The sequence below is a fragment of the Lissotriton vulgaris genome, chromosome 7 (genome assembly GCF_964263255.1).
Source record: "Lissotriton vulgaris chromosome 7, aLisVul1.2, whole genome shotgun sequence".
In the NCBI taxonomy this organism is placed as follows: domain Eukaryota; kingdom Metazoa; phylum Chordata; class Amphibia; order Caudata; family Salamandridae; genus Lissotriton; species Lissotriton vulgaris.
This window is the reverse complement of record NC_141695.1, coordinates 1292295977-1292368065: the sequence shown is the minus strand read 5'-3', so window position 1 is coordinate 1292368065 and position 72089 is coordinate 1292295977.

Below are 72089 nucleotides of genomic sequence, written 5' to 3'. Positions count from 1 at the left end.
CTCCTTCCCTTCGCAGCCAAAGTCACCGAGAGATTCATCAATGCCCAGCTGACCACCTTCAGCAAAGAGAACACCATCCTCGACTCCTCCCAGTCTGGATTTTGCAGCAACTACAGCACTGAGACCGCCCTCCTCGCCGCCACCAATGACATCCGTATGCTACTCAACCAGGGCCACACTGCGGCCCTCACCATACTAGGCCTCTCCTAGAAGACTAAGGTCCTCGTCCTTGGACCCTCCCCCACTGCATGAGGCAGCTCCTGGTGGCCCCCTGCGCTCGGAAACTCACCCACCCCGGCGGACCATCCCCGGAACCTATGCATCATTCTAGACTCCTCCATCACCATGACTCGCCAGACCAACACTGTTGCCTCCACCTGCTTCAACTCCCAATGCCTCCTCCGCAAGACCTTCAAGTGGATTCCCCCAAATGCAGAAAGACCGTCACCCACACACTCATAACCAGCAGACTGGACTACAGTAATGCCCTCTATGCAGGAATCAACAAAACCCTGCTACAGAAGCTCCAAACCATCCAGAACACCAGCCAGACTCGTCCTCGAAACCCCTCGACACGAGCACATGACCCAGCACCTATGAGGGTAAACAGTCAAAATATTGAGTTTTTTATTTCGACCTACACTTATATCGAGTTGCTAATATCGATGGGACAGAATATCGATGTCCAGAATATCGATGGCCAGAATATCGACCCTAAGGTAAGTAATATCGAAATTACTTATATCGATAGCATATATATCGATGTAAGTAATTTCGATTTACTAATATGTGTTAGAAATATTAGTTAAGTATTTAAATTAATTGTTATAATATGTGTTTAATATGTTTTTATAATTTAAAAATATATAAAAGTAAATAATATGTTTTACTACCAGAGCGGGTTGTGGGTTTATAGGGGAATAGGGTGGGAAGGAATTTATTTGTAATTAAATAATTATTTTTCAATGATTAATTTATTTTGCAATTAAATATTAATTGGCAATGAATTCTTTTAATTAATTAATTGATTAATTAATTGATAATTTATGTATATTTTTAACTAAATTATATGTTTTACTACTGGAGCGGGTTGTGGGTTTATAGGGGAATAGGGTGGGAAGTAATTTATTTGTAATGAAAAAAATAATTTTTAATGATTAATTTATTTTGCCATGAAATATTAATTAGCAATGATTTATTTTAATTGATTAATAGAATAATTAATTGATAACTTATGTATATTTTTAACTAAATTATATGTTTTACTACTGGAGCGGGTTGTGGGTTTATAGGGGAATAGGGTGGGAAGTAATTTATTTGTAATATTAATTAATTTTGGGTAAAGGGGTATTTTTAGGGTTCAGGGGCAGTTTTCAGTTTTTGGGTAAAGGGGTATTTTTAGGGTTCAGGGTCAGTTTTCAGTTTTTGGGTAAAGGGGTATTTTTAGAGTTCAGGGTCAGTTTTCAGTTTTTGGGTAAAGGGGTATTTTTAGGGTTCAGGGTCAGTTTTCAGTTTTTGGGTAAAGGGGTATTTTTAGGGTTCAGGGTCAGTTTTCAGTTTTTGGATAAAGGGGTATTTTTAGGGTTCAGGGTCAGTTTTCAGTTCTTTGGTAAAGGGGTATTTTTAGGGTTCAGGGTCAGATTTCAGTTTTTGGGTAAAGGGGTATTTTTAGGGTTCAGGGTCAGTTTTCAGTTTTTGGGTAAAGGGGTATTTTTAGGGTTCAGGGTCAGTTTTCAGTTTTTGGGTAAAGGGGTATTTTTAGGGTTCAGGGTCAGTTTTCAGTTTTTGGGTAAAGGGGTATTTTTAGGGTTCAGGGTCAGTTTTCAGTTCTTTGGTAAAGGGGTATTTTTAGGGTTCAGGGTCAGTTTTCAGTTTTTGGGTAAAGGGGTATTTTTAGGGTTCAGGGTCAGTTTTCAGTTTTTGGGTAAAGGGGTATTTTTAGGGTTCAGGGTCAGTTTTCAGTTTTTGGGTAAAGGGGTATTTTTAGGGTTCAGGGTCAGTTTTCAGTTTTTGGGTAAAGGGGTATTTTTTGGGTTCAGGGTCAGTTTTCAGTTCTTTGGTAAAGGGGTATTTTTAGGGTTCAGGGTCAGTTTTCAGTTCTTTGGTAAAGGGGTATTTTTAGGGTTCAGGGTCAGTTTCAGTTTATGGGTAAAGGTGTATTTTTAGGGTTCAGGGTCAGTTTTAGGTTTTTGGGTAAAGGGGTATTTTTAGGGTTCAGGGTCAGTTTTCCCTACTGTTGCACCCACTGGAGTGGGAATAGTAATTATTGTTAAGTAATTATATATTATATATGATTTATCATTTTATTTTTTTATTAAATATGTATTATTATTTTTTTTAACCATTATTACATATATTTAAATATGTTTAAGTAATTAATAAGTATTATTTACAGTTTTTTTTATGTTATTTTAAATTTTAAAAAAAATCGATATATTTCACAACGATATTTTTAACATCGATATTCTTTTTTCGATATTTTGGTACTTACCATGTTGTACATAGGGCGTCGATATTTTTGCTATCGATATAATTACGCCGATATTTGTGTAGGTCGAAATTCTGTCTGTCGAAATTCTGTCATAGATCCACCTATGAGACCTACACTGGCTCTCCATCGAGAAGAGAGTAACAGTCAAGCTACTCACCTACACTTACAAATCTCTCCACAACATCGGACCCAAATACATCAACGAAAGAGTCTCATACGTACCCAAAAGGAACCTCCGCTCCGCCGACCTTGCCCTGGCAGAGACCACACGCACCTGCAGAACCAGAGCAGGCGGAAGGCCCTTCTCCTACATCCCAGCAAAGACATGGAACAAGCTCCCAGTCAACATCAGATGCTCCCCCACTCTACACACCTTCAGGAAGAGCCTCAAGACCTGGCTCTTCGAATGATCCGGAGCTGCACCTACCCCTCCCCCCACCGCCTGAGATAGTGTGCTCTATAATCCCCTGATTGATTGATTGAGAACAACATACTGATCTGTGAAGTTTTGCATTCAAATTGGAGAATTATTTATTAAAACAAACAATCAGAGAACCAACATATTTCAAAAAGTGCAGTGGGTAAAAGCATGGTTGGAAATCAACAGATTTCCAAGCTTCAGGCAAGTGGGTGTAAATATAGTGACAAGAACAACAATTTTCCTTATGTACAGTAGTCACAATATAAAAACATCTTGTGCTCCACAGAAATCATGGCAAAATCAATGGGAGTCAAGACGTAGTGTGTCGTAGTGTGAGTACTTACTGGACAGTATGCGTGGTAGATTCTGATATTTACTGCTAGTGTTTCAAAGCTTAAGATTATTTCATTCTGTTTGAATATCAATTGTCGCTCAAAATTTGCAATTTTGAGCAGTCAAGGCTTACTCCAGGAAGTGGTAAAGAGATTAGAACTCAAATTTAGTATGAAAAGTAATCAAGCTTGATAAACTCGATCTCCAGCTGAGTTATCTTTTAACATGATGAGCAGTGTTTCTCCAAAGGCATAAATTGTCCTGTTAAGTGATAATTGAAAACTGGTCACCCTATTTGACTCTTGCAGTGATGGTTGGGGATCATGGCTGTGAGGCCCAGGGAAGGGGACTTTCCTTCCAAGGGCGTGCAGCACTAGACCATGGATGTGAAGCCCAAAGCAATGGGGCCACATCCCTTGGGCCGTGCAGGACTACATTATAGCTGTGAGGCCAGAGAATGGGACAACACTCTCATGGGCCTCACAGATGTGGATCATGGAATAGAATGCCCTTCCTCTGGGCTTGCAGTGCTACACTATTGTTGTGAGGCCAATCATAGAGGGCTCCCCCATCCTGGGTCCCTTCACCTGGGTCTTGTAGCACTAGACCATGGTTGTGGGGCCTAGGGGAGTAAAGGCCCCTACCCCATGCATATACCCTGTAGCATTGCCAGGCAGTGGGGAGGGCCTCTCTCCCCTGGGCCTTGCAATCATGCGTATGTGTTGCAAGGCCCATGGTTTAGTGGGCTCCCTCTGATATCCTCTCAGCACTACACCATGTCTGAGAGGCCCAGGGGGTGGGGGCATCTAGTGTGGGCCCCTTCCCTGTGCCCCATTGAAACTGTCTCACAGCTCTGTGCCATTGTTCTGTGCATAGGGTGATGTCAAGGTCCATGTCCTGTCCTTTTCTTTGATCTCATATTGCATGCAAATTAGAGGGGCCTAACACATTCCCTTTCTGTCCGGGCATTGCCATCGATCAGGGGCATAGCCATCAGCAGTACAGCAGGTGCAGTGGCAGTTGGTCGAGGGATATTAAGTGCCCAGTGTTCCCAAATTATGGTTTATTTTACTGTGCCGCCAGTATGGTGCACTTCCTAGCAACATGCATGGAGCACACTGGCTAAGGGCAGCAGGAGAAATTCCCTGCAGGCTGTATGGCCAACCAAAGGAAGAGGTGACCCACACCTTTTGCCTCTGCAAGTCCACTCTAAACTTGCATCGTCTCTAGCTCAGGGTATTCTGGAACCAGACAGGGATCCGCTCCTGCAGGCTAGCAATAATAAGATAGTATCAAAGCAGAAAAAGAACCTGCCTGAGGGATAATAAGAATGGCCAAAAATAGGTCCAAGAATTACATGTCACTCTGAACCCACGAGGATATTTCACAGACACATAGCAAAAAAAGTTTTATGAAAATACATTTTATTATACAATATGACAATTCATTATTTCCTTTCATTTTCATTGAGGTTATAAATATACAATAAATATTTTTTTTAATAGAATAGCATAGGTTCTAAACAGGGCCCATATTCTCGTAGTTAATCTCACCAACACACACACAAACATTCATAATCATTCATACTTCACTTCACACAGTTGCCGCAGATGTGTAAGATGGACACGGGACAGAATGGTATACAGTCCCAAAAAGGTTTTTTGTGGGTTCCAAAGATGGAACAAGCGCCGACGCGCGTTTCGGTGTGTGGCCGTGGTCCGGCTACACCTTCATCAGGGCGGAGGGAAGTTGGGACAAGAGGCAAGATGTGGGCCACAGACGATAGAGAGTTCCTTAGGTGGATGAAAGGTGTCGTGGAGCGACGGTACCTTGCTCGCTAGGGGATCTGTGAGACTGGTAGAATATTTCTAGTTACTAGAAAAAGAAGCGGCTGGGGGATATCAGGTAATGTTTGGTTTCCCAGGTCAGGAGGTCTGTTGAAACTCTTCTGGGATTACACTCCGAGTAGTCTCCTGGGTTTGGCGGAGGGGAAGGCACGAGGGGGAGAGAGAATGCCCATTCCTCTTTAGGACTCCCGGAGAAGAGATAGCGTTGAGGGGGTTTGTCTCCTGTTTATTCAGTTCAGTACGCTAACGATTTTAGAATGAGGACGCCATCTCTAGGTTCGAGGAGGTGGTTTCACGGGAGGGAAGGACAGAATGAAGGGTGCCCATTCCTCTCTAAAAGTTCCCGAAGGAGGCAGTAGGTGGTGGGGACAACGTCTCCTGTTTGATAGTAGGAAACAGGTTTCTCCGAGAGATAATAACATGTTTAAATTCTGGGGATCCTTGTGCAATCACCTGAAAAGTAAAGTAGAATAGTTCTAATTTTAACCACTTTATCAAACCTACTATTGGTTACAGTATTTCATATTGTAGCAATTTTTAAAAACTTTTTTTTGAGTTTTATATAACGCAAACTAGACCCGAGAGCGGTTTACATGAGCACCAGTTTCGTTACAGGACACATAATTTATGGTTAGATTAAGTGATTTGCCCAGAATCATAGGATGTTGAGCATCGTTGCCGAGACTCAACCCCAGTTCCCCTGCTTCGAGGTCGATCGCTCTAGCGTAAGGCTATATTCTCTCCCCAATTAATTCTAACAATCAAGCTTTCACAAATTGGATGACCCTAGAGCCGGTTCTGACATTTTTCAGCCCCCGTAGCTTGGTGGGAATTAACAAATTGTGAAATGCATTTCTATGGTAAGGTTTGCACCAGCTTCAGTATTCTGTTCTTGTAGAAAACACCACTCTACTTTTTATCCTATTAGGTCTACACCAGATCCAGCACTCCAGCCTGAATTTTCCATTCTGGAAACACAGTTAGATGTAACCATTATTCACCCTCAGAAATTTTAGGCTAAAATTGTTGTATTGTTTAAAATGCTTATGCTGAAGTTGATTCCTGATATTCATGTCCACGGGAACAGCCACTTGCATTATATGGGTACGCATATTTAGGTACTTTTGCCATGCTTTTATGTCTTATTGTACACTTTTTAAAATCTTGTTGTTGGCACTTTAACAAACATGATTGTCTAAATAAAGTATTTAAATCTTTCCCTCTCTGCAGCCAATGGACAAGAGTGAGAGGGTGCTTTTTATTTGCACCAGCACCTATGGCACCATTTTGTTCTGCTTGCCTCTCTTCCATGGGCATTGCAGCCATGTTCTACAGTTGTGAGGCATTACACAATTCAACGAAGACATCACTGACTTCATCAGCCCACATGCCCTCACTTCCGAGAACTGCATTCTTCTGGGAGACCTCAACTTCCACCTGGAAAAGAAAAACGACAGCAACACCACCACCCTTCTGGACAACCTTCTCGGACTCAAACAACTTGTAGACACCCCCACCCACCTTGCCGGACACACGCTCGACCCTATCTTCTCCTCCAGCAAACACATCTCCTTCGACCACACCACAGCTCTCCATTGGACAGACCACAGCTGCGTTCACTTCAGCTACAAAAAGACCTCAACCCACAACCCCCCACAACCTATTCCACGAAGAAACTGGAACAAAGTCACCACGGACCAACTCTTCACATCGCTTAAACAAAACCCTCCTGCCATATCATCGAACCCAAACCATGCTGCCTCCAAACTCACGCAATGGATAACTCACATCGCTGACGAATTAGCACCCTTGAAAAACCACCAGATCAAATCAGGTAACAAGAAGGCCCCCTGGTTCAACGATGACCTTAAGAAATCCAAGAAGTTATGTCGTACTCTTGAGAAAACCTGGAGAAAAAACCCAACCACCGACAACCTGACCAGTTTCAAAAACGCCTCCCGCAAACACCACCAATTAATCCGATCCACCAAGAAATCAGCATTCAAAGATCGACTCGACAACAACACCCACAACAGCAAAGAATTACTCAACATCGTCAAAGAATTTACCAACCCCACCGCCGGCCCCAACAACATCACTCCCTCCCAAGTCCTCTGCGACTCTTTATCCTCTTTCTTCCACAACAAAATCGCCGACATTCATAACAGCTTTGAAAACCCATTCGAAGATCAACCCACTCCACCCTCCTCCGAACCAAAACAGCTCTCTCACAACCTGTGTACCTGGAACCCCATCACCACTGAAGACACCATACGCATGGAAGCATGCCGAACTCAGCGCCCTTCTGAAGAAACCCACAGCAGACCCCTCTGAACTTAAAAAACTACCGCCCCATCTCACTCCTCCCATTCCCTGCCAAAGTCATTGAGAAAGCCGTCAATAACCAGCTCGCCGCCTTCCTTGAATCCTACAATTCCCTCGACCCATCACTGTCCGGCTTTTGAGCCAAACACAGCACCGAAACTGCCCTCATCGCAGCTACAGACGACATCCGAACGCTTCTAGACAACGGAGAAACAGTCGCCCTCATCCTACTCGACCTCTCCGCCGCCTTCGACACAGTCTGTCATAGCACCCTCATACAACGCCTCAACAATGTCGGAATACAAGGAAAAGCTTTGAACTGGATCATCTCATTCCTCGCCGGAAGAACCCAGAGAGTCCGCCTCCCTCCTTTTAGATCAGAGGCCACCGAAGTCATCTGCGGCGTTCTACAAGGATCATCACTCAGTCCCACCCTCTTCAACATCTACATGAGTCCCCTCGCATCCATCGCGCGGCAACACAACCTCAACATCATCTCCTACGCAGATGACACCCAGCTGATCCTCTCCCTCACCAAAGACCCAAACACCGCCAAAACCAATCTACACGATGGCATGAAAGAAGTAGCCGAATGGATGAAGAACAGCCATTTAAAACTAAACTCAGACAAAACTGAAGTCCTCATCCTAGGATCATCCCCCTCTGCATGGGACGACTCATGGTGGCCACCTGCCCTGGGTAAAGCACCCATACCTACAGATCACGCACGTAGCCTGGGCTTCATCCTGGACTCCTCCCTCTCGATGACCAGACAAGTCAACGTCGTCTCATCCTCATGTTTCAACATCCTACGCATGCTCAAAAAAATCTTCCGCTGGATCCCCACCGTAACAAGAAAAACAGTCACCCACGCACTGGTCACCAGCCGACTGGATTATGGAAATACCCTTTACTCTGGAACCACTGCCAAACTACAGAAAAAATCCAACGCATCCAAAACGCCTCAGCCAGACTCATACTGGACATCCCTCGGCAAGCTCACATTTCCGGCCACCTGAAAGACCTCCACTGGCTCCCCGTCAACAAGAGAATTACGTTCCGTCCCTTACGCTCCCAAGGCCCTCTACGACCTAGGACCAGAATGCCTCAACACAAGACTGTCCTTCTACAATCCCACCCGCCAACTATGATCAGCCAATCAAGCCCTCGCCGCAATTCCGCGCATCCACAGATCCACCATGGGAGGAAGATCCTTCTCCTACCTAGCAGCCAAAACCTGGAATTCTCTCCCTACTCACCTCCGCCTTACACAGAAACACCTCTCCTTCAGAAAACAGCTGAAAACCTGGCTTTTCGATAAATAATACACCCCCCCCCCCCCAAGCGCCTTGAGACCCTCTGGGTGAGTAGTGCGCTATATAAATTCTTGAACTTGAACTTGAACTAGGAGAGGCCCTCCCTTCCCTGGACATTTTAGTCTGCCATGGTTGGACACTCTGGGAAGAAGGCAACAGTCCATGAGCTTGGCAGAGCAGGAGTATTGCTGTAAGGCTCATTGGGTGCCTCTGTCAGGGGTGTAGCTATCAGTATTGCAGCAGGTGCAGTGGCACCAGTGCTCATGGAAGTTCTGGACCCTATGCTCCCAGGTTGTGGTTGTGTTTTACTGTCCGGCATCATTTTCTTGAATCAGCGTCCATGGCTACATTACTATGCCACTGGCTCCTACTCTCATGCATCGCAGAGCCATGACCCAGAGCTGCAAAGGTCAGGAAAGGTCCATCTTCCCCTAAGTCTACCAGCCATGATCCAGTGTTGAGAGGACCAAGGGAGGAAGTCTGCTGATCTGGGCCCTGCAGCACTAGTCCATGGATGTATGGCCCAGGGCAAGAGGCCCATCTGAAGGGCATAGCTATCAATAGTGCATCAAGTGCAGTGGGACCATGGCCTCGTGGGTTTTGGGTCCAATGAGCCCTAATTATGGCTATATTTTACTGTCCACAAAAACATTTACAAGAAGAGATGTATGGCATGCTTGAATTAGTCACAGCAACTGGTAATTACTCAAGCTGCATCCCACTCCATCATTATTTTGATCACCGTGCCACCTCAGTTTGGACACAGCCATATGCAAATCAGTCTTCACCCTGCTCTAGTGGGCACATACCAGACAAAGCTATCAGGCAAGGTCCTCCCTTACCCATAACAGAAGCACCCCACGACAAGTGTTGCCCTAGTTAGGCATAATCTGCTTGGTTCCAGTGACACAGTCTTCACAGGACCCATGTCTGGGTAAAACCGTCCCACTTACGACAACTCACTAAAGTATACAAAAAGTGAAGGGGGAATGCTTGAATTAATCTCAGCCACTGCTTAGGCTGATGCCCCCCTATGATAAATTGAGATCCACTGAGGGAGCCTCGCCCCAATTTGAAGACCTCTGCTTACACCATTTGTCTTTATATTTTGTGTACTTCCAATTTGAGAGATGTTTCTAAGCTGATGAGGCACAGATATTTTGTTCTGTTTATGTTATACCCCTAGAAGTTCTATTGAGATTTGTTGCTCTGTTTTAGACATGAAAATACCATCCATGACAGTAAAATACTGACCAGATACAACCCTTGAGGCCTGGCCTCTCTTCAATGGACCTTGCAGCCATAGTCCAGCACAGTGAGGCAGAAGGAAATGGATCAGTAAGTGGGACTGACTTGCAACATTATTTAATTGCATTTAAATGTGTGCTTATCAAGTTTTGTGCAAAATTTGGAGTAATTAAATGAGAGGAGATGTGTCTCAAATCCGTTAACTGAATCCGCATCATGCTAATTTCCAAAATGAAATATACTCTGAAACCAGTAAGTGTATACTAATTCTTAGTATCAGAACATTTAAAGGCTACAGAGAACATTGATAGGGGTGTTGTAGCAAAGGCTCATGGCACATGACAACAAACCCTTTTAGCCTACATATGATTGTTTCTGATTTTTTCAGTGACTATTGTGATGCCCTTATAAGAAATTAGGCTTTTTCCAACTGTTTTATGTGATTTCATGTCTTTTTTGCACACACCCTCTCTTGCACTGGGTATCTGGGAAATCATCTTGGAATTTTAATCCAAGTAGCCCCCATAAGGGCATTCTACATGCTGCAGCACACCTCACTAGGGCATGATGAAATATGACCATATCATAACACAGAGATGGAACTTCACAGGTCCCCCTTGCCGGTCCGTACCATCGTCTAGCTCAGATGAATTATTTGCAAGGCTATCACAATACGTTAACAGTCAACAAACTAGCTACCTTTCCCATAACTCCTTGACGTCATGCTTGTCATTGACCCTGTACAGTGCTCCGCTGCTTTTGGCTCGGTTTGCACTGTACGACTGACACCCCTGCCTTCTTGGATGACAAGCTTGTCACCATCTCCAGTGGCTCTCCACACACCCGCAGCAAAAACACCTTCAGATTGAAGAAGATGTGCTAAAAAAACAAGAAAAAGGCCTTTCCCATCTATGCCCCAAGGATCTGGAATGTTATTGCTATTACCACCCGGACAGCCCAAAGCCAGTTCCAATTTTGGAAACAGCGAATACTCCCAAAAAATCATGGTGCAGTCAGTCATGTAACGAAAATTGAACCCCCCACCTGCAAGGTACACAGAGGGCCCCCACTCCTGATTTAATCTGGAGCTGTCAGGCCTGAGTACAGTGCTGAGGGGGCCCCCTGCAGCTCGGGCCCCTGCCCCGCAAGGGCTGCAGGGCCTGTGTTACGCCCCTGGATACAGTCACAATCCACACACCATCAACACCCTCCTATCGCATGATGACTGTGTCTTTGACTCAATTTACTGCTTAGTAGCCTTTCGGCTTGGTTTGCTCTATTATAAATACTGCATGCACATATATGTATCTAATGCACTAATCTGGAAACCAATTGTTAAGATGTGATTGAACATATACGTATTGGAGAGACCTAGGCTAAATTTTTCCATCCAGTGTGACTAATATAATGCATTTCCAGTTAACTGAAATATAAAATAAATGGGCTTATTTTATTCATGTTAATATTTATGTTTTTGTTTTACTGATCTTTACCAAGAAAGTTACTTCTTGCAAAGTCACTCAACAATAGTCAATTGATGGCACTTCCTGAGATGTCATTTTCTGTAATTTCACTTTGTATGCAATAGGGGGGCCACACACATTCCCTTACTGTCCGGGGCTCCAAAAGACCTAGGACCAGCCATGCTCATAGAAACAAGGATCTCAGGACTACACTACTTCTTGGCCTTGGAGCTTTCTGACATTGTGAAAGCCAGGAATTTTGCAGGTGGAGTTGATGCCTTCAATAACTATTACAATTTAGAAAATGACCAAATGCAGCCGCGTACAGTGGGAAATTGTACTTTCTCTACACCTTTATTTGTAGTGAACTTTTACCAAGTTCACACGTGCCAGCATTTGGCAACGCCCAGAAGAGCGATTTAGAAACAACAATAAATACATTTTTATGGGTTTGCATTTCTCAAGTCGTCATGTGCCTGGTGTGACAAGTTTATCCTGTTTTTTTTGTGCTTTGCGTTTGACGTGTCTGAAGTGCTCTATTGATAATGGCCCACACTAAACCACAAGGAAAGGAATGCAAATTAAAAATGCTGTGATTAGCTAAAGCACATAAAACGTGGTTGGTCAATTAGAAAACATTACGGGTTCAGCTGCTTGCATCTGACATGGAACAATGAGAGAGCTCTACTGTTTTCACTCCCTCACAAATATTTCAGATTGCAGCATAATACGTTTCACAGCTTAGTCACATAGCAAATTGTTTTGTTCCTAAAATATACAGGTATCACAGTCCAGGATCGAGGGGTCAGGGCACAACATCTCCTGACAGCCTAGGCTGAATGCAGAGTGAGTGAATGACTAGATGCTTCCAGCCGTGCATTCATCCATCCATCTATCCTTGCATCTAATTATTTATCATCCATGAACTCTTGTATTTAAACATCGATCCACAGACTCATATGCTCGTCTATGCACAAAATCCACAATACAACACACACAAATCTGGAACAATTTATAAACCAAACCTACTGGCTTTGGCAATGCTTGCTTTGTAGTAACTGCTTCAGAAGCCCGTCAAACTTTTCCATTGGAGGCAGAGACTGAAACATTTAAATACCTATAAATATGGATGAGTTTGCTGGTCTATGGACACCTATGCAACTACTTAGAGAGTTCAGATTAATTTTCCTAGAATGTTTTTTTCGGTTCACCTTACTCACTTACACTTACTTACTTAAAAGCCCAGTATTGTTTAAGGTATATGTCCTCCCTCAGGAATTCTAGTGGCATCCGCGGCCCGTGCGGTGGGGCGGTGGGGCGGGCTGGCGAGAGATTTCGACAGACGATGAGGAGGGAAAATTATTTATTTAATTTATTTTCTCTCGTCATCGTCTATTGAAATCCCCCCCTCCCCCCACCCGGCCCCACAGCTCTTACCAACACGGGCCACGGCTGTCATATGGTAAAATGGCCCTCTGAATTTCTCTTTTGACAGTGTGCATTTCTTTTTAGAAAGCTAGACTTCAAGGGATATTGATGGGTTTTGTAGTTAAACGCCGCTTTTGACTGGGCCTTTGAAGTTCATTTGATCCCCAGCCCCAAAGAGACCTTTTATGAGATAAACTCACAATAGTGAGAGCAGTCTGCCCAGTGAGCTAAAGCACAGTGAACAAACTCTGTACAACAAACGTACAGTAAAATACAATAATTATCAAGAAACAGCTTAAAATTATCTCCGTTTTAGCAGCAGGAAGCTGACACTAAAAGCGGCGATAATGGGCTTGATAATACGCCCTTGTGAATTCCCATAGAAGCCCAGGTTCTGGTGTGAACATGGGCTTCTATTGGAATTCTCAAGGGCATATTGTCAAGCCCATTATCACCGCTTTAGCATCACTTTCCTGCCACTAAAGCAGCGATAATTTTAACACCGTTCTTGATAATATGCCCCAATGTCTCGTGGTCATCTTTTCTAAAATGCAAGAAACAGGTTTTTGTAAAATTGAAGGTAAATCACTGGCGACAAATAAATCATTTGTATTGTTAAAAGCGTAAGGGGCAAAATTATCAAGCAGGGCGTTAACATTATTGCCGGTTTAGCAGCAGAAAACTGCAGCTAAAACGGCGATAATGGGCTTGATAATAAGCCGTAGAGAATTCCCATAGAAGCCCATGTTCACACCAGAACATGGGCTTCTATGGGAATTCACAAGGGCGAATTATCAAGCCCATTATCGCCGCTTTAGTGGCAGTTTTCTGCCACTAAAGCGGCGATAATGCGCTTTAGTGGCAGTTTTCTGCCACTAAAGCGGCGATAATGTTAACGCCGTTTCTTGATAATATGCCCCTTAGATAGCAAGAAAACTAAGAAGTGCAAAAGGAAGGAACTCAGGGCTTGTCTGGAAACCTAGTGCAGCCCCGCAATTTTGTCTGTGCAGCCCCCCCTTGGTGAAGTGTAGGGGTGCGCAAGTGTGCACTGCTGCTTTTGTTACTAGGGTCTAAAATGGGAGCACCACTGTAGAACCGGCCAGCAGTAAAGAAAAAACAGCCCCTGCCGCTGAAAATACATTCCCCACCCTTCCAGCCTCCCAGGAAAACGCCCAATGCCAGCTACGGCCAGTCCGGCCCTGAAGGAACTGCTATGTAACATTGATAAACCTGTATCTGGAAAAATACATGAATATTCCCCACGCCCTGCTATGCTTTTGTTTTTATGTTTCACCTCAATGGCGCCACCTAGCAGTGCCTTGATGTGAGTCTATTGCATTTGTTGTCACAGAAGAACATCTGGCACACCCTCAAGGAAAAGCCACAAATTATTTGCTATGCAGGTGGAAGAACGGGATGTAGGAGACATTACATTTCGGGGGGGGGGGGGGGGGGATGTCAAGGGCAGTATTGGGGAATTTCATTGACCCTATAGAAAGTGCAGTTGTCTGAGAGCTGCAAGCTTCAATAAATGTACACAGTCGCATAGTTCTGTAGTGAATAGCAAAAAAGGAGGCCATGTCTTCACAATCTGTAAACATGCTTTACTGTCGATTACAATATGTAAAGTAATTAGAAGTATGTGCAAACACATGAACCTTGCATCTTCATTCACCAAGCAAGCAAGAGTGGGAGAGAAAAAAGGAAGAATAAATAAATGTTCTTAGTGACAGTCATAAACCTCAAAATGCAACAGCACTAATCATAAACCATCATTTTTGCTGCATGTAGTTATAATAAAATCCTGAACTTTTCTTTGAAAAAAAAACAAATATTTTCTTGCCCCCTTCAGTGGAGAAAAAAATATTTTGCTATTGTCTGTATGTCAAATGATTCTATCGTCTCCTGTGGCATGATTCTGTTTTTTTCTGGAATGTAATTGACCTTAACCAACTTTTCAGTTGATGGAGATCAATGAAGTTCCTCTTAGCCTCAAAGAAGATACTGGAATAACTCAGATAATTTCTGTAGCTTCTCAACCCTTGTAAAAGAAGCTCTCTTTGTTGTAAACATTTTTTCAAAGTATGTCTGCAAGTTCTGGCCCTGAAGGGTACTTAAACATACTTGATAATACAGTTAATTGGGATGAGTGTAACACATTATCAATTTCTTGGGACTGAGAAATGGTGTCTTGTGTGTTTCTCTGTGCCCATTTTTGAGCTTTCAGTCCATACCAGCATTTTATACATTATGCCCTTATTCGTTTTGAAAGAAAAAGCTGTAATCACTATAACCTTGACAAAACCTTGAGTGCCCACTGTTTCTACTCTTGGAGAGTTAATTGTATGAAGGCTTCTTGAATTGGAGGTTAAGAGTGTCTCAAGCAATGGGACACCAATATTAAAACAATCATTGTTAAATGCAATTGATTTTGCCTATGTCATTAATAATAATGTTTTGTTGCAATATGTAGTTTTGTGAGTAGTTGCTCAATGAAATTACCTGAAATTCCATTAATATGTTGTGAATTATTTATTGAAAAGGGAAATGATATTGTGCAGCTACTGGTGACATTATAAAGCGGGGATATTAGGTAAAGGGGGAAGGTTAAAGTGAAAATAAAATGTACCTGATAAGTGGTTGTTGAACGGGGCGCAGCCATGAAAAACGAAACCATCACATTGTAAGTGCTGTGCAGGTGAAATCTAAAAATAATGTAAGACCCTGCCCCAAAGGACCCGTCCAATAATTCAGTCAGGCAAGCAGCCTACCCTGTGATCGGAGGCGCAACATCTCCACCTTGTGGTAACAATTAGGAAGTAGCATCATAAAAGTGTAAACACCTAGATTGATTAGTTAATAAAGTGTATCCTCTCTGAAACACACACAATTCTTCCTTCAGAAAGCAGGGAGACGCGCCATCTTTACGACTATTCTAAAACCACAACTGCATGATTCACAGAAGCGTCTCCAAACGGAAAGTAAAGCGCAAGTGAAAAGCAACCACAGAGAACAGTATACATTTACATTGTCCACCGACTATCAAGTTTCGCTGCTGTATCTTAAATTTCAGACCAGACCGCATGTGAGGGCTTACCTCAGATGTTTAGCATGTACTCACTCATTTACAGTCTAGTTCATATCGCTGTTTGATTCTGCGCCACCAAATAGACGTGTACTCCTAAGTGTAAGTTTGTGTTTTTGTGCTAAATATTGCAGAAATAGCGACTTCACAAAATAGAGCTAATAATCCACAAACACAATATAAGCATGCAGAAATGCTGCATTTTCAACAGAAAGTGAAACAAAGTTGTTCACTGTATTGTTCAATGATTTGCAATAAAATTAGACCACATTTTTTATTAAATGATGTTTACAAAATATTCTGAAGACTGTTGAGAGTGCCTAGTACATTTTGAAAATGTCAGAGCGATCTGTCAGGCTTCTTGGCCTGGGCATATCATGCCCGACAACAGACCACGGCGGAATGATGCTGGGGGTGTTGGTAACGCTGGAGACCACAGTGGGCTGTTTGGGTCCGAAGAATGAGTGGACTTGTACATTCACAGGAGCAATCGGTGGCAAAAGCTCCTTCCTGGACAGGTCTCCCCCAGTGAAATGTAGGGAGTAAGGGAGCAGGAATAACATGGGCCCTATGAACTACCCGGTCTACCCACATCCGCATTCCCTGCCAATATGGGATAACGTAGGTAGTATGCACCAAGAGGTCACTGAAATTGCTACATTGTGCTAATAAAAACGCCTTTAGAAAGATACATGTTATAACTTTGTAAGTGTGTGGTTGGATGAAACATACAGCACTATGATTGCTAAAAGTAACACTGAGGTTTTACTACAATAAGAAGCAACCCGGATTGTGGGAAGCGCTAAATGTTTTGACCAACCTGATTTGGGTGGTGGTCAGACTCCCTCGAGTTACAGGTAGAGGGTGTATGTTACAAAAGTTAATGTCAGTTAAGCCGGAATGCGGTGCCGGGACCTACCTCTCACTCCGCCTGTTTGGAAGAGCATCTCATCTCATATATTAGAAAAAGTTACCTCAATGTTAGATTGTAGAGTGCTTGGTTCCCCTTTGAGAGCGTCATCGAACCAACCACTGTGTAGATTACCCCATTTTGGTCCCAACAAATCGCCATATGATTTCTTACACAATAGGCAGGAAATATGTTGACCACTCACTTGTAGCCCTCCCTAGCAATTATATGAGTGGTGACACCATTGATGTTTTTGAGACCAGTGAGCTCACAGATTAAATTAATTGTGGAGCACCACTGTGCTTCATTTTATCCCTTCACACACCATTTCACCACACACCCTGTCCACATCTACACCATGAGGTCCCACACATGCACACTTAATGGCTTGGGAAAAAGATGCCTGACAAAGAGCCCCACATAGAGTGCCCATCAGGCATTGCAGCGCTGGCCCGTCGAGGAGCCAGCCCTATGATGAAGCATGACCCCCAACCAGGTGTGTGAGGGCCCCACTTCCCAAATTGGGAGGCACCCCGTCTCCACCTTAGGATAAGGGTGCTGACTGACCCAGTCTCCACTTCCTTTCCCCATTGGAACTGCATACATCTTCCTCTAAACTGTGCTATCTGGGGCTGGTATGCTGGAACTACAAGCGCCCCATAGCCCTCTTTTGTTATAGTACTGGTAGGGAAAATCTGTTACATACATTTTTTACTATTTCAAGGCCTGCCTCTCCCATAGTATAGTATTGGGTTACCTTAATATGTTTAATAAATGATAACTTTCTATTAGAAACAGATAGAAAGGCAGAGTTTGATGTCTAAAGAATTGTAAGTTAAAACTCTCTTTAATGGTAAAGTTGGGTTTTAAGTCACAATTCTGAAAATGCCACTTTTAGTTGTTTTATTCTTGTTCTAACTATTTGGTGCCTGCAGCCTGTGCCCTGGGTCACATGACTGGGTGTAGTCAACAGTTGGCATTTATGTATTCTTCATAGAGAGTGAAATTAAAAAGGAATGAGGTGTTGGCAGGATGGGCTGAGCAGAGATGTTTCCTGGGCCGATTCAATTTCAAAGGGGCTGCCTTGGCACATTTACAAAGAACTTAACACCAGCCTATTGTCACCCTAGGCCATTTGGAGCCTGGGCAGGGCAAGGAAGAAAATTCTAGAACCAGTCTGTGGGGAAAGTCTAACAGTTTCTCCCACTTCAAAGGCTGGCACAGTCATAACTATTGGACACTCAGACCAACTCTTCAGTACACTCCTGGACCTCTAGAAGACTACAGAAGGACTGCCTTGTACTCCAGGGGACTGCCCTGTTGCCTTTTTCTTAACACCTTGGCTGCTTGAGATATTCCTCTCCTGTGCTGGGCCCTAATAGAAATGGGTGTGGTCATGACGAGCTCAGCTCGTCATGAGCACACGAGCACTGTGCCTCATGAAGAGCTGAGTTCATCATGAGCACCAAAGGGGTTAAGATGACTGCCCCGCTTCCTGAAACCTGCCTTGTTGCTTGAAAGAGGAACATCTCCTTAAACCCAGGACTACCAGAGTGACTCTAAGGGCCAGGTGGCTGACCTCCCGTTCTGATCTACAGGGACACAACAAGTTCAATGGGCCCTCCTGCAACTGGCCCTGCCTAAACCTGCAACTTGACCTGCCTGAGCCCTGTTGGCCTCTGCTGGAGTGAGGTCTTGATCCCCAAGAGGTGCATACCCAGGTGTTGTGTTGGACACTTGGCTGGCATTAGTTGAGCTCCTCCTGTGAAATTCTGAATGTTTGACCTCTGCGTGGAGGACTTTGAGATGGTAACCTTTTTCAGCAGGACTAACCTGGTTAATGTATTTGACCCGCCCTCCATCCTGGTCGGCCTCAATAGATGACTTTGTTAGGTTTAGCGACCAGATACCAACAGTTAGAACTTTGTGCTTCTTGGCGCTATTTTTACTTAACTTTTTAAACTTGTATATCTCCAATTCTACTGCTTGGATTTTTGTCATTTTGGTATCATTTTGTTTATTCAATTTTACTTTATATTTTAAATTGGTTGAGGGGGGTTTCTTGTGTTTTTTTCACTATATTACTGTTTGTATGCTGCATAAATACTTAACACAGGGTTCTAAATTAAGCCTGACTGTTTTTGTGCCAAGCTACCAGAGATTTAAGCACAGGTTAATTTAGCGACTTTTTTGGTTCACCCGGACCTTGATGATGGTTGTTGCTTGAGAAGGGTTTTTGCCCCACTCAATAAAAAAAACACTTTCTTGCAGTATCCATCATTCAGTAACCACTTACTACCCCAGGCCTCTAAAAGAGGTTTAACAATCTGCTTGTCAAAGAATGACAGTGCTTAGAAACAATGGTATTAAAAAAACCTTATCAGACGTTCAGTTGGAAATTCACTGGCATTAGCAGGCAGCACCGCTCCACTTAATGTGGTTCTGTGTGTAAGTTTTTGTCAAACAGCTTTTAGATTTCTAATCCCAGTTTTACATTTTTGAATAAAAGTATGATGTAATAAGCACTGTGAGGTAATATGAATTTTTATGGTCAATTGTGTCCCCTAACGTAGACCCCAACGGCTCCATGTACGTGCTTCAAGTACATGTATGTTCCCTCCACAATCTGCTATGAAGACGCAAATACATTTGCGTCCAACGTTAACATGTCCTCTTTCAGATCCACCATGAATGGGTCGATTATTCAATTCCTAAGTATACCGTGCCACCGTCTTTACATGGTGCACTTTCACGTTTTCCTGGCTCTGGCGAGCTAGGCCCTGATTTCTGCCATCGAGCCCTTTCTGCCTTCTGCCTCTGAAAGCTGCAGTCTGCATCTGCATCCGTGACCCTTGCCTTACTCCCTGCGCGGCGAGCGGTGCCCGGCTCGGCCTGCTTGCCTGCCAAGACTGTATTTTGCCTTCAAGTTATCTGCTCCGCTCCTCGAAAATACATTCCTGTCTAGTGTTTAGGTAAACATCTCCCCAGCTGCAGAGCAAAGGGCCCGGCCTTTCTGTCTCCGTGCAAGTTAATTCATTGCTCCCGTTACCATGGTAGGCCCATGGCCCCTCGCATTACACGTAGATACGTAGTCACATATGCATAGACTAGCAGTCAGTATAGAATAGCCTCTGCCCGAGAGACCTTTCCTTCCAGATAATACAGTTCCTCAAACACAAGATATTAGATATGATTTGGGATTAGGTTGTTCTGACACGCCAGACTTCTGTCTCCTCTTTTGGAGCTAAATGCCAAGTCCCCTTCACCCTCCAGTTCCACGTCAATCACACGTCATGCTGCTGCGCGCGCATCTCTGCCATATATTTCTGCTGACACTGCAGGATTCCTCTATGAATCCACCCACTTGTGACACTTTCATGTAACGTTTCTAGCACACACCTCCGTGTACGCCCTCGTGCACGCCTTCTGTTACGCACATGTGTTCTTATCTCGTTTTCTCTCAGCTGTTACGCCTTCTGTATCCATCACCATTGTATGCATTTACTATATATATTGTACTCTGTTAATAAAGCATTGTCTATTCCGGCCAAAGTGCTGCGCTGGTCCTTTTAGACCTCAGCGCAGCCTTTGACACGGTATCTCATGACATCCTTCTAAAACGTCTGGAGATGGCTGGAGTGTCTGGTCTCGCGCTCGCCTGGTTCCACTCCTTTCTTAAGGACAGATCCTTTATGGTATCAGCTCCCCCTTTCCTTTCAAACTCCCATCCGATAGCACAAGGAGTCCCCCAGGGTTCAGCGTTGAGCCCCTCCCTTTTCAACCTGTACGTCCAGCCGCTTGCGGAGGTGGCCAATAGGTGGGGGCTCACGCTGGTGTCGTACGCTGACGACACCCAGCTGGTCGTCACCCTCACAGAAAGCCCGTCCATCGCGGCCTCCAAGTTCAGAGAGGGTATGGCAGCAGTGGCACAATGGATGACAGATAACCACCTCCAGCTCAACGCCGGAAAAACCGAGGTGCTCCTCCTTGGCAGAAACACCAGCCTATGGAACGAGCACTGGTGGCCGTCATCCCTTGGCAATACCCCACTCCCCAAAGACTGTGTAAAAAACCTGGGAGTCTGGATGGATGCCGGCCTCAGCTTTCAATCACACACCAAAAAGGTGGCCGCCACCTGTATAGGTCTTCTAAGAAACCTTAGGCCTATACTTGGATTCTTTGATCCTAAGACCCGACAGTTAATTGTCCAGGCAACCATCCTTTCACGCCTCGATTATGCGAATGTCCTCCTTCTGGGAGCAAACAAGGCAGAAACGGCTAGGTTCTCCACTGGCTGCCTGTGGAACATCGAGTCAAATTTAAAGCTCTCATTACGATCTTTAAAATTACCAAACAGGGGAACCCCCCGCTGCTGCGTAATCTGGCATGCCCCTATGTCCCTGGCCGAGAACTTCGTTCCTCCAACCAACTTCTCTTGAAAGTACCAAGAACCAAGCGCTGCCGCACTGGAGGCAGGTCCTTCAGTGTTCTTGGTCCCAAACTTTGGAACGACCTCCCTCTCAGCGTACGTTCCATAGACTCTCTCTCGGTCTTCCGTAAAGCAATTAAGACCCTCCTCTTCCCTGCCCCATAGACTACCTCTCAGCCTGTCCAGGAAGAAGTGCTTCTGTCTCTCAGCGCCGGGACGCCCCTTTGCTGGGGTAGCTGTTGCGCTTCACCAAACCTAGAATAGAATAGAATTCCCTTCCTGAACCTTCGTGGTGATGGAACATGATACCTGGTTCGAACCAATTCCATTTTATGGAATAAAACCCTTATAAACTCAGATGCCACGGACTCTGCCTCTCATTTCTGATTGAGTTATTTTATTGAACTTTACCGCATAGAAATTCCGCATAGGTAAATCCTTATTTACCACATAATTTGGCGCCCGAACAGGGACCCCTCCCCCACTTTACACGCCGGCGGTGCGTTGCAGGCCTAGCCCCCTGCCACAGCCGTGACGGACAACTACGCGTACCCGCAGGATTTCCTGTATCTCCTTCAGGCCAATGGAGGTGACTAAGACTGCGATCGACACCCTGACGAGGCGGTGAGGAGTGCGGAGGATCCCGACCAGAGCCCAGCCGAGAGAGCAAGGTCCGAGGTGTTCAGAGGCCCACCAGTTCCGAAGTACCTACGTCACGAGTCGAGTCGAGTCCAGTCCGGTCCAGTCCAGTGTCGAGTTTCCGAGGCCTTCCGTTCCGTGCTTCCCGGTGAGTACCGTTGCTGGGGACGCATCTAGACGGGTGCATTAATTTGTGTCCGGTCAAGACGGGTTTGGGTACACAGACCCGGTCTGCACTGTTTTAGCAGTGTATCTGTACTGTTTAGCAGTATATCCAGTATACAGTTATCTAGTTATCTAGTTATTGTTGTTCGTTTTCGAAATGTTTAAATGTGTTTTAAATGTTGTGGTATGAGTGATTGTTTGATCTTCATTACTGTGTTTATTGTTTTAGTAGTGTTCAAGTCCGAGTAAGTACCAAGTATCAAGGTTCAGAATGCCTCTAGTCTCTAAACTGAGACAGATAGGAACTAGGAAAGGGATACTTGAGGAAGCTGTTCCCATCCCACCCAGGGACACTCCCGGATATTTTATGTACCACAAGCACGGCTTAGATGCCGTATTATATCTCGACTTGTGGGTGGATTACACTAAAGATTTAGAAGAGAATCAGAAATGGCCCGCTACAGGGACATGGGATGCCGAGTGCATCATGAGAGTAGAGGAAGCATTATGGAAAAAGAAAGCCAGACAGTCACAGAAAGATGCCATTGAGCTATGGCGTAAAGAATCACATAGACGGACAGAGAAAGCACTCAGAAAAGCAGAGAAAAGTAGAGAGGATTCTGAAAAAGCTAAAGAAAAGGAATTACTAGAAGAAGGACAGAGAGTCAGAATAGAACAACACGAAAGACAGAGCAACGCCCTTATGACAGGATTGTATCCAGTCCTGGCCGAGGGCCTGCCCAAGGCAACCCCGGAAACACCGAAACATCTGCCCCCTCCATTGGTTCCGACTAAATTACGTCACAAGACCGCAGCAGATATTTTCCTTTCATCCTACTTGGATGATGTAGCTCCCGCATATGCCAATGTACCTGCCCGTGTACCACCTGCTGACGGTAACCCGCCCCCTGATCATCAGCCCCCAGGCCCGCAACAGCAGACCCCTCCCGCACCGCTTCCTGCACCCACACCCGTTGTCCCTCCTGGTATTCAACAACTGCATCCACTTAATCCTTTTGGGGCTGACGCTGCTCAGGCCCCAACCCAGTTACAGCAGGTACCGACCCTACAGCCAGGTTATGATCAAGCCTCCGCTTCAGGAGGTGCTACAGGAGGTTATCAAACACCCCCACCATTACACCGAGTGACAATGAGAGATTTAGCAAAGGCTCGGACACCTAAAGGTGCACCGGCCGAACAGCTTAGAAGAGGACTTACAGATTGTAGATATGACACAGTGCCCGGTACAACAGGACCCATGTTGTTAGCGTCCCTACGTTTGAGACGTGTTACAGATTATTTGATATTACTGCCAGGAATGCCAGAACATCTAGACAAATTGTATTATTTTATTAGAACAGGAGAAGGACCGGAGTGTGTTGCTGAAGCCATGTCACGTCAGAAAGTAGAGAACAAAGGTTTAATAATGCGATTTATGGTTAATTGTTTAATAAGAGAACAAGATCAGGCAGGTTTTCCCCAAAGTGAGATGGATAGACTGAATAGATGGAGCCAGAATATTGCGGATGGTAAACACGATAAGGAGAACAGTGTACATACTATGGTTAGAAAGATCCGTAAAGAAATAATAGAAATACATGCCCAGCGAGCACCTGAAGAACAACTTGAATCAGACGGTCCGACTTCCTCGCAGGAGGAGGATGATACAGAGGATCTAGCAGAAACTTCGCATCAGTCAGACAAAAAGATGATAGGATATGTAGGCAGAGAGAAACTCCCTAGACCGCATCCTTTTGATAGGCCCTTCGACAGACCCATTCGTAAACAAGAAACGTTTGAAAACAAGAAATGTTACCTCTGTCCAATACCAGAAACATTTCACTCTGCCATGTCAAAGCCGAGGACTCCTGAACATCTATTTCAGGCTACCGATAAAGTACTTCAAGAACGAATGGGGTACCATGTACTCAATTCCATGGATGAACAAGAATTAGCCAGGTCAGCAGTACAATGGGCTGACAATTCCGATAAATATAATGATGACGCAGTAGCGCAAACCTTTTTGAATTTTTCCCCAGACGAACAGCGACTAGCTGGTATGTACATGATACAACACCTCCTTACGTTGTATAAAAGCCAACATTCTGATCCAGGTCCCTTACCTGATGTACTAGTAGAGTTACTCATGAATAAATGGAGAGGCCTAGGTACCGATTTAATTAAAGTAATTTTAGAACATCGACACAGATATAGTGCCTTCCTGAATCCACAGTTTGTTTCAGCTCCACTCCCAGAAAGGAAAATGTTTTACATAGACAGACAGAATCCCTTACGAGAAGTGCACCCAGTCAGGAATGATGATAATACCCTTACACGTGTGCATGTATACACGCCCATAACTAAAATGGAATTATTGGAAATGAAGAAATTAGTGCCCAGTCATGATAAAGACCCAGCAGGTTTTCACCGCGAAATAAAAGACATGTTACTCATGGGAGATTATACTTATCCCGACATTATGAAAATATTGAAAGTATTATTGCCTGCCGGTATTTACGAGAAACTCAAAGAAAAAGAATGGGAGGTGGGAGAGCAAAAGATTGATTGGGCTGCATTAGAAAACGAAGAAACGACTCGAACCCCAGGTTTGGGTCTTGGGGATAAGACCAAAGCATTACCAGGATTGTTAGTACAGGTTTTGCCACGATTATTAGCAACTAAAAAGGAGGACTGGGATGCAATCTCAGCCTGCAAACAGAAACCCGACGAAGGCACTAGTGATTTTTATTCCCGATTTGAGAAATGTTTTATTATTAATAGCGGCCTGAAAGCAAGTAGCGAGTCATACCCACACCTTTTTGTATCCAAATTAGTCGAGAATTCCCTGCCTCAGGTTAAGAACCGTGTACTGAAAGTCGAGAGCACATGGCAAGCAAACACGCCTTCGCAAATGTTACAAATGTTACAGTACCATCAGAACAGAATTAGAGAAGAACATGATCACGAACAACGACGTATGAAAGACACGAAAATGAAAATGCTAGTAGCTCAGTCAGTTCCAGCTGACGGTCAGAAAAAGGGCTTGACACAGTCCAATAATTCAGCAGCTCCTGTTAAAGGGACATGCAACTATTGTAAACAGCCAGGTCACTATGTAAACAATTGTGCAGTCTTGAAACATAGTATATCCACAGGTAAAACTAAAGAGAGACCACGTCAACCTAGACAAGACCAGGTCCAACAACCCGTACCACAGAATGTACAGCCTATGCATGCTCCACAACAGACAGTACAGACCGTGGCGGTACCACAGCCACAACCGATTGCCGCAACACAACATGCAACACAGCAGATGTACCAATATGCACAAACTGACTATCCCGATTATCAGCGATATACATGAAATAGCCTAGAGAGGGAGGTTGGCTTGCCTCTTATTGAGGTTCCTGTAGATCAAGAGGGTCCTTATGTACATAGTCAGGTATTAGGGAAAGATAGGAAGTTTTTGATTGACACAGGGGCAAGCAGGACAACAATCAGTCACAACGAGGTTCCAGGGGCACCCCTCTCAGGCTCACAGAATGTTTCCCTTGGATTTTCAGGAAAGCCTATTGTTAATGAAGTATCAAAACCAGTTCCCCTTACAGTTGGTCCGTTGTCTCGCACTACAGATTTATTGCTCACGAAATCATGTCCAGAAAACTTACTTGGAATTAAGACTCTGAAAGCTCTAGGAGCTGTAATTTGTTGTTCTCCGGAAGGAGTAAGATTGTTTTTGCGTGACTTTAAGGGTCACTATGTGTTGAGAGATATTGATCCCAGATTACAGAATGTTCCTGCACATTTATGGGCACAAGGCCCCACTGATGTAGGTTGTATGCACATTACACCATACCGAGTTACACTGAAACAAGGTGTTGTTTTACCACGAATCCGACAATACAAGTTACCTCCAGATGCTGTAGTGGCTTTACTGAAAATCATTGACGAGCTCATTGCACAAGGAGTGGTTGTAGAAACCGACTCAAATCTCTGCAATTCCCCTATCATTCCGATTCTTAAACGTACTGACCCAAATGCTCCCCCAGTTTACCGATTAGTTATCGATTTACGAGAATTGAATAAATGCATTGTACCACAATATCCCGTGGTCCCAGACATTTCATCCCTATTGACTGCTATTGATTCTGAGGCAACGTTCTTTACGGTAGTTGATCTGAAGAACGCCTTCTTTAGTGTCCCCATTGATCCGGAAAGCCAATATCTCTTCGGATTCTGTTTAAATGGCCGAAGCTTCAAATTTGCACGCGCACCTCAAGGATTCACAGAAAGCCCCAGCATCTATAGCCAAGCATTGAAAAGACAACTTGACAGTATCCACATGCCTGCTAACACTGCCCTACTTCAGTACGTCGATGATCTATTGATCACCGCCCGAAGTGAACCAGAATGTGAACAAGCATCACTGACAGTTTTACATTTCCTGGCTGGCAAGGGACACAAAGTGTCTCCTTCGAAGCTACAATTCTGTGTTCAGCAAGTGGTGTACCTTGGGCACTTGCTGTCCAAAGGGGGGAGACAGCTAACACCTGATCGCATCCAGTTAATAGTAAACATGTCACAACCCAAGACACAAAAGGAGGTACGGGCCTTTATAGGCCTCACTTCTTACTGTAGACAATGGATCCCTCAGTACGCATTTCTAGCCAAGCCACTCATACAGTTGACAACCCAGGAGGCAGCGTCATCGTCTGTCCTCCCTTGGACTCAAGAACACACACAAGCTTTTGACGACTTAAAGAAAGCCTTATGTCAAGCACCAGTTTTAGCAACACCATGTTACAGCAAGCCTTTTACACTTTTTGTCACAGAACGCGAAGGTACTGCATTGTCAGTACTCACCCAAGATCAAGCACGTTCACACAAACCGTGTGCTTATTTTTCTAGTACACTAGATCCAGTAGCCCAGGCGCTGCCTGCGTGCTTGAAATCAGTAGCAGCAACAGCTCTAGCAATCAGACAAAGCGATGCCATAGTGTTAGGACACCAATTGACAGTACAAGATTCACATTCCGTGGAAGTCCTTTTAAACAGAACACAGACTCAGCACTTGACTATAGCACGACTGACAGGTTATGAATTGACATTGTTTCAGCCACACATAGAAATCAGACGTTGCAATACATTGAATCCAGCTACACTTTTGCCATTAAGTGAGACAGATCCTTTGGCACATGATTGTGTTGAAGTCATTACCATTACGACGAAACCCCGACAAGACTTGACAGACACCGCATTACCAGATCCAGACCTGACACTTTATGTGGATGGTTCATGTATGAGAACAAGTACAGGAGAGTTAGTGGCCGCATATGCAGTCACGACAGAAACTGAGGTCATAGAAACACATCGTATTGACACCCTGTCAGCTCAAGCAGCAGAGCTCATCACTCTGACACAAGCCTGTATTCAAGCCAAAAATAAGAAAGTTAACATATACACGGATTCACGTTATGCATTCGGAGTTGTACACGACTTCGGTGTACTCTGGCGAGAGAGAGGTTTTTTAACTTCTCACGGTGCCAAAATCCAGCACGGGCCCCTCGTTCAAGCTTTGTTAGAAGCAATACATTTGCCTAAAGCCATAGCCATCATGAAGTGCAAGGCACATACGAAAGTCACGGATACCATTTCCCAGGGTAATGACCTGGCAGACCGAACAGCCAAGCATACAGCTCAGACTCACGCAACTGATCTGACAAAGACAGTAGTCCCGACACCGACACATTGCATGACAGTTAAGGATCCCGCCCTAGATGTAATTGACATACAGACACATGCTACACCAGACGAAATCAAGAAATGGACTGAACTAGGAGGGATCCAGACAGAACAGGGATGGATGACGAAGGGAAAAGCCACATGGTTTCTCCCCGACTCTATGGTTCAAGTTATCATTAACACAGTACATAGTCCTGCACATTTAGGAGAAAAAGCCATGTTAGACAGTATTCAAAACCTTTGGTTCAATAAGCATTTACGAGCAGCAGCAAAACAGAAAGTGCGTACTTGCATGATCTGTTGTCAGTTCAACCCAGGTAAAGGCATTCCCGTAGAGCAAGGTGGATTTCATCCTCCCGATCACCCTTTTGAAGTCCTCCAGATGGATTATATCCAGATGGAACGTTGTCGAGGATTCAAGTACGTCCTCGTAGTTGTATGTGCACTTTCCCGTTGGACAGAAGCATATCCAGTCCCAGATTACACTGCTCCGACCACTGCCAAGCCGCTGGTACGTGAATTCTTCCCACGGTATGGTTTGCCCCGTATCGTGTACTCAGATAATGGTCAGCCATTCTCGTCCGAGCTTATGAAGCAGGTATCACTCCTGCTAGGTTATCAGTGGAAGTTCCACTGTGTCCGGCATCCCGAGGCAGCAGGTCTCGTCGAGAGACATAATCAGACCCTGAAAATTCGCCTTGCCAAGATATGTAAAGAGAAAGGCGTTGACTGATAGTAGCTTTACCAGTTGCACTCTTTTACATGAGAATGATAGCACATTCTAGAACAGGTCTATCCCCGTATGAGGTGGTCTTTGGTAGGCCACCGAATATGTGGGGGACGCCTCTGCCTCGTAAAATCACAGATGTTGACTGTAATATGCTGACAGATTACCTTGCCTCCTTGATGTCTGCACTACAATCATGTCGTTCACAGGTAGCTGCAGCCTTTCCCGACAACACCGAGGTGAAGCCACACGAGATCGTTCCTGGAGAATACATTTTTGTCCGGAATTTCGACAGGAGGAGTCCGCTGGCGCCCCGTTAGCAGGAGCCGAAGCTTGTGTTATTAACAACAAGGACAGCAGTGAAGGTGGAGGGCCGCAAGGGCTGGCTCCACTCGAGTCATGTAAAAAGACACTATGGACTGCCGCCAAAACCAGACTCCCAGCCCTGCCCCCTTCCAGAGACTGATACTAAACTCCCCCTGGTAGAGAAAACTCCTTCTCAAGAATTTCGCATGAAGTTGAGGTCTAGCAAGTCAGACAGTTTAATTGTTTAAGTCCTCCCCTAGGTGAATCGGTTAGACAAGTTCCTGACATGTACAAGTTAGACCCCAATAGAGAGAGAGAGATAGACAGAAACAGCTCGAGAAACGAGAATATTGTAACTCTCTCCGTAGTCACTGTATCGTGACATTATTGATTATGTTTTTTCTGAGCCTTACTATTATTGCTGCAGGTATATTATTACACATGTATTTTCCTATTTTCACTCGTGCACATTCTTCCTCAAATGTCACTGTCGAGCACACTTTCAGTGAATTGCCCCCGCACGAGTTATCTTACCGACTTGCGCTGCGCAACAATACATTCATTAGTATGTTACACCATTCCCATCAGACCAGCAATGCTACCAATTGTTGGATATGTGGCCGACTCCCCCCCTATCAGAAATACAAGGGAGTTCTGCCTCTCTTTCCGTATCCATTCACACATAATGGTTCCTGTGGTGCATGGTTTAGTTTAATGAATTCTTTGGATTCTGATTCCGTAGTTTACCAAGGAAATTGGGTATGGGGAAATCTGAACACAGTTTTGCATAAAGTATGTTTCCCAGACAAGGAGGGTCTTCCCCAAAGGACAGGGACCGATCTAGAAAACGAAGTATATGGATTAGGTAATTTTACACTTAACCTCATGATTCTGAATGTCCAGTCCGAAGCCGAACCAGCCTTGCCCGCTATGTCAGTATTACCAGTCAAAGGTGAATTATGTGTCAGAAAGAATGGTTCAGTACATCTAGGTCATAGTAAATGTACTACTGTGATCGAATTCAGTGATAAAGGCAAGTCTACATTCAAAGCTTCCCGTCATTCCTATTTCATCTGTGGTCATACAGCTTATGTTCGCTTACCCCTAGATTGGGATGGTACTTGTTACATTGCATTCCTTCTGCCGCCTGTTTTTCTAGCTCCACCTGATTATCATAAGAACTCCCGTCTAGTACCTAATAGACCCAAGAGAGAACTCCCGATTGTCGACTATACTGAAACGGCATGGGAACGATACACAGATTTCAATAAAGGTTTCTTTCCCTATTTAGGAGCTGTCTTCAATAGCAAATCAATACGTCACTTAACCAGAACCCTTGAAGCAGTAGTAAATGAAACTACTTCCGCCCTAGGCAACTTAACAGAGGAACAGTCTGCTATGAGACTTGTCGTTCTTCAAAATCGTCTTGTTCTTGACGTCATCCTGGCCGATAGGGGCGGAGCTTGTAGAGTCATCGGATCGAGTTGCTGTGTTTTCATTCCAGAAAACGCACCATCAGTATATAGAGCCATAACCCGTCTCCACAAGATTGCAAGTCAGATACACCAGAATCCAGGCACCTGAACATGGTCCGGTTGGTTCTGGAGCGTGTTATCAGCCTGGGCATGGAAAATCCTATCCCTCCTCGGAATAGCCCTTCTCATAGTATTCAGTTGTTGTCTATGTCTGCAGTGTGGGCCAGCGATATGTGGTTTATGCGCCACATCATGTATTTCTCATCCAAGTCCACGTTCTAAAGAGCAAATGATGTTATATGAACAAATAGATGGACTAATGAAGATTGATATATCATGAAGGGTCCGTAGGGGACAAGGAGGGAATGAGGTAATATGAATTTTTATGGTCAATTGTGTCCCCTAACGTAGACCCCAACGGCTCCATGTACGTGCTTCAAGTACATGTATGTTCCCTCCACAATCTGCTATGAAGACGCAAATACATTTGCGTCCAACGTTAACATGTCCTCTTTCAGATCCACCATGAATGGGTCGATTATTCAATTCCTAAGTATACCGTGCCACCGTCTTTACATGGTGCACTTTCACGTTTTCCTGGCTCTGGCGAGCTAGGCCCTGATTTCTGCCATCGAGCCCTTTCTGCCTTCTGCCTCTGAAAGCTGCAGTCTGCATCTGCATCCGTGACCCTTGCCTTACTCCCTGCACGGCGAGCGGTGCCCGGCTCGGCCTGCTTGCCTGCCAAGACTGTATTTTGCCTTCAAGTTATCTGCTCCGCTCCTCGAAAATACATTCCTGTCTAGTGTTTAGGTAAACATCTCCCCAGCTGCAGAGCAAAGGGCCCGGCCTTTCTGTCTCCGTGCAAGTTAATTCATTGCTCCCGTTACCATGGTAGGCCCATGGCCCCTCGCATCACACGTAGATACGTAGTCACATATGCATACACTAGCAGTCAGTATAGAATAGCCTCTGCCCGAGAGACCTTTCCTTCCAGATAATACAGTTCCTCAAACACAAGATATTAGATATGATTTGGGATTAGGTTGTTCTGACACGCCAGACTTCTGTCTCCTCTTTTGGAGCTAAATGCCAAGTCCCCTTCACCCTCCAGTTCCACGTCAATCACACGTCATGCTGCTGCGCGCGCATCTCTGCCATATATTTCTGCTGACACTGCAGGATTCCTCTATGAATCCACCCACTTGTGACACTTTCATGTAACGTTTCTAGCACACACCTCCGTGTACGCCCTCGTGCACGCCTTCTGTTACGCACATGTGTTCTTATCTCACTTTCTCTCAGCTGTTACGCCTTCTGTATCCATCACCATTGTATGCATTTACTATATATATTGTACTCTGTTAATAAAGCATTGTCTATTCCCTTCCTGAACCTTCGTGGTGATGGAACATGATACCTGGTTCGAACCAATTCCATTTTATGGAATAAAACCCTTATAAACTCAGATGCCACAGACTCTGCCTCTCATTTCTGATTGAGTTATTTTATTGAACTTTACCGCATAGAAATTCCGCATAGGTAAATCCTTATTTACCACAACTGCATTAAAATCCTCTGCACAGGACTACCAACAGTGGCAAATGTTCACGAGGGCAATCTCTGGCCATTTTCATCAGAACCTACCCCATTATAACTGCAGTGCTGCAGGAATTTGGAACCAGGAAAAAGTATTATTATCCCCATTGAAATACTATGTGCTTATGGTCAATCATATTTTCAACATATAACTCTGCTGCCATTTGCTTTCGCATTACACAGGAGGGGGAGTGAGGATACTACCACAGACAGATGAAGTGTATTCCTTGCTCTCCTACGGCTGGATGGTGGAGATTGAGACACTCTATGCCCTCAACACAGCAAAAAATATAAAACATAATTAAAAGACATAAAACGTTGCTGTCTTATCTGCGGGGAGAATTAATGCAGATGGATTCCGTGAGTGTATAGTGCTCTTAAACTGAAAAGCTGAAGACAGCCAAACATTCTATTAAATATGTCTTCTGTATAAGATGCTCGCAAAAGGGGATGCACAGTGTGTTTATTCGAGATAGTGGCTTTACAAATGTGAAAAACCTGATGTGAAAGAAACAATACATTAGGCTAATAGGTGAGATGCCTTAAAACACAAGATGCAATGTATGTGTGTAACATGTTTCCAAAAATAAGATTCCCTGTGTGTGTTTGTGTATATGTGTATGTGGGTGTTTGTGTGTGTGTGTGTGTGTGTGAGAGAGAGAGAGAGAGAGAGGTCATACAAATGCATAAGGCTTGCTGAGTGAGACATAGAGTATCCTACATTGTGACATGGTTGAAACAATGAAAAATGTGGCACCGGCTTATGAAATGCTCACAGACATGCAGTATAGTGAAATATGCAAAATGAGTGTGGGTGATGCTTGGTTACTTTGCAAATATCAGGTCTTCTTCGGAGTCAGTACAGGTTTTTACTCATAGAATCATTTGAAGCTTCTTAGTGTCAGAGAGGTATTGTTTTTTGAAAGGCACTATAAGGTTGTTACCAGTCCTGGAAGAATATGCCGCTTTCCCTGCATACCATTACCCCGCATGTTGTTACAACGTGGTCGTTACAACAACTGTGTTGTAACAACGCATTCCATTATCCCGCAAGTTGTAACAACGACTTGCATAGGGGGTGCGCTGGATGTTGGAATAGTATAATTTACTATTCCAACTCCAGTCTGTGTGGACTGTAGGGAAGGTGTTGGATTTTAAATCCAACACCTTCTCCCCCCCTCAGCAAGTCGTTGTAACAACGTGCATGTTAATGGTATGCTTTGTCACAACACGGTTGCTGTTACGACCACGTTGTAACAGCATGCATGGTTAAGGCTATTTACCATCCTGGAAAGGTTTGTGCTAGGTACAGTCCGATAGTATTGTACTAAAAAAATATATTTTTGAAGGTACTTCAAGCATTTAAACATTGAGGGACAAATTTGTAACTTTTGATACATCTTAGCACAGTAACCGAAGCTGCTTTCCTACATCAATAGGAGAGAGTAGAACAGCGCCATATCTACTAACATATGACCAAAACTTGCTACTAACTTTGTTTTCCTGCATCTTGCCAGTGGAGTCAGCCGGGCCAAACCAAAGAGAAGCGCTGCGCCTGGGGTCTTTGCCTGCCCGCCTCCCTCCGCCTAACTCCTTTGCCATCACGGAGTAGGGCCGCCGAGCGGAGCGTGGGCGGGCCTTTAAAAAACTACATACCCCAGCAGCCCTAGCGGCATACAACGAAAGCGTTTGGCGCCAGGAGGCGCTTAAATAGAACGTCAGCTCCGACGAGCGGGGAGACCAAAACTTGCTACTAACTTTGTTTTCCTGCATCTTGCCAGTGGAGTCAGCCGGGCCAAACTAAAGAGAAGCGCTGCGCCTGGGGTCTTTGCCTGCCCGCAGCCTAACTCCTTTGCCATCACGGAGTAGGGCCGCCGAGCGGAGCGTGGGCGGGCCTTTAAAAAACGACATACCCCAGTAGCCCTAGCGGCATACAACGAAAGCGTTTGGCGCCAGGAGGCGCTTAAATAGAACGTCAGCTCCGACGAGCGGGGAGACCAAAACTTGCTACTAACTTTGTTTTCCTGCATCTTGCCAGTGGTGTCAGCCGGGCCAAACCAAAGAGAAGTGCTGCGCCTGGGGTCTTTGCCTGCCCGCCTCCCGCCGCCTAACTCCTTTGCCATCACGGAGTAGGGCCGCCGAGCGGAGCGTGGGCGGGCCTTTAAAAAACTACATACCCCAGCAGCCCTAGCGGCATACAACGAAAGCGTTTGGCGCCAGGAGGCGCTTAAATAGAACGTCAGCTCCGACGAGCGGGGAGACCAAAACTTGCTACTAACTTTGTTTTCCTGCATCTTGCCAGTGGAGTCAGCCGGGCCAAACCAAAGAGAAGCGCTGCGCCTGGGGTCTTTGCCTGCCCGCCTCCCGCCGCCTAACTCCTTTGCCATCACGGAGTAGGTCCGCCGAGCGGAGCGTGGGCGGGCCTTTAAAAAAACTACATACCCCAGCAGCCCTAGCGGCATACAACGAAAGCGTTTCCCGCCAGGAGGCGCTTAAATAGAACGTCAGCCCCGTCTCGCGGGACGCCGGGCGAAGCCCAGGCAAAGGGCGGTCCCTCTGTTGCCCTCGGAGGCCCAAGGAGGACGGGACGGGCCACCCCCCTTTGATTTTGGTTCGAGAACACCTGCTCAAGGTGAGAGACATTATCATACTACCTGCTTGTTAGTACACTGACTGTTACCCACGATTTGAAGCAAAGGCACCAGCATTGCACTGTTGTACATAAACTGGTTGTTAAAGGATAATTCAACTACTACATGATGAAAGTCAAAAAAACTCCCATCGCTACCACATCTTCCACCAGGAATAAAGTGGTCCCAACAACAATCCTGCCTACCCTTACTGCAATTGATATAATGCTGCAGAAAACCATAAACGTCGTGGCTAGGTATGGGCGGAAAATCCGTTTCGCTCGCGGATTTTGCGGATTTTCGGGAAATTCGCAATCCGCGAGATTCGCGAATCTCCCGCAAAATCCGCAAATCCGCGAGCAGCGGATTTTGCTCGCACTGCTCGCACTGTTCGCGTGAGTTCGCGGCTTCCCAGTACAACTTCGCGCCCCGCGAATAAGTGCTAAATTGCAGAAATACGATCTTAGCAAAACTGAAACTACTTACCAGGTTCAAAAGTTCAGGCTCATCATTAGTAGCCATTTCATGTAGTGCTTCCTGAGGGGCCCCTCCAGAGTTCAGTTGGCAGTTGCAACTATTATGTGACCCTGCTCTGAACCTCAGAATAGTTACACATATGCCACAAAGGTCCTGAATTACAGCTAAGGGAGACAAGCAGGAGCCAGGCTGGAATTTAAAATCCATTAATCAGCCCCTAATTCATTATTGTCAGTTGGGGCAGGGCAGGTGTTGTAACTAATTTTGCAACAATCAAAGCACTTAGCAAGTGCAAAAGATCACTAATCAGGGCGCACTAAGGAAGCAGGTGCCAGCTAAAAAAATATTCTGTGACACATTAATCAGCCCCAAATTAATTCAGGTCACTTGAGGCAGGGAAGGTGTGCTTTGCTTTGCCGAAAATAATGTACACTGGACAACCAGAGGGTGTGGTGATGAAACAGAGGGTGGCATGGGTGGGCCAGAGGGTGGCATGAGTAGTCAGAGAGTGACAGTGGTGACAGAGAGTGGCAGTGATGAAGAAGAGTGTCCCAAACAGGCTGGACACGTAGAAACAACAAGTTCGCAAAACTTGCGACCCGACAGGTAAGTTCGCAAATTGCGAAATTGTAAAAACCCTCGCGAACTGGCAGAAACACGGGCGAACACAAAAAAAAAAAAATCCGCAAATTCGCGGGAATTCGCGGATTTTGCGGATTGCGAGTTCGCAAATCCGCAAAATTCGCGAACGCGAGATTCGCAAAATTCGCCCATGCTTAGTCGTGGCTGACGCAATTCAAAATACAGAGAGACGTCTTTCCTTAACCCCTAATCTGTGTTTCCCTAACTTATCACTACACAATACCCCTGTTACCAGCACATTGGATCTTACTATAAATTCGCAGGAATCACTCCTAATGCAATCCTTCACAGGACTGCCTAATCAATACCCAAGCAAGAGAAACCTCTATCCCAGATACAGATACACCAATAATCTGTAATAGTGCAGAAAGTAGTCTACCACTAACCTGTAGCCCACAGATACACCAAGGTACCTCTCCCTTACTGAAGGACATGTCCTTAACTGTATCGTGTGAAGTAAACTCAGGGGGATTACTACCTTTAAATACCCCAGTGAGTGAAAAGGACAGCCCGAAATTTAAATCTAGAAGACGGTACAGGAAAAAGATAAAAATAAATAGGAGGCTAATTTCACGACCTATCTGCAAACATAAATCATCAGTTAAAGATTTTTGGTCTACTTTTAGACTAACCAAACAGACAAATAATACAACTACCCATCAGACTCAATCATCAGATAATATATCAGGCAGTGTTGATGGGTCATGTCAAACTGACCTACCACCTTCAGATGATCCCATACTTTTGAATCATATAGAACATCTAATAAGGTCTCTTTTGTTACCAATAAGCGAAAGAATCATCAAGTTGGAAGAAATGACTGAGAAATTTGAATCCATACAAAACAAAAACATAGCACTAGTACTGGAAAAACTCGAATCTCTACCAGCAAAAGAGGTGTTAGTCAAATGTCCACCCAAATCTTCTAATAAAAAGGCTGTGCGACCAAAAAATACTCCTGTCACTGGTAATACTAAACAGCCACCATCCCTTTTGTTGACAGGTACTGTTTCGGATGTTACCAATAAAAACCCCACTGCCTATGGAAATATTAGTGTCTCGGTAGAGATTCCAGACACTAATGTTATTCCTGAGTCCCCTCTAGCTGAAAATGATGAGAGCGAATGGGCAGCTGAGGGTCTATGTCCGGACAAACAAACCGTCCAGCATGGACCCTCAAGGCCCTTGGTAGCACAAAAGCTGCCAATAAATGACCTCACTGTAAATTCAACTCGAAAACCTCCTAAAAAGCCAATACACACTAACCTTTTCCCAGAGTCTCACTCATACACAATGGTAATGATAGGTGTCCCTAAATTGGGCGAGGAAAAGACAGAAACATATGGGGAATTAAAAAATAAGGTGTCTCATTGGCTAACTACTCATAGGCCACTTGAACCACATCTTGATGGCCGTATAGCTCATGTTAGGAGGGTAGACTGGGTGGGACATAGATTCAAATCTATAGAAGGAGAATGTATTATTGTAACTTTTAATGACATCAGAGTGGCAAGGTACATTACCAGATGGAGGGACAGCTCTACAAATAGTCTGATCCGTACAAAGGATCTTAGCTATTTCTACCCCTCAAATGGCCTTGGGCCAAATATTAGGTATCCCCATCCCCTCGGGGAACAGAGAGGGTCTTACACTCACACTAATCAACACCAAAACTGGCAAAACATAGACAACAACAGCCAACATAATATGGGTAATCAACTATATCCAGGTCAGGTTATACCTTGGAATCACAGAACCACAGATTATTCCGTAATGTACCCAGAGAGTAGGGAAGGTCCATATCAGATACCGCAACAGGAATACCCCTATTTCTCTAATATAAACAACCAGTACAATGTCCCCATTTCAAATAGATTTTGTAGGAAGGGGGAGGCTCTAGTTGGCGCAGTGTAACACTAGCGACAAGCAGGGACTCTCTCTTCCTCGTCAGGGCTGAGGGTTACCTTCCAGACAACCTCTGCTTACCCTCTAGGTAGTGTGGCTTAAGCAGTCGTAGGCTAATCTTTGGGGCACATAGGGTTAAACACTTGCAACAGTACACCTTTACAACCAACCCACCACACAACGAGACCAGACTGTATTCTTGTAAAAATATATATCTTTATATAGATTTTAAGCAGGCTTATGAATACAGTCAATAACTTTATGAAGACGGTTGCAGGTTACTTAATTCGGGTTACCACAGTTCTTATGGAAGTTCTCTTGAGGCCCGTAGGCCGAGGTTACTCAATGTTCTTGTGGAGCCGGCGGCTTCCAAGGGATCTGTCCCACGTCGCGTTGCCTTCCCGGGGTCGCTGATCGTTGCGGCTCTTCGGCCGAGCAGGTCACTGGTCGTCCGGGGCAGCGGTGTTCTGTGGCGGCAGGGTCCTTTCCTCGTCGTCCGCTCCGACCCTGGAGGCGGCGGCTGTGCGGTGGTGACAAGTGGCAGTACGGTCCCCAAGTGCAGGACGTACCCAGCCAAATGTCGGTGCAGCTGTGGGCTCACAGCTGGGCTGTCGGGCAGGCTTACCGACCTTGCGGATTCTCGTAGGGCAACTGTCCGTCTTTGCAGGTGAGTGAGGGCTCGCTATGCCTTCACCTCGATAGCTCGGACCGGACGGGTCCTCCTTTGCTTTGCTCTCGGGCTCCCGGTGCAGTTGCGGTCACGGTGTTCGGGCCAGCGGCGGCTGGTCCTCACTTTGCTTCCGCTGTTGCTTTGGGCCCCGGTCACGGTGGTCGGGAGGATGTTGATGCCTTAGAGGAGATTCCTCCGTCAGTGCTGCGGCGATGGTCAGCACCCGCAGTCGCTTTCCAAGGGGGTAGCGTCCACTGGTCCTGGGACGCTGGTCAGGGGGCAAGTTCAGTTGCAAGCCCTTGGAGATCTCTTTGCAGAGTTTGGCACAAGTAGCACAACAGTCTTTTCGTAGTCTTATTGTCTTCCTCTCCTTCAGCAGCAAGGCACCAGACCCAGGCAAGAGTCAGCACCCTTCCTTGTCTCTCACGGTCCTTCTCGTAGGGCAGAGTCTTTCTGTGGCCCAAACCGGATCTAAGTTTCAAGGAGCAGGGCTCCGTCTTTTATAGGCCAATTCTTTTGTTCTCGCAGGCCAGGGGGGCCTTTGCATAGCCACTCTCAGTTCTGGAGTACCCCCGCGGGTGTACTCCGGCTTCTGCTTTCAGTGTGAGGGGCAGGCGCATCAGACGCCCCACAGGAGGTGGAGCCAGCATTGTCCGGACAGGAGTGGCCAGAGTACCTTGTTGATGGGGGCTTCGCCCTTCCTGGGCCAGGTGCCGGCAGAGTCATCCGCCGCTCCCCAGGAGGGTGGAGCCAGCATTGTGGAGGTCGAGCACAGTGACAGCTCGAGTCAAGAGGCACTCCTACCTCCCACTAAGGTGTAATCTGCGCACTCACCACCCGTCATCCCTCCAGCCCTGTCACTCACACATCCCAGACAGTCAGATACACACCAGCAGAGGCGGCTGAAATGGTTAAGCAAGCAAATGCTAACTTTCTAAAAGTAGCATTTGCAAACCCAGGATACTGAAATAAACTTGACTACAAGAAATATCTCATTATCCCGAGTTCAGGCATACTAAACATGACTCACTACCATGCTCCTTGAGCCTGCGGGGATTATAGGGTGTAATAATCCTCGCAGCTCAGTCTGGCCTAATGGAGCAGGTAGCCTTCAGTAGTGAAATACGGTCTTCGTTGTAAGTCACTACTAGGACATGCCACGCACATCAGGGCTTGTCCTACCTTGCACCTACAACGCACCCTGCCCGCAGGCCTACCATAGGGGTGACTAATATGTAGTCAAGGGAAGGGTCGGTGCTGGCAAGTGGGGACACTTGCCCAGCTAACGTGACAGTACGAGACCGCACGCGGGTTCTGCGGTCGCAGTTCCCAGACACATTTTTACGGCTGCTTCGGTGGGTGGCGCAACCAGCGCTGCAGGCCCACCAGCAGTATTGGCATCTACAAGCCCCGGCACTCTCTCGTGCGCTTTACTAGGGACTAACAGTAAATCCAATGCACCAATCATGGATACCAATCGTATGTACAGTTTACAGTAGGGAGCACTTGCACTGCGGCACGGATCAGCCGTGGCGCAGAGCCCTGAGTATCGGAAAACCAGCAAACATCGGAGGCACATCAGCAAAAAGTGGAAGGGAGACTCACGCCAAGGTGCCAGGTCTAACATGTGTCCCCTCCAGCTGAAATGTGGGGGGAACTACCCTTCCCCAGGGAGTTCCACATCACTAAGGCGGAAAAATCTGGACAGACCGTCAGCGTTGGCGTGATCGGTGCCAGGGCGGTGTTCCACCGTAAAGTCCATACTCTGTAGAGAAATGGACCACCTCAACAGTTTCGGGTTCTCACCCCTCATTTGCATCAACCATCTGAGGGGCCTGTGGTCCGTCTGAACTTGGAAGTGAGACCCAAACAAGTAGGGTCTTAGCTTCTTCAGCGCCCAGACCACAGCAAATGCTTCACGCTCTATTGCACTCCACCTACTTTCCCGTGGAAGTAACCTCCGACTTATGAAGGCTACGGGTTGGTCAAAGCCCTCCTCAGTCATCTGTGAAAGAACAGCCCCTACACCATGCTCTGAAGCGTCTGTTTGCACAATGAACTCCTTGGAGAAATCTGGGGCCAGGAGCACGGGCGCCGTGCACATGGCAGTCTTCAGGGTGTCGAAAGGCTTCTGACAGGTGTCAGTCCAAATCACATTCCTGGGCTGCTTTTTCGAAGTCAGCTCTGTCAAGGGGGTCACAATCGTGCCATAGCCCTTGACAAACCTCCTGTAATACCCAGTGAGCCCCAGGAAGGCTCTCACTGCAGTCTGGGTCTTGGGGGGTTCCCAAGCCAGGATGGTTTCGATTTTGGGCTGCAAGGGGGCTACCTTGCCACTCCCAACTTGGTGTCCCAAGTACACCACTGAACCCTGCCCAATCTGGCACTTGCTTGCCTTGATTGTGAGGCCTGCTCTGCGCAGGGCCATCAACACTTCCCAGAGGTGTCGAGGGTGTTCGGGCCAGGTGCCGCTGAACACCGCGATGTCATCCAGGTAGGCGGCACTGAACTCGTCCAGTCCAGCCAACACCTGGTTGACCAATCTCGGAAAGGTGGCAGGGGCATTCTTCATTCCAAATGGCATAACCCGGAACTGGAAATGCCCATCTGGTGTAGAGAATGCCGACCTCTCCTTTGCCCCATCGGTCAAGGCGATCTGCCAGTACCCAGACGTCAAATCAAACGTGCTGAGAAACCGGGCAGCCCCTAGCCGATCAATGAGCTCGTCAGCTCTGGGGATGGGGTGCGCGTCAGTCTTCGTGACTGAATTGAGTCCTCTGTAGTCCACACAGAACCGGAGTTCGGGTGTGGCTCCCGGCGCAGCAGCCTTCGGAACCAAGACCACGGGGCTGGACCAAGGACTGCTGGAAGACTCAACCACCCCGAGGGCAAGCATCTTGGAGACCTCCTCCTTGATGCAGGCCCGGACCCTGTCAGTTACCCGGTAAGCCTTGTGCTTCACCGGTAAGCTGTCTCCAGTGTCCACATCATGGACGCACCAATCTGTGACACTCGGAACCAGGGAGAACAGGTCTGGAAACTGTCCCAGCAACTGGCGGCAGTCCTCTTGTTGTTCGGCGGTCAGGGAGGGTGAGAGGTTAACTCCATCCACAGACCCATCCTTCTCACAGGCCACCAAGAGGTCAGGAAGAGGCTCCGACTCCTCCTCCATTCCGTCATCGGTTGCCAACAACATGCCCACTTCGGACCTTCGCAAGTGGGGCTTGAGGCGGTTGACATGTAGGACCCGCAAAGGGTTCCTGGGCGTCTTCATGTCCACCAAGTATGTCACGGGGCTCTTGCGCTCCACAACCTCAAATGGTCCTGTCCACTTATCTTGAAGGGCACAGGGCTCCACTGGGGCCAAGACATACACCTCCTGTCCAGGCTGAAGCTCGACCAGAGTGGCATTCTGATCGTACCACCGCTTCATTTCCTCCTGGCTCGCTTCCAGATTTGCCTCGGCAAGTTGTCTGAAGCGTCTGGTCTGGTTTCTGAAGGCCAGCATGTAGCTATATACATTCTGGGGAGGTTTCCTGGGAGATTGCTCCCAGCCTTCCTTTACCAAACTCAGTGGTCCTCTCACGGGGTGACCGTACAGCAGTTCAAAGGGGCTGAACCCTAGGGACTTCTGTGGTACCTCGCGATATGCAAACAGCAGGCATGGCAAGAGGACGTCCCACTTACGCCTCATCGGACCTTCCAGGCCCATTATCATGCCTTTGAGGGTTCGGTTGAATCTTTCAACCAACCCGTTACCTTGGGGATGGTAGGGTGTGGTGAACTTGTACGTTACGCCACACTCCTGCCAAAGGGACTTCATATATTTCAATATGAAATTGGTCCCCCTGTCGCTCACCACCTCTAGAGGGAATCCTACTCGTGAGAAAATTCCCATCAGTGCACGCCCCACCACGGGAGCCGTCACTGTCCTCAGAGGGATGGCTTCAGGGTACCGGGTGGCATGGTCCACCAAGACCAGGATGAACCTGTTGCCCATGGCTGTCTTGGGGTCCAGAGGCCCAACGATGTCAATACCCACTCGCTGGAATGGCGTACCGACCACAGGGAAGGGTTGGAGGGGAGCCTTGTTCTTCCCTCCCGTCTTCCCACTTGCCTGGCAAGTCGGACAGGTTCTGCAATAAGCGTCTGAGCTTTTATGCATTTGGGGCCAGTAGAAGTGGGTGACAAGCCTGTCATAGGTCTTGTCCATCCCTAAATGTCCTGCTAAAGGCACATCGTGAGCCAGACCCAGTAGGAAGGCTCTGAACTTCTGGGGTACCACCAGCACACGGGCTGACCCAGGTTCAGCAGCCTTAGGCTCCGAATACAGGAGGTCGTTCTCCCAGTACACGTAATGTGTTTTGGCCTGAACACCATTGGCCTGGTCTGCAGCCTGCTGCCGCATACCCACGAGAGAAGGGCATTCTTTCTGCTCCCTGCAGAATTCCTCCCTGGAGGGTCCTCCTTCTTGCTGCCAATGGGTCAGCTCAGGCAGGTCCCCCAGTTCGGCGATCTGTTCCCCTGTAGGCTCCAGGGCATCCCCCTCAAGGTCTGCCTCCTCCTGGACCGTAGGAACTTCAGGGGCCGGTTTCCCGCGCCCCCTGCGCCTTCTCCCTAAAGCCGGTTCCTGGGCCTCTCCATCAGGCCCCAGGACCTCTCGATCACCCTTACTGGCTGCCATCGACCGGGTGGTTACGCACGCCCAGTCAGGCAGACCCACCATCCGCAGGTGAGTCGTCTTCTCCACCTTTTCCCAAGGGGAGTGCTCCAAGTCGTTCCCTAGCAAACAGTCAACAGGTATGGTTTTCCTCACACAGACCTGTAGAGTACCAGAGACCCCCCCCCCACTCGAAGGGAACTTGAGCCATCGGACACTGACTCTCAGAATTATCAGTGTTGATAACCCTACAGTAGGCATGGGGTACAACCTGCTCTTGAGACACCAGGTGCTGCCTCACTGCAGTCACACTGGCTCCTGTGTCTCTAAGAGCCTCAGCTTCCTTACCATTGATGATCACCACCTGCCCATATTTCTTAGTGTTAGAGGGCAGGTAGTTCGTCGGGATCATCTCACTGTCTCCTAGCGAGACCAGGGTCATGTGAACGGGATCTCCACCCCCCGGGACCATCATTTCTTCTCCCAGGTGAACGCTAGTCACCTGTCGGGGCGGAGCACCAGTGGGTGCAGGTTTTCCAAATAGGCGACACTTGGGGTCACTGGATATGTGCCCAGGCTCGCCACATTTGAAACAATTGAAGGGCCCCTTTGGAACAGGTTTACCTGTCGGGGCTCCATTCTGCTTCGGGGGTGGGGGAGGCTGAGAACCCTGCTGCGGATTCCCTTGGGAACTACTTTGGGGGCCTTTTTGGAACCCTTTCTGTTTTCCCCCTTTGTCCCCCCCACTCTTCTGCTGGGGACCCTGCCCACTCTTGGCGGAATCTCCCACGGAACCCTTGTGGACCCTGGTGCTGAGCCAGCGGTCCGCCTCCTCAGCAAGCTTCCTCAGGTTGGACAGCTTGCTATCGATCAGGTGTTGGCGTAACTCAGGAAAACAGTGATCAGACAAGTGCTCCCATGCAATTAAATCAAAGAGACCTTGAAAATCATTCACTTTGTTACCTTTCACCCAACCATCCAGTGCTCTGCAAAAGTAAGTCACATACTCCACATACGTATTCCCAGGCCGCTTAGTACATCCCCTAAACTTCTGTCTATACATTTCAGGGGTAAGCCCGTACCTGTTTAATAAAGCTTCTTTCATGTGGGCATAGGATCTCTGATTCTCAACGGGTAAATCTAGCAAGGTATCTCTCCCTTCGCTAAGTAACCTTCCCCACAACCCCGCTCCCCAATCCTTGTCAGGGACCCGGTGGGAGGACATGGCTACCTCGTATGCCCTAAACCACTGTCCTATGTCATCCCCCTTAAAGAACTCCTTAACTACGTCCTTCGGGATGTGCACTCTTGACTCTACCTGCACTGGCGATGTGCTGCCACCAGAGGGAGGCCGATCCAAGTCTCTCTCCTTGAGACTTATCTCCCTCATCTTGATTTCATAATCCATCTGATGCTTTCGCTCTTCCAGCGCCATTCTTTTGGTTTCCAGCTCCAGCTGGATTTTCAATTCTGCCAACTTTCTTTCGTGATTCCGGGTTTCCTTCCTGTCCGCCAGCTCCTCTGGCGACAGGCCTTTACCAAAGCTGTGCTCGCTGTCTTGCCTCTCGAGATCGATCAGATCCCCAAGTGCATTCTGCTCCTCCGTCGCATTCTGCTCGGCGAGGACATCTTGCTCCTCCGGGGTTTTCCGGGACTCGATCCAGGCTTTCAGGGCCTTGGAGAGCTGGGTCTTGTTTTTGCAGCCAGCGTGCGGGACCTTGAGTTTCTTGCAAAAGAACTTCAGTTCGTCCCTGGAATATTTATCCACTTTGGTGGGGTCCCACTCCACCTCCAACACCTCGGAGGTCGTGGACTCCGCTCCATCCAGGCTCTTTGTGCCCGGCATGGTTTCTGCACTCGGAATCTTCTTTCAAAAAGCAAAGTCTGTGGTTTAGTAACTGTACCGTACCTTGTGTAGTGGTCAGAAGCTCAGGTATAACTATCGCAAGTGTAAATTCGAAATCCTCACCGCTGCCACCAATGTAGGAAGGGGGAGGCTCTAGTTGGCGCAGTGTAACACTAGCGACAAGGAGGGACTCTCTCTTCCTCGTCAGGGCTGAGGGTTACCTTCCAGACAACCTCTGCTTACCCTCTAGGTAGTGTGGCTTAAGCAGTCGTAGGCTAATCTTTGGGGCACATAGGGTTAAACACTTGCAACAGTACACCTTTACAACCAACCCACCACACAACGAGACCAGACTGTATTCTTGTAAAAATATATATCTTTATATAGATTTTAAGCAGGCTTATGAATACAGTCAATAACTTTATGAAGACGGTTGCAGGTTACTTAATTCGGGTTACCACAGTTCTTATGGAAGTTCTCTTGAGGCCCGTAGGCCGAGGTTACTCAATGTTCTTGTGGAGCCGGCGGCTTCCAAGGGATCTGTCCCATGTCGCGTTGCCTTCCCGGGGTCGCTGATCGTTGCGGCTCTTCGGCCGAGCAGGTCACTGGTCGTCCGGGGCAGCGGTGTTCTGTGGCGGCAGGGTCCTTTCCTCGTCGTCCGCTCCGACCCTGGAGGCGGCGGCTGTGCGGTGGTGACAAGTGGCAGTACGGTCCCCAAGTGCAGGACGTACCCAGCCAAATGTCGGTGCAGCTGTGGGCTCACAGCTGGGCTGTCGGGCAGGCTTACCGACCTTGCGGATTCTCGTAGGGCAACTGTCCGTCTTTGCAGGTGAGTGAGGGCTCGCTATGCCTTCACCTCGATAGCTTGGACCGGACGGGTCCTCCTTTGCTTTGCTCTCGGGCTCCCGGTGCAGTTGCGGTCACGGTGTTCGGGCCAGCGGCGGCTGGTCCTCACTTTGCTTCCGCTGTTGCTTTGGGCCCCGGTCACGGTGGTCGGGAGGATGTTGATGCCTTAGAGGAGATTCCTCCGTCAGTGCTGCGGCGATGGTCAGCACCCGCAGTCGCTTTCCAAGGGGGTAGCGTCCACTGGTCCTGGGACGCTGGTCAGGGGGCAAGTTCAGTTGCAAGCCCTTGGAGATCTCTTTGCAGAGTTTGGCACAAGTAGCACAACAGTCTTTTCGTAGTCTTATTGTCTTCCTCTCCTTCAGCAGCAAGGCACCAGACCCAGGCAAGAGTCAGCACCCTTCCTTGTCTCTCACGGTCCTTCTCGTAGGGCAGAGTCTTTCTGTGGCCCAAACCGGATCTAAGTTTCAAGGAGCAGGGCTCCGTCTTTTATAGGCCAATTCTTTTGTTCTCGCAGGCCAGGGGGGCCTTTGCATAGCCACTCTCAGTTCTGGAGTACCCCCGCGGGTGTACTCCGGCTTCTGCTTTCAGTGTGAGGGGCAGGCGCATCAGACGCCCCACAGGAGGTGGAGCCAGCATTGTCCGGACAGGAGTGGCCAGAGTACCTTGTTGATGGGGGCTTCGCCCTTCCTGGGCCAGGTGCCGGCAGAGTCATCCGCCGCTCCCCAGGAGGGTGGAGCCAGCATTGTGGAGGTCGAGCACAGTGACAGCTCGAGTCAAGAGGCACTCCTACCTCCCACTAAGGTGTAATCTGCGCACTCACCACCCGTCATCCCTCCAGCCCTGTCACTCACACATCCCAGACAGTCAGATACACACCAGCAGAGGCGGCTGAAATGGTTAAGCAAGCAAATGCTAACTTTCTAAAAGTAGCATTTGCAAACCCAGGATACTGAAATAAACTTGACTACAAGTAATATCTCATTATCCCGAGTTCAGGCATACTAAACATGACTCACTACCATGCTCCTTGAGCCTGCGGGGATTATAGGGTGTAATAATCCTCGCAGCTCAGTCTGGCCTAATGGAGCAGGTAGCCTTCAGTAGTGAAATACGGTCTTCGTTGTAAGTCACTACTAGGACATGCCACGCACATCAGGGCTTGTCCTACCTTGCACCTACAACGCACCCTGCCCGCAGGCCTACCATAGGGGTGACTAATATGTAGTCAAGGGAAGGGTCGGTGCTGGCAAGTGGGGACACTTGCCCAGCTAACGTGACAGTACGAGACCGCACGCGGGTTCTGCGGTCGCAGTTCCCAGACACATTTTTACGGCTGCTTCGGTGGGTGGCGCAACCAGCGCTGCAGGCCCACCAGCAGTATTGGCATCTACAAGCCCCGGCACTCTCTCGTGCGCTTTACTAGGGACTAACAGTAAATCCAATGCACCAATCATGGATACCAATCGTATGTACAGTTTACAGTAGGGAGCACTTGCACTGCGGCACGGATCAGCCGTGGCGCAGTGCCCTGAGTATCGGAAAACCAGCAAACATCGGAGGCACATCAGCAAAAAGTGGAAGGGAGACTCACGCCAAGGTGCCAGGTCTAACAGATTTCATGCCTTTTATGATCAGTGTGACCTGGAGGGGGTTGATTGACTACCTGAACCACAAACTCCCAGTGCGAATAAGGATATCATAAATTGTGAATTGATACCCGACATAAGTAACGGTATAAAGGGTTTAAACGTTTTTGAGATTACTAACAGCTCCCTAACAACTGAGCAAATGGGTATAGGTTGGTTGATTGCTTTATTTCGATATGCATATATCATAAAAGCGATACAAAGGATTAAAACAGCATGTCGAAAAGAGTATGACTGTACAATAAGTAAAAAACATTAAAACACATTATTTCATCATAAATTAGTTAAAAGGAGATTAAATTGATATGGACAGTCTTCTAAGTCTAATCAACCAGGCCCATTTTAAAAACTTGGCAACGGCACAAACAATCGGAGGGGCTGTATTAGTTAAAAGAATCCGAAGGGCGACAGAGTGCTGGCGAGTACCCAATTCTCTGCAGATAGGTCCAAGCCAACGTGATCTTGGTCGGCCATAATCTGGGCACTCGAAAAGAAAATGTGGCACAGTCTCTGGTTTGTCAGGACAGAGAGCACAGTATCGTGAAGAGGGCTGGGATTTATTCCACCTGGAACAGAGATCAGCCAAGGGTAACAACCCCAGCCGGAATTTAATGTACAGGGACCGGTCCATGGCAATTGTTATTAGGTCCATGTACGGCTCGTAGGCAACGACATCTTTTATCAGCAGAAAAGCTGCGGTGGTTTTGCAGTGCTGCTGGTTACTGATGCGCTTCACACGGACCCACTCCCAAAAAAGTTTTTTTAAGGTCTCCTTCGGGGGAGCGGAGTGACTATACCAACAAGAGTCCAGGCCTAGGTCCCCTAAAAGGTGTTTGATGTTCTTCAGCCATTTGATACTGTGCCAACCGTCAGAGTGCATCACCTCAGCAAGGCCGTCAGCGTAGGGTTTTAGTTCCGGTACCCTCCACAGGCGGGCCCAGAGCAAGAGGGGTCGAAGGCGAGCCTGGTCCCCTATTGCTTTACAGCCAGCATCCATGAGCACTGGGATAGTCGGACTACTCGATGGAATGGCAAGGAGATCTTTAATGAATTTGTTTTCCGCCTTGCACAGTAGGTCCACTTTGCCCAGTCCCCACAATTCAGCTCCATATAGTGACGCGGGGACCGCACGAGCTTTATATATGTCAAGTAGGGGGGCAACACAGTGTTTTGTTGAGTTGTTAAACTCTTTGAGGAGTGCCCCCCCCCACCCTTTTGTGGGTCAATGCCATTTTATTAATATGGGCGGTCCAGTTCATCGCGTCGTTGAGTCGAATTCCCAAATAGTCGAATTCTGCCACTCTTTCTAGGGGTATAGAATTCAAAATAGGGGGGTGGCCAAGTTTGCGGGGCGGGTGCAAAACTAAGTACTTGGTCTTTTCCACATTGATGACAAGGCCCCTGGAGGTGCAAAAGTCCTGGAAGCGATTTAGTAATGTCTGGAGACCTTGGTTGGTTTTAGAGATGAGGAGGGTGTCATCGGCGAACAGCAAAGTTGGAATTTTTACGCCTCCCAGAGTGGGAGCGTCTGCTGGTTCGCCGAGTAGATGGTCTACCACCCCATTGATATAGAGGGAGAATAAGGTAGGGGCCAAAACACAGCCCTGCCTTACTCCCCTCTCGACCCTGATCTTGTCGGTCTTTTCCCCGTTCAACCCCCATCTAACCTGAGCATAGGTGTCTTTGTGCAGTTTAATAAGGAGGTTTAGTAAGTACGGGGGCATCCCTAGACCGTGTAGCACCCTCCAGAGTTCCTCCCTGGGAACCAGGTCAAAGGCAGTCTTTAGGTCAATGAAGGCCAAATAGAGACTGCCTTTGCCTAGCTCCACCACCTTCCAGTGTAGTAACAGGAGCCTAAAAACCTGTTCGATGGTTCCTGTGCCTAAACGGAACCCGGCTTGCATGTCAGACAGGATGTGGTTTTCCTCCACCCATTGCGAGATCCTCCCCAAAATCGCTTTCCCCGCCAATTTCTGGGTCGAATCTATTAGGCTTATAGGCCTATAGTTCCCAGGTAGGTCCCTACTGCCCTTCTTGTATATGGGGACCACCTCAGCACCTCTCCAGGAATCTGGCACCGGGCCTCCCGCAACAATTGCGTTGAGGAGTGCAGAAATTATTACCCCCCAGTCTTCCGGGTATGCTCGGAGAATATCGCCTGGGAGGCCATCCGGGCCAGCTGCTTTAAGTGGTACCAGGGTTTTGATCTGTTTTGTAACATCCAAAACAGAAAAGGATTCCAGGTCTTGGGCCAGGCTAGAGGGCGGGGGGTCAAAGGGGTCATTTAGTGAGCCTTCAACTGCTGAATAGAGTTTTTGGAAGTGGGAGAACCAAGTTTGGGCGTTGATAGTACAGGGCCTCAAAGTATCGTCAGGACGGTTCCTGATACCCACCAAATCCCAAAAACGTTTTGCGTCTTTCCCTCGACTGGCGGTCAGAAGGTCCTGCCAGAAGTTATCCTCCCACTCCATCTTTGCGTTTTTTTGGCAGAGTGCGTAGTGCCTCCTGGCCACCCTAGTCCTAGATGGTAATTTGGACTTTACTGCTTCAATGAGAAGTGACTTTGCCTCCCTGCACTTCTGATTGAACCAGCCCAATCTGCCTCGTGGGCTTGGTTTCCTTCTGTTCGTGTTAGCTGGCACTACGAAAAGATCGCTAATAGCCTGGGTTATAGTGCAGAACGTCGAGGCCACCTCCGACAGCCCGTCCACCTGGTGGTCAAGATTAGTTAGGGCTGAAGCAAGAAGCTGCCTAATGGCAGAGGTTTTCTCCTCTGAGAGTACTAGCTTTGCCCACTTTAGCCGCCGGCCACAGTTGGCAACTACTGACAGGTCCGGGGGGGGGTTACAGGAAGTTCTAGTCACAGGGCAGGTTATCCACCTGTGAGACATGGTGAGGGAGAGAAGATTGTGGTCACTCTCGACAGATGGTATGATCACCATGTCCTCCACCATGCTCCACAGGTGTATGTCAAGGAGGAAATAGTCAATCCATGACGTGTGCCCTGGCCTATTGTAAGTGTGGGCCCCAGCTATGTCGGACCTGGTCCTGCCATTGGCAGCCCTCAGGCCAAACTCCATGGCTATCGAATTAATCTGGAGGGCCACTTCTGTCCACTTTTTAATGGGATTCAGTTCAAGGGACGGGATCCCCCACCTGGCGTCGAGTTCCTCTTGATCAGATAAGATTTCAAGGTCCAGGGGCTCAAAGGTGCAGTTAAGATCGCCCCCCACCAGGGTGCAGGACCTATGAGGTGATAAGCGGAGCTGGGCTTCTAAGCAAGATAATACTGGGGATTCTCTGCCCCCCTTTGTGCCTCGGGCGTAAATATTAAAAATATTTAAAATAACTCGGCCTTGGGAGTTTTTCAACACTATGTTCAGGAGATCCGGGCATTTAGTATCCCGCTCCACCACCCTGCAGTTGAGTTCTGAAGCCACCCAAATTAGGAGGCCACCCGAAGGGCGGCCCCTACCGGTTACACTAGGGGCTGCTGGCAGAAAGTGGGTGGAGTAACCTGCCTTGTGCAGGGGCACCCCACTCCAGGTTTCCTGGAACAAGCATATGGAGTATTGCTCCACCAGCGAGTTCCAGTCTGGGAGCGCTAGCTTCCTCTCGAGGCCCGCCACATTCCAGCTGAAAACCCTAAGCGAGGGGTCCGTCACAGCCGCAATGCTACGGTTCTCGACAGGGGGCAACGTCTCCACAGCCCCCACAACAGAGAGGCCAACCAGTATGCCGGGAGGTTCCACAATTTCCTCTTGCTCTGAAACATACTTGGCGGTAACCTGGCTTTGTAGTGCAGTCGAGGGGCAACAGATTTTAGGGGAGGGGATGGACTCAACAGCAGGACTTGGAACCGCAGGATCCTCCCCGGGAACGTCAAGGAGTCAGCAGCCCCAGAAGCCCCAGTTCTGCATCACTGGCGCTGGGTAGAGCTGCTGTGCGAAGTCTCCCGGGGAGGGGAGGCCGTGGGCGATGTTTAGGGGAGGGGGCCCGACAGGGCATAGTGGAGTGGTCGGGATCGTTCTTGGGTAAAAGAAAGATAGGTCGACAGCATCGACCCCCTTTCCAGCCGTACGGCCTTGGGAGCATATTGCATGGGCAGCTCTTATATCTTGAAAATTAACCACCACGCAATCACCCTCAAAAAGTTTTTTCCCGTGGCCAATCCAGCTCACCCTGCGCACCCCAAGGATTAGGCCGTCTACACCCACTGGAAGAGGTCTATTAGTTTTCATCCAGTGGATGACTTTGTTTTTCAGCGCCTGGTGTGTTTCCTGTTGTGCTTCTTTTAGGAGGGGGACTTTAGTGAGGACAACCACATACGGGTGACATTCCGGTGGGAGATTTACCGGAGGACACTTGCGTGGCGGAATATGCTCGGAGGCCGCTGGGGGAGGATTTTTTGGCAAGGAGGGGTTTTTAGACAAAGGCGGATTTTTAGGTGGAGAGGTTGGTTTGGTAGCCCTAGAGGCAGGTGCTGCTCCGTTGGTTTTAACAGGCTCAGCAGTTGCCGAGTGGACGCTTGGGCCAGTCCCTTTCTTCTGTGGGATCTTTTGGGCAGGGTTCGGCACAAGTGCCGTCACTGCTGAGGGGGGAATGCCGTGCACCTGAGCTACTTGGGTGAGTTCACTAGTCGTCGGCCGCTTCGCACCGGCCAGAGGGACTAGGGTAGGGGCTTTCCCTGTGGCCGGTGTTTTAGCCTGCAGTGACGACTGGCCTCTAGTTGTTTGGCCTACTGGGACCTCCTTAACCACATTCCTATCTGGGATGAATTCAGTAGGTCTAGATTGCACTTTCAGCAAGGTTTTCAGAGAGAAAAAGTTGTCCCTAGTGGCCTGTTCAAAATTGTCGAGTCTAACCCCCAGGCTCCTAACTTGATCAAGTAGCGGATTAAACAAGGATTTTAACAAATTCTCGAGAGACTCGAGAGAAGTAACCTGGTTTGCTATGGCCGGTGTGGCTGGGGGCAGGAGGGGCGGTGTCAGGGGCTCGGCTGCATGCTGAGGGGGACCTGCAGTCCTAAGGAGTTCCAGCTCCCCAGTGCCTTGGTGTGAAGTGCCCCTATTAAGCTTTGTCCTAGAACGCTTGTGGAGCATGGAATAATTCCCCCTCCGAGTGTTGATTCCCCTTTTCCTTTTCCTATGGACCCGCGGAGATCTAGTCTGGGGAAGGGGTAATGTGTGAGGTGAGGGAACAATGGGGTCCGCGAAAGACCTGTTGTCAGGAGGACTGGCTGTGCATGAGGATGGACCAGAAGCAATAGCCTCGATGCAGCGACTACCTGGAGAGGGAAGTGATATGAGGCTTTCTATCCTGTCTAATCCAGCCTCTAGCACTGCAATGTGTTGCTCATCAGGTTGAGGCAAGATGGCAGAGGGCATAGGCGGGGACAGAGCATGAGCCACAGTTCCCAAAGAGGAGCGCTTAGATGGAAGGAGGTCTAGTGAAAGGCGGCGTTCCGTCATTGCGATCTCCTTTTCAATGACGTTAGCCACCCGGGTGATGAATTTGTCCATTGTTCCAATCATCGTGGAACCCCCTAGAACGCTTGCTCCACCACCCCTCAAGGCTTTACCAGATCTGGTGGACATGGTGGATCCGAAGCCTGCAGTTGGACTCGGGGGGATAGGAAACGTGGAGGTCGGGAAAAAAGGGGGGTGGCCCAGCCCAGCCTCTGTCAGCCCCTGACTGCCACAGACTGCCCGCCCTTTGCTCGGGCTTCGCTCGGCGTCCCGCTCGCGTCCCGCGGAGCGCCTTGTAAGACCTTAAGTCAGAGGGCGTTGCAGGCGGGGGGCGTGGCTGGTGGTGGGCGCGTCCACTCGCACACCTGATCCAGCAGGGACTCCTGGATCTTCGAGTCCCTGCTAGCGCCAATGCCCGGTGGTTGGTTCTCCCGGCGCCTCCTCAGCCCAGCGCCTTGAAGTTAGATCCGCCTCCTCAATCCGCGAAGCGGCACCCGCAAAGCGGGTGCGGCGAGGGGCAGCGGCGGGAGGCAAAGGAAGCAGTTCCCAGGACAGCGGAACTCGCTGAGGGCTCCACACACAGCACAACTCCACTCGCAGGTAGGGTCCCAGGGAGCACAGGGACACGCGCCTTTTTCAGGCTGGCCAGGCGGGGGGCGTGGCTGGTGGTGGGCGCGTCCACTCGCACACCTGATCCAGCAGGGACTCCTGGATCTTCGAGTCCCTGCTAGCGCCAATGCCCGGTGGTTGGTTCTCCCGGCGCCTCCTCAGCCCAGCGCCTTGAAGTTAGATCCGCCTCCTCAATCCGCGAAGCGGCACCCGCAAAGCGGGTGCGGCGAGGGGCAGCGGCGGGAGGCAAAGGAAGCAGTTCCCAGGACAGCGGAACTCGCTGAGGGCTCCACACACAGCACAACTCCACTCGCAGGTAGGGTATAGATGTAAGAACTGCAGTTGAGAGTCAACCTCTACAAAATAGATCAGAGCCGACCACAGACTACAGAGAAGCTCCCAGTTGTGAATCATTTAATGCAGAACAACACCACAATGTATTTGATGAACAGGCAGTCATCAGAACAGAGCCTATTCCTTTAAAAGCTGTTACATCTGTAAACACAAACATAGACCTAAATGCAACAAGTCTGGTATCTTGAAATACGGCAGGCTTGGCCGATAAAATCTGTGATCCCACTTGGCTGTCTTTTGTTAAACAATATGCAGTGATATGCCTGCAAGAGACTTGGCTGGTAGATAAAACTTTTGCTCACATCGAGGGATACCAAAGTTTCTTTAAGCAAGCTGAACCCTCGAGTAGTGGGAGAGCAAAGGGGGGCCTGGCAATCTATATAAGCTTGGCTCTTACACATCATAAAACCACCCGTCACACAGGTAACAGGAATTTACAGGTACTTGAGTTAAAAAGGGGTAAGTCCACCCTGACCCTGATTAACTTTTACAATGCATCAAATCAGCTTGGAGAATGCAATCTATTACTCTTGAGTGACTTTTTGAGCGACAACAAGGAGAAACTGTCGAGTAAATTGTTGATTACCGGAGACTTTAATACACATCCCTGTGGGAATCCTGGAGAGACGCCCATGGGTTATCTAGGGTGCAACAGCATAAAAGAATTTCACTTTGACCACTCGCGGCGCAGAACACAGCTTAATAACATGATGGATAAATATAACTTAGTTGCTGCTATGTCCGAGACAGCGGAGCATACACTTTTTCAAGTCCCTACGTACAAAGGTAATTTAAATGAATCATATATAGACCATATTTTATTATCTACAGACCTTGTGAACTTTGTCTCGGATTTCCGCATTCAATGGAATACCCACAGTGATCATAACCCGATTTCTATTAATGTTGGTGGAGGTATTCTTGAATTGCGAAAGAACAGTGAAAGCCGTGGAACTATAAAAACTATAAATGGAAAGCGCCGATTAAAATGGACTATGGTGGACTGTGATAACCTGTATACATTGATAAATAACCTTTGCAGCTCTGATCTCTCAATCTGTGTGTCACCTACATCCTCACCCGGTCAAACTCTATCTGCTTTTGAGGGGATTGTTGCAACAGTGGGGTCTTTACTGACTGTCACAACAAAACAAGGGAGGTACCCTATGAATCAATGTGGGACAGGGTAAACAGATATTGAAAAGAAAAAATAGTCCCTAGAGTTGAGGATATCCCTTATGTCGCGGTGTTCCTGGCTTTAGGTAATACAAACACCGCCAGACTTAAAGCATAACCCTATCGCTAAATTGCAACAGTGTAACTCAGCTTTCAATCTAGGCTGAGCTTTAATTTCATTGGGTACTCAGTCTCATCTAAAATCCTGTGGAATTACAAACAAACTGTCTACGAAAGTGATAAAAGCAGTGATTTATTAAAACGATTTTTCTTTGCAATACATAATAACAATATTACATGATTATACAACACACAATTACAATAAAAACCAAAAGTCGACGCGGCGTTTCGGTGTCTTTCGTGTATAGGTACACCTTCTTCAGGACGTTTTTTAAAAAAAATCACTAGGAAAGAAATGCCACAATTAAAAAAATGCCACAATTAAAAAACAGACTTTCGACAGAGTCCCATTTCATACTTGACAGTAAAAAAAAATATATTTTACAATCGAGTTTTGACCACATTCTACCATAGTATTTTGATCTGCTCCAAAAGCAAAATATAATACGGCTGTAGACTTTTACCGTAATCATAATTAATTCAACAAATAACCTCAGACTGTAAATAGTCTTGCCCCTTTGTCCCTGTTCCATTTAGACACAGAGTTAACATAATCATATAGCATCATCACTTCAATCAATTCGTTTTCATGTTAAATACTAATGTCATGCACAAGCGGTCCGGGCCCATATATATAATTTTTTCTGCCCTTAACTATTTGGTCTAGAGAACAGTTTATCGGATATCCCATTGGGTTCTCTCCTCTATCACAAAAAACACACATAAGTGTTTACTGCACTCCATCTATACAAGATTATGTCAAGGCTTCCATTTAATTTAAATATCACAAATTGCTCACATACCTTCAATTTCTGGGTGTGTCTAATGGCACAAAAAACACTTTAAAACAACTTCTCCTTCCTTTAGTTGCACCTTTTCTGGTTGGTGGACTCTATTTATAAATTATCCACCTACAAGGTAGATAGCGTAATGTTTTAGTGACTGTTCAATGACAGGGAGATGTAATCTATAGTACATTAGTGTGCTGCATCATACCTGTATGCAGATGTTTATATGTTCTGGATATAGTCCCTGTACCTGGGGGTGACCACCGTATGGTTAGAATATTCATAAACAATTTTCTAGAAATAGACAGAAATACATGATTTGTTCAAATATTGATAAATTAAAAGACCGGTATATGTCTCTGTTAGAGTTCAAAAATATAAAAAGTTTTTTTATTTATACTACCTTTCAGCAAGTTGATTAAAACCCCCCTCGTGGAGTCTAGAGAAGACGTATATCCGTTCTCCTCTTGTTGTCAGGAAGCTTCTTAATGTGCAGTTCCCTTCCTTCACCGTAATCGGAATGGAAGCCTTGACATAATCTTGTATATATGGAGTGCAGTAAACACTTATGTGTGTTTTTTGTGATAGAGGAGAGAATCCAATGGGATATCCGATAAACTGTTCTCTAGACCAAATAGTTAAGGGCAGAAAAAATTATATATATGGGCCCGGACCGCTTGTGCATGACATTAGTATTTAACATGAAAACTAATTGATTGAAGTGATGATGCTATATGATTATGTTAACTCTGTGTCTCAATGGAACAGGGACAAAGGGGCAAGACTATTTACAGTCTGAGGTTATTTGTTGAATTAATTATGATTACGGTAAAAGTCTACAGCCGTATTATATTTTGCTTTTGGAGCAGATCAAAATACTATGGTAGAATGTGGTCAAAACTCGATTGTAAAATATATATTTTTTTACTGTCAAGTATGAAATGGGACTCTGTCGAAAGTCTGTTTTTTAATTGTGGCATTTTTTTAATTGTGGTATTTCTTTCCTAGTGATTTTTTTTAAAAAAACGTCCTGAAGAAGGTGTACCTATACACGAAAGACACCGAAACGCCGCGTCGACTTTTGGTTTTTATTGTAATTGTGTGTTGTATAATCATGTAATATTGTTATTATGTATTGCAAAGAAAAATCGTTTTAATAAATCACTGCTTTTATCACTTTCGTAGACAGTTTGTTTGTAATGCCACAGGATTTTAGATGAGACTGAGTACCCAATGAAATTAAAGCTCAGCCTAGATTGAAAGCTGAGTTACACTATTGCAATTTAGTGATAGGGTTATGCTTTAAGTCTGGTGGTGTTTGTATTACCTAAAGCCAGGAACACCGCGACATAAGGGATATCCTCAACTCTAGGGACTATTTTTTCTTTTCAATATCTTTACTGACTGTGCCAGTAAGAGGGTGCACTGGAAATAACCCTAAATGGTTCGACCACTCTTGCTCTAAGGCCAACAGAGAGCTTAAGACAGCCCTAAAAGCTAGACCTAGAGACCTGGCCTGTATTAAAGCCTTGCGTATACAATATAAAAAATGCCTCGCAACACGGACAAAAGAGGTTAAGGCAAGTACTTGGGAGTCTCTTTTAGACCCGAAAATCTTGGGTAACAGTGCCAGGTTTTGGGAAATCATCAACAAACCTCTGTTTGACGACCCAAGTAATATGGCACTGGGCACAAATATTCCTGAGGAAGACTGGGTCACTCACTTTAGCGCTATTTTTAAAAGTAATAAGCCTCAGGCAGAATACTCTTCTACTACTCCAATGGAGAACTTTTTGCACTTTACAGCTAATGAGATTGAAATAGGTATTCAAGGCCTAACCTGTAACAAGGCCCCCGGGCCAGATGGCCTCCCCCCGGACCTTTTTAAATCCCTGCCATCACTATGGGCCCAGTCCTCACTGCTGTAATTAATGCGGCGGCAGCGTCTGGTTGCCCAACGTCATGGGGGATTTCAACTATTGTACCTGTATTTAAAAAAGGTGACCGTAGTAGTCCACTCTGCTACAGACCAATATCGTTAATTAATTCCGTAGCAAAAGTGGTAGGGGGCGTAATTTTAAATAGATTAACAACCTGGGAATATGAAAACAATATTATTTCCCCAATTCAATATGGCTTCAGGCCGGGCCACTCAACGATTACCCAGTGCCTGAACCTATATATGATTATAGGGAAATATACTATGGCCAGAGAAGGTACAATCCGCATGGCATTCATGGATCTATCGTCGGCTTTTGACTGCGTAGATCGAGGTAGATTATGGGATGTCATGGCAAAAATAGGCATAGATTTAGATGATAGCCGTGCACAGCTAAGTGGTAATCCTTAGGCTAAAGGCGTGGATCGTGCTCCTTCGTTTACTCCCTGCATTGGAGTGTGTACTATGAACTGAGGAAAGCACTAGCACTGAACAGTGCTAGTGTCACAAAGGGCACTGATCTTGAGTGTGCTGGATTCACCAGCGAATTTTAGTCAATAAAGTTTTTCAAAAAACTTGAAGTTGCTTTTCACTGAAGTATTTTATTCATACTTATGAAGGTATATTCATGAAGGTATTCAGTAGTTTATACTTTATATTCAATTCCTTTTACAACAATCCATATGTTCCAATGCATTTCGGCCCACTGGCCTTCATCTGGGAAATCTATGAAACAAGGAGTGGTATCCGTCACTAATAATACTTCAAAATAAACAATGTTTAAATCACTAAATCTCTGTCACATATTGTCTGGCATCAGTAAATAATGTACATGCTTTGCTAAATTCTACAATTAAAAAAACACCCTTTACATTTACGCGTTCGAAATAGCTGTGAGATGTTTAAACCATTTACACTCGTGCGTTATCCGATGTTAAATACAGCGTGGTAACGTTGCTAATTCATCTCGCAGTCAGGTTAGCTAGCGGGGCGCATTAACCAACTGGCGTTCATTAGCGCTTTAAAAAAATGCTCGCGGTTCAAATGCTAAGTAGATTCAGGCTGCCTCGAGCTTACAGGGCTGACAGAACCCAATTTCCTGCATATCCGGTAAGAAGGAGCTACGTTTAATGCTTGTAGTCTACTCGAGGCAGCCTGAATTTACTTAACATTTGAACCGCGAGCACTTTTTTAAAGCGCTAATGAACGCTTGTTGGTTAATGCGCCACGCTAGCTAACCTGAAGGAGCTACGTTTAATGCTTGTAGCCTACTCGAGGCAGCCTGAATCTACTTAGCATTTGAACCGCGAGCATTTTTTTAAAGCGCTAATGAACGCCAGTTGGTTAATGCGCCACGCTAGCTAACCTGACTGCGAGATGAATTAGCAACGTTACCACGCTGTATTTAACATCGGATAACGCACGAGTGTAAATGGTTTAAACATCTCACAGCTATTTCGAACGCGTAAATGTAAAGGGTGTTTTTTTAATTGTCGAATTTAGCAAAGCATGTACATTATTTACTGATGCCAGACAATATGTGACAGAGATTTAGTGATTTAAACATTGTTTATTTTGAAGTATTATTAGTGACAGATACCACTCCTTGTTTCATAGATTTCCCAGATGAAGGCCAGTGGGCCGAAATGCATTGGAACATATGGATTGTTGTAAAAGGAATTGAATATAAAGTATAAACTACTGAATACCTTCATGAATATACCTTCATAAGTATGAATAAAATACTTCAGTGAAAAGCAGCTTCAAGTTTTTTGAAAAACTTTATTGACTAAAATTCGCTGGTGAATCCAGCACACTCAAGATCAGCGCCCTTTGTGACACTAGCACTGTTCAGTGCTAGTGCTTTCCTCAGTTCAAAAATAGGCATAGAGCAGAACCTGATTAATTTTCTAGCCGACATGCATTCTGACACACGAGCAAATGTCAGATATACACAAGATCTAAAAGTAACAAGGGAATTTGGAATACATCATGGCGTTCGCCAAGGGTGTATTCTAGCCCCGTTCCTCTTCAACCTGTACATCAATGACTTAGAACAGTACCTCTTAGACACTGGAGCTGATTACCCTTATGTAGGTCGGAAAGGACTGCCGGTACTGCTTTATGCGGACGGCGCAGTCCTGATTTCCAGGACAGCAGTAGGACTACAATCCCTGTTAAAAGCATTTCATGACTTTATGCACTCACGGGACCTGAGTATTATTAACTCAGAATCCTATGTCATGAAGGTAGGCTTGGGGTACAAAAAACCAAATACCTTTAATGTCAATGGGGAAAAAATTCCTGTGACAAAGACATTTTCCTACTTGGGTGTCCTCCTGGACCACCAGTTAAATTGGGGACCTGCTGTACAGAGGAAAATGGGAGAGGTAACAAGGGCTAATGCAGCCATACTTGATTTTGCAAGGAAAATGGGAAATACACCAGTGGCTGCATTGCTCCAACTTTATAAAGCAAAAAGTATATCTACTGCGTGTTACGGCAGTGAGTTATGGGGATTCACCTCTTCCATAGGTCTGGAAGTCACAGAAAACAACTTCCTAAAACGTGTTCAGAGGGTACCAAGGGGCACTGCTAACTTCTCCGTTCATGAAGAACTGGGTATGCCATTTTTAGGTGACAGTTTGGCCGTAAATCCTGTACTTTGTTGGCTAAACTGCTGGATAAATACTGAAATACCCTTAACCCAACAAATTTTAAAAGAAGCAATAACTTGGGAAAACGGATCTAAAGTCCCCTGGCTCAAATATATTAGAAAGTGTCTAACTGAACTAGGGCGCCCTGACCTTTTTATAACCCCAGAACTCACTAGAAAAGTTGATTTTACCTCTGTGAAGAAGTCATTTCTCTCTTCTAGGTATTTTGCCCGGGAGGAGACCGAATTAAAGAAAGACAGTGTACGGAAACATGTACTTGTAAAAACTTCTGTACACATGGAACCGTACCTGTCATGGCCCCTGTCAGGCTATGACCGTTTTTTACTCTCGCGGTTTCGCCTAGACTTATTTCATCTTCTATTGGCAGTACCGAGGGGGGCCCATCGGGGCCAAGTGTTGCCATCTTGCGGCTGCGACGATAAGTCTCCGCAAGATCTGGCACACTTTTTATTCATCTGCCCTTTTTATTTGACACCACGGAAACTATACCTAAAACCAATACTCAAACAGTTGAACTTTGCACAAATTCGACCAGCACTTTATTATCTCCAACTGCTAAGTAGTGATTGCACTTTATTTGTATGTAGTTTTTTAAAACTTGCGATCAAATTTAGGAAAAGTATGGAGGGATAATTTGTGTTTTTGTCGAGAGTTTCTTTTTTAATCTGTTTAACTATTTATATTTAAATGCTTTTAATTGTGTATTCTGCCTGTAAACTTTTACTTTATGTGATTTCCACGCTATATATGAATTAACTGTAAAATTTTATTGAAATGTGCTTTTATGAATGTTACTATGAACATTCGAATAAAGTTCTTTTGACTTGACTTGACTTGACTTGACTACTAACGTATGACACCAGTTTTGTCGCTCCATGTGCTAGCGCAAAATTGGCTGCCTTGTGCCAATGCATGCAGCCATGCTCTTTAGTGCATGGGTGTGTGTATGTGTGGTGTCTAGCATAGGTTTTTGTAGTGGAAGGGAACCCTTCTGCACAAAAACTATTCATTAACATAGTTCAATATTTGTACTATTGTATGTATGCTGTAAAGGGTTGTACTGCACACATTTTCAAAAGTTTAGAGGAAAGAAAACATTGCTCATTCTTTATGGCCATCTCGAGGGGCTGTAACTTTTTGGCACAATGTCCCATCTTCCTTTTTTTAGTAAATTAGACTTTGCTTCAAAATGCATAAATGGTGGTATGGGAATCAGAGGTGGGTGGGCCACTTAAAGCTGGAGCTAGGCTAGAGCTTGAAGCCTGGCTGTTGCCCAGTTCTAGGTCCTATTGGCTGAGCTTTGGCTTCTGCCTGCCACCCTCCCTCTACCCAGAATGTGGTGTTATGTTCAGAGCTGCCAACTGTGGAACTGGGGAACCAGATTTAAGTCGCAGCATTGGCTCAACACCAGGTGATTTTTGGCCTATCACTTAATCTCCCCATGCCAATAAACAAAGCATGTGATCTTGTGTAATGTAACTGGTGCTCATATAAAGCACTTCTATACCTTTTGGTTGAGTTTGTGCAACTATTTAAAAGAAATTGTAGAAAAATGCACTAAGAGATCAAATTAAAGTCCTCACATAAGGAAAGACAAATAGATACCCATTTACTGGTTGGTTTGTACAAAGTGAAACCAGAAAACCTGAATAAATTGCGGCATCCTCACCTACATTGTGCGATTTTGGGCACATACTTTATTTAACCACAACTCTTTTTTCTTCATTATCGCCTATAAAAGCTTATCCAAATATATGAGTTCAGGCTACCAGTGGTATAAAGCTATCACTTTTAATAAGTACTTCTCAGTAGAGTGCTATAATGCGCCCTGTTAATGTCAAAGCTTCCACATCTTAAATAAATACACATTTTTGAATTTTGAAGAGACTTTATTATATTTATGAGATCCAAACCAGCTTCTTTACTCGGCTCTGGCTCATCTCTCCTTGTTAATTTGTTCGCTTACCCACCTCTATTGGGAATGCCCATTTACAACCCATGGAACATACCCTTACCACAAAGTAGTGCTTGGCCCTATTTCACTTAATGTTAGGTAACTTTTCAATGCAAATAAAGATGTGCATTGGAAAGTAAATTCTAGTGTTTTTTGGACACAAACCTGGTGGGAAAAAGTTTGTAAATTTCCCCTTGAGTCTTTCTTCATTTTTTCTGGAAGTCTATTTTATACTATGTGTAACTCATATGTCTATAAACACACAAGTCACTGGTCCCAAATACACCAATTGGTTTTACATACAATATCTGAAGTAATCATATTACTCTGACGTGGCTCGACCTGTTAATTTGTTGGCTCGCCTAACTTCAAATTAAGCAACTTAGCTTTACTCTCGGAACAATGGATTTCCCATAGATCGGGAAGACCCAAATTATGCGACAGGATTGACTAAATGATGCAGCAGTAAAAATCACATTGTGCAGCATAATGTGACACTAATTGTGATGGTATTACATCATTATATTGACAGTTATACAAATCCTAGCACTGATTGGGCAAAGGTTTCACCTCTTTATTACCTGTTCAATGCCCATAGGTTGCATATATGTTGTATGTGGTGATCAGAGTTGTGCTCCTACCATGTAGGTTTGCTGCTCCTATGCATGAATTTGAATTGAGAAGGAGTGAGAGATAGGTTGCTCTAGGCTAATTCTAATGTATGAACAGATAGAAGCGTGTGAGTGCCTTGTGGCTTATGTTTGGAATATTTTGGTGTGAAATGAAGGGTACCAACCATCAGAGATTCAAACCCAGTGCTTCAAGTACTTAAAAGGCTCATACGTTCTCCCAATCGCCCTCAAAGTAGCTTGCATAGAAAAAAGATTGTGAAATTCACTTACAGTGCAACAGGGCCTACAACAGCCACAATAGACTTTGTTAAACACAAAAGCTACCTGGAATGAGAAGGGTGGTTGGACATGGAGGGCTGGGCCATTAAATAAAATCATTTACAGAACCTGATGACAGAATATAATTTTTTTTATTTTGAGACTTTGCTTAAATAGTGTCTTAAGAATGGTCTCAAGGTGCTAAGAAAACTTTAAAAAGCCATTAAAATGTATATTCTGTCATAAATATTTATGTTACAGCCTCTTGAAACTCACTAGGGTTAGGAAAGTGGCATAGAAATGCCAATATAATAATACAATTAACTGTCTTGCTTTTTTATATTTTAAAAGAAATTTGGATAACTTCCCCTATGTAATAGTTAAGAGTGTGACAAGGTACTACTGTAATGTATTTGTCAATGGGGAGACATATGTGAATTGAGCCATTCATCCCTGTTTATCTGCCCCCCACCAAATTTTCAATTGACATCTTGCAAGTCGATGGAGAGAGCACAAGACTGCAGGGGGCACAAGAAGTAATTACAAGCACTTGCAATGCAATAGGTCTTGCATTTCGAGACTTGAACTATTGGCATTGTAAATGACAATGTATTTTATTTATCTGTTTTGAAAACCTGCAAGCGGTGTCTAAACACGCACTTTGGGCCACATGCATCATTGTAAGGTTTTGCGATTTTTAGGGAATCGCAAATAAGGAATCGCAAAATGGTATGCATGATTTTATTCGCATAATATTTGCGATTCTGTAAAAATCGCAATTTTTACCGAATCGCAAATATTATGCGAATTCCTAATTGCGATTTCACAAATCCCATTGATTCCTGTGGGCCAAAAGGCCCATAAGAATGAATGGGAAGGCATTCACATTTTGCGAATTTCAAATTGCGATTCTTAAAATGTGAATGCACTTTCAAGGGTGCAGGGGGGGTTCAAAGAACCCCTCCCTGCACCCCTGAAATTGAACTGTAAGTGCAATTTACACACACACATGACCCAAGCACATGTGTGTGTGTAAATGAAAACTTTCAAATATGCAACTAGTGCATGTTTGAAAGTTTTCGGTAAATTAGCATGAAGTTCAGCTTCATGCTAATTTACCCCTTCCAAATTGCGAATTCGCAATTCCAAAGTAATCAAGCATTGCATTTAAGAAATCACAAAATTACGATTTCTTAAATGCAATCGCAATTTAAGAAATCGCAATGAAATTGTGATTTCTTAAATTGCGAAACTGGCAAAATGCTTCATGCATCCCAAAAACGGGATTTGCATTCGCAAACGGCCGAAATTTGCGATTCGCACCATTTGCGAATGCAAAAACCCTTGATGCATCTAGCCCTTTGTGCTTATAGTCATTGCTTATGAACAACAAGGCTGGCAGTAAAAGAGGTGCAGTTACTGCCAGCCTTGCTTCTCATGAGTAACGACTATAAGCACAAGTACAAATACAATTGGTTGCTTTGAAATGTGACAAAATATTTTTTATATTAATTCCAGATTAGTTTGGTCTCTCTCTGGAGCTGATGAAGGAACATTTATTGCAGGTCTAATATAATTGTGTCGTGGTGGGTGCAGTACAGCAAGCTGCGCCTAGATGTCCCTAGCGAGCAAGGCACCAGCACTGCTTGTCTAGGTACATTAGTACAAGCTGTGGCTGGAGGTTCCTAGTGAGCACCATGAACTTTGAAGATATGGTAAATCTACAATATCCATAATGCATTACATGCAAGACAGTACCACAAGCACATTCAAAAAGCTATGTCCATGTATACATTTAGTAGCTTTGAAATGTGAAAATATAATTATTATATTAATTCCAGATTAGGTTGTACTGTCTGTGGAGCTGATGAAGAGACAGTTATAAAAGGTCTAATATAAATGAGACGTGGTAGGTGCAGTACAGCAAGCTGCGCCTAGATGTCCCAAGCGAGCAAGGCACCAGAACTGCTTGTCTAGGTGCAGTAGTACAAGCTGTGCCTAGACGTCCCTAGTGTGCATCATAAACTTTGCAAATATAGTAAATCTACCCTACCCATAATGCATTGCATGCAACAGTAGTGGTACCACAAGGACATTCAAATAGCTATGTCCATGTATACAATTAGTAGCTCTGAAATGTGACAAAATAATTATTATATTAATTCCAGATTAGGTTGTACTCTATGTGGAGCTGATCAAGGGACATTTATAGAAGGTCGAAAATAAATGAAACTTGGTAGGTGCAGTACAGCAAGCTGTGCCTAGATGTCCATAGGGAGCAAGGCACTAGCAATGCTTTCCAGGTGCAGTAACACAATCTTTGCCTAGAGGACCCTAATGAGCATCAGGAACTTTGAAGATATGGTAAATCTACTGTACCCATAATGCATTGCATGCAAGACAGTACCACAGGCACATTCAAATAGCTATGTCCATGTATACAGTTAGTAGCTTTGAGATGTGACAAAATAATTATTATATAAATTCCAGATTAGGTTGTACTCTATGGGGCATATTCTCAAGAACATGTGATAACCATCGCAAAAGTAACTTAACGTAACTTCCAACATCGCAGCCTATCGCGGGAAAATTATGCCGTGTTAACCAGGCATTATCAACGCGGCGGTACCACGCGATAGTCTCCAGATAACGGGTCAAATGTCCCTTTTAAAATCAACGCCACGCCGCAAAAAGGCGAAACCCACACGCAAAAATCTTGTGATGGCGCCAATCGCAAACAAAAACCAGGGAAAGCCAGTGACCGGCCGGCAAATCCCTAACCTCTGGCGAGAAAATGCACCATAAAAGCTGAGTAAATAACTGTGAAATTACAACGTGCTAGCACAACTCCCCAGCTGTGATACAGAACAAATGACCACTGTCCAAATCAGATATGCAATTCCCCGCAAATCTCCACAACGTACATCGACATGCATCCAGTATGTAACCTGCGCCAATGCAGAAACAAACATGGTACACACCGTGAAACTGCATCTCCCCCTCAGATTGCAGAGGGACAAACAACACCCCCTGCACACCGACGTGCCATGTCCATGAGCAAATGAGAATGAAGGCACTGACTAATGTAGGGGCAGTGACTCCCCCTTACGTACATGTTGCCCATGTCGTGGGACTTGAGACACAGGGTGCATCCCTGCATCATGGCGGCACATATCAAAGCACAAAAGAATCCCTGTTGTCACTTGTAGGCCACATATGACAGCCAAAATGGAATGATTTGGGACACATGTGAAACGCCGAAGAGTGGGATACCTTAACAACTGTGACACACAGAACTGGCAGTTTGAATACGTGACACCATAAACAGCCTCTCTGCACAGAGGTGACATACCCACCATCCATTAACAAATCCCTCAATTGACAGCACAACATGTCGCACCCACACTTGTCTGAGTGAAGTGCCTGTACAGATGAGTGACATGCACACAGGGAATGTGTATCGTAATGCTTTTATTAGTACATGCAGTGCTTGTAATCTGTCAATGTACTGTGCCATGACTGCTAAGGACCCACACAATGTGACGTCAACCAGAGAATAAATTGTCAATGATATAGTCCCTACTGGCTGTTCCTGCTGCAGCTGCAGTGTGGTGTGGTACACCTGCCTCATCTTCATCATCATCATCGGGTGCATCTGGCACTTGTATCCATGGGCCCTTGCTGCGTACACATATGTTGTGCAACATGCAACAACCATCTTGCACATGAGGTCTGGGGTGTACAGGAGCTTACCACCTGTGACGTCCAGGCACCTGAAACGTGACTTCAACACGCCAAATGTGCGCTCCACTATGCTCCTGGTGCGTTTGTGGGCCACACTGTACTGCCTCTGGGCCTGTGTGTTCGGGGCTCGGAGGGGTGTCATCATCCAAGCACGAAGTGCATATCCTTGGTCCCCTGTGACAGTGAGGAGAGACATGAGTCACGACTACGTACTGCATGATGTGTTGGCAGGCTCACTGGTTCATTGGTGTGTGAAATGTGTGACCTAATAATTCCTGAATGACATGTGCTGCATGTTGCACATGAGCTGCATCACTGTGTACTACGTAGCCACACTGCTACACCTCCCCCCCGAGCACATTCACTAGTGTGCGCAGTGCAATTACATCACATGCACCCCTACGGCACACCATTGACATCCCTGTCTGCACATGTCTACAAGCCTGAGTACGACACAGTGATGAGGCTGCGCAGATTGTGAACGGACACGTGTGTGTAGGCCCATTACAAGGACAAGGCTGACACAGATGTAGAGCACCTGCCTGGCTGCACTCGAAATGCAGTTGAGGGTACATCTTTGGCTCATGCTGCGCTAATAGCGACACACACAACAGTTGGCATGTTTGATCCCTGACCCCGAGCGGGCATTCCCTCCCCTGTGTACCCCTTCGGCCGACCACGCACACCGGGGGCATACCACATAGCAACATTGTCCATTGCAGGACGGGTGGTGCAGACACTACAAAAGAGACACATGCATTAGCCACATCCTTGGGAAGGCCCATGCTGAACCACACCCAGATTCACGTGTGCAGGGGCCACACCCCTATGCAGTACTGTTGTACACCTGTCCACGCCGCTTACACACACATGAAGATACGACACAGCCATATGTCCCAGGTCTACACCTCTACCTTCGGTGACATGGTTGAAAACGCTGTACACAGCACAATGTAATGTGGAATGGGCCTGGTCCCACATGCATACATAATGACCACACAGACACTCTAAGTGACTTTATGGGACTGGCTACGGGTATGCGCGCCCGCCCCTGTTATTGCCAGGGTTGTATCTCCAGTGACGCGTGTGCTGGATGGGTGTCCGGTAGTGTAAGCCACCACCCAGGGGTTGGGTGGTGCTGGCAACAACCACAACAATGAGCAAACAATCAGCAGTGCAAGGTACGGACATTATGTGTCCCTGACTTGAGCAGCACAGAGTTTGTGACCCTGGATGCACAGCAGCCGGAACAGGCACACCACCACGGGATGGTGACCTGCAGTGCACTGAGGTAGGGCCACGTGAGCTGAGCGTGTACTCGTCAATGTCCAAGGGGAATATCGCGGAGGGTTGCGGAGGACAGTGGAAGGTGTCCCTCCAGGGCATGATGGAGAGGGTAGAAGCAAGCAGGAACAGGTAAATGATGGAGTTGAATGCCTCAGACTCCACTTATCGACATTGTCAGTATCAGCTACATTTAGAGGATGACAACCTCCAGCCCATGGGCCCAGACACCGCCGACGTACAAACAGAGATCGACCATGAATTTCAAGGCACACACTCAGGGGCACCAGAGCTGGAAGGGGATGCCATCTGCGATGAGGCCTGTATAATGACATGGACTCTGCCATGTAGAGGGCAATACTCAGTTCAAAATGTGTGACCTACTCCACCACAGTGTGTGCCGGAGCCAGCGGTCATCATTGGCCCACAGCCATGTGTGGTAGGCATGCGCTGCACAGAGTCAGTGGCACCAGTGCAGTTGTTGGTAGTGTTCCATCACCTCCGTAAAGGTTAGCCTTTTCACCTCCGGACTGAAGCGCGTTTTCCCCTTACTCATCTCCTTTGCACAGTGACATGTTCACTGCCATGAAGATATCAAGATTCAGTTCCAAAAATGCGACCTAGTTGGCTGCAGTGTCAGACAGAGGCTGCGGTCAGCGCAGGTTAACCGCTGTCCAGCCATCTCCTCCTGGATCTCTAACACACGACGTTGGAATGGCATTTGTATCAGATTTGTGGGTGACATAGGTAGTGGCAACAGAGCTGAGTGTGTGTTTAGCCAGCGACGATGCCGTGTCCTGCCATTGACGGACTGCATTGGATTGGTGTGAGTCCTGCAAAACCGCAGTGTAGGCCAAAGGCTGCAATCAGCAAGTTCCCACAGACACCTTTGGTGCGAGTCCTATGGACAGCCTTGGTGGCACCACATTGAAGGGATTATAGTGACATAATCTCAGCCTTAAATAATGTTCCCTGCCATGGTGTAATCAAGACTCAGTTCGAAATGTGTTTCCTATTAGTCTGCTGTGTATGCCGGTGGAGTACGTCAACGAGAATGGAGTTCTGCGGGCCTGTGTTGCGGAGGCCGTGATGGTCCGAGGAGGCTGCCAAGGTCGTGGGCCTCGGCATGGAACTTGCACCAGCATGTGGTGTGCCCTCTTTGACACACGCAGGTATTGGCAGGTCGCCATTGAGGCCTGGGTGCGCAGTGGCGGGCAAGATGGGTTCGGGGACCAGCGGCCCGGGGTGCAGCAGGCGCACAGGATTGCAGGCAACACCGCTCACGGTGACGGTCTCATGGCAGGTGAGGGGTGCTGCCCTGGCAGAGATGTTGGGCCTTTCGGAAGAGAACCACACCCAGAGCTACGTGCTTTTTATTCACACCCCTACGCTGGCCTGGCGTACGCCAGGCCATCCCACACTGCACACGCTTACGGGGGGACGTAACAAGCTATATTTCCGCAATCTTCCTCACTGGCAGGGTTGACATGGTTGCATCCACTGTCCACTACACTCCAAATACCAGCGGTGTGTGTCAACATGGATATGTGTGTGGTCTGCATACTGCATTCTGTCCAGCACATCCACGCCATACTTGGCATTGTGTAAATGCTTATTCATGGGTCACTTGCTCCCTTCGCACATGCCTGGTTTCCACCTCTCCCCAGAATCTGCTATTGTGTGGCAGAGGTGCCATGCCGTTGATGGCTTGTGTACATGGCTAGCTCAGGTTCCCAAAGTAAGTTGTGCTGTCATGTCTGGTGGATGGGCATGTTGTATGTGAGTTTGTAACGTGTTCATTCCCAGAGTTGTGAGTTGCATGATTGTGGAGTTGAGTGTATGGTGTGTTCATTTTGTGCTTACCAACGAGCAGAGCATTTGCGTAGGTGCCATCCGGAAGCACCGGTTGATGATGGACTGTCGGAAGATGAAGGAATCATGCACACTGCCTGGGTAGTTGGTGACGACATTGGTGAAGAGTCTCCCGAGGTCCACTATTGCCTGCACATCGATGGAATGAGTGTGCTTTCTGCTGCAGTAATTGTGTGCAGTGTCGGCAGGGGGCACAAGTAGGACATGTTTGCAGTCTATTGCCCCCAAAACATGCGGGAATCCAGCTATGGCGTAGAAGCCTTACTTGGGCTCCAGCAGTTCCTGCACGGTGTGGGGGAAGTATAGGTACTGGGGTACCAAGCTGATGATGGCATCCGGGACAGGTTTAAGGAACTTTAAAAGGGCTGGCTTTGAGACTCCTCTGACTCTGGCGGTTGTTGGTTGGAAGGTACCAGAGGCCAAGAGATGCAGCACAGCCAGCTGCTTTGTCTGCGTAGGGATGTTGGTTGTCCGCTGTGTTGGTACCGTCAGTCTGTGGACAATGATGTTCACGATGCGGAGGATGATTGTCCTTTTGAGCCTGTAGTGGGTATTGGCATACTCTGGTGTCATGTCTGTGAGGCTGGTGCGTTTGCTGAAGGTCAGCGGTTTGTGTCTGCCTCTGTGGTGGTCCAGGAGGGGGGGTGCGGGGCTGGTCTGGGGGGTGGTGGCGGTGGGTGTTGTTGGCCTGTTGGGGCTCCAAGCTGCATGATCTGTAGCTCCATGGCTCCCTTTTGTGGTGCAGGCTGCCGTCCGGCTTTGCACTAGCTCAGAGCAGGTGTTAAGTTAATGCAGCTAACGCACCTTATCGCATGTTTTGTGGTCATATGGCATCTCTGGCTGGTCGTTGAGAATGCGGCGGAGTGGTGTTGTCGCGGCTTTTTGCCTACTCTGCATCAGATTAGCGATAGTTGCTGGGGTTGTCTGTGGTGATGTTTTTTGCGGCTGCTATGGTGGGTAAACTCGTGCTATGGGCTGTTAGCACCCGCTTGTGAATGGGGTGGTAACTTTATCGCGACTTTGGCTGCGATGAACAGCCATTGACTCGCCGATAACCCCTTCAGAATATTCCCCTAAGTGGAGCTGATGAAGTGAAATTTATAGAAGGTCTAATATAAATGAGATGTGGTGGGTGCAGTACAGCAAGCTGCGCCTAGATGTCCCTAGCGAGCAAAGCATCAGCACTGCTGGTCTAGGTGTAGTAGCACAAGCTGTGCCTAGAGGTCCCTAGTGAGCATTATACACTTTGGAGATATGGTAAATCTACCCTACCCATAATGCATTGCATGCAAGACAGTACCATGAGTACATTTAGCTAGCCATGTCCATGTATACAATTAGTAGCTTTGAAATGTGACACAACAGTTATTATATTAATTCCAAATTAGGTTGTACTCTGTGTGGAGCTGATGAAGGGAAATTAATAGAAGGTCTCTCCTGTTAATAGTGTTATTTTCCTGTGGCATTACTAGATTTTAAGTGTTCTCCATTTTTGGACTTTTTATCCCATTTTTAATCTTTTTAATTTTATCTTTTATTATTTGAACTTTATGTCATGTGGTAGTACTCCAGCGATTGAGGTTTTGTGTTAGTATATATGTGAGTTGTTTCACTTATGATACAGTCACATATTTTAGCTTTTAGTGGCTATATCTAACGCTATTTATCTATAACATTAGACCCTACAGACCCCCTGGCAGTTTATATATAGGGATTTGGTGCTTGGGTGACCTAATAGAGATTAAGTGGTAGGATGACAAAACGCAAGCTATTGAAGACCCTAAAAAATGTGGCTCCCCCTGGTTCAACTATTAATGCCTATTTAGTCAAGGCGGTTAGCGCCATTAACGTTGAAATCAGGGCGGAGCGCCGCCTATCTCTAGGAGTGGGCAATGGCTTAGAGAACATACATACACCAGAGGTAGAGGTCACCATGAATAATGTT